Below are 72,089 nucleotides of genomic sequence, written 5' to 3' on the forward strand. Positions count from 1 at the left end.
CGATAGAGATAAGAGATATTATCAGCTAGCCAACGGTCAAAAGGGATTCCCGGGTTTGCAACAGAACGTATACCAAGCAGTGAGCATTGCCATACATGTTGTACAACAGCACACGAACGAAACAAGTGGTCCTGTGTCTCCGGAGAGCCTTGACAAAGAACACAAGCTGTATCCAGCTGGAGACCTCGGTGAGCAAGGTTAGTCATGGTTGGAATTATATTGTGTGCAAGTCTCCAAAGAAAGATATCAAATTTGTTTGAAAAGGGGAGTTTCCATATAGTCTTCCAGGGGAAAGAGTGGTTTACAGGCATAGGAGACAAGTTCTGAGAGGAGTGATATGCGTATCCTGATTTAATAGTATAATTCCCATCTTCTGTGTATTTCCAGTAGAGGTAATCGTCCGAAGTAAGAAGTGGCGGTTCCATAGCCAGAATTTCTTTAGCTGTAGATTGCATAAAAAGATTGAAAATAGAGGATGAGTTCCAGGTTCCATTATCAAGAAGCAAGTCCGATATAGGTGGGGCAAATTGAGGCTGAGGTTGCTTCAAAATCGGTTTTCGACCTTGTACCCAAGGGGCTGAAAAGAGATCAAAGGAAGCGCCATTACCAATTTTCCAAGCCAAAGCAGGCTTACATGAATCAACAGCCCTACAAATTCCTTTCCAGACATAGAAGGGTTGAGAAACCTTTGATTTAGCATTAGGAATTGGAAGATCTTTTCGATATTTTGATGTCAGATACTTCGCAAGGATACCAGAAGGTTTGTGATGTAGTCGCCAAAAATTTTTCATCAAAGTGGTCTGCCCCAGGAGCGTTGTTGATTTAATACCCAGTCCACCACTGTCTCTTGGGGCATGGAGATACCGTTGAGATAACCAGTGAATTGATTTCCGTGAAGTATTCTTATTCCACCAAAACGCAGCAATCAAGGAGTCAATCTTTCCTGAAATAGCAAGAGGCAGAGGGATAGCAGCGAGAACATGGGCAATCGATCCAAGCAAAATAGAGTTGATAATTATTAGCTTGCTAGACTGGGATAAATGCAGAGAAGACCAGGATGAAATACGGGTTGTCAACTTATCAATGAGTCCATGGAAAGCAGTTTGCTTTTGCTTCGGGAGATCAACTGGGACTCCTAAATAAGTTCCAAACGAGGAAGAGTCTTTCATCCGAAGAATGGAATTCAGATGAGTCTTGAAATCAGTTGGTGAATTGGGGCTGAATTTGATAAAGGACTTGGTCAGATTAATCATCTGACCAGAAGCTGCTTCAAAGTCTTGAAATATGTCCCGAAGAGCTTCAAAAGATGAAGGAGTAGCCTTACAACAGATAAATGCATCATCCGCATAAAAAAGATGCGACAGGGTCGGAGCATATCGAGAAATTTTCAAGCCATGAATTTGCCTTTGGGTCTCAGCTTTCCGTAGCTTTCCGTAGCTGGGCAGACAAAATTTCCATACACATGATAAATAAATATGGCGATATGGGATCACCTTGACGTAGACCGCAAGTTGGACGAAAAGACGCCGAAGGTTCGCCATTAATCATAACCCGATAGGTAACTGTTGAAATGCATTCCCATATCAGGTTACGCCAGGGTATTGGGAAGCCAAAAGTTCAAAAACAGACATAAGAAACGGCCACGAAACCCGGTCAAAAGCCTTATGCATATCAAGTTTAAGGGCAGCATAGCAGTTTGTTCCTCTCTTGGTCTTGTTGATATAGTGCATAATCTCGTGAGCAATCAGACATCCATCTGACATAAGACGGTCTGGAACAAAAGCTTGTTGGGAATCCGAGACGAGACGAAATAACCAATTTGAGACGGTTTGCAAGACATTTGGAAGCCAGTCGGTACAGTACGTTACATAGGCTAATGGGTCTGAACTGTGAAACCAACTCGGGTTTGTCAACATTCGGGATGAGAACGATAAGAGTATTGTTCCATTCTTTTAGCATAACTCCGGAATTAAGGAATCTCAAAATAGCAGAAGTAACCATATATCCAATTTCTGGCCAGAAGACTTGCCGGGGATTTCGATCCATCCATACCCTTTAAGGCACGGAGAACATCATGTTCTGTAAAGGGGGCTTGCAAAATGGAAGATTCAAGAGGGCTTAGTCGTGGCAGCTGTAAACCAGCAAGTAGAGAATGAATATGACCAGATGGAATATGTGGTTCTTGGGGCATGGGCTGACACAACAAAGTCTTAAAATAATTAAGAATTTCAGAAGCAATGGATTCAGAAGAGTACAACTAGACACCGTTATCAGATCGAAGAGCAAGAATTTGATGTTTTGTCGAACGATACTTAACACGGTTGTAGAGAAACTTTGTAGGAAAACCATCCAATATTTCAGATGTGAGCTTGGACCGTTGTATCCAGTATTGCCTTTGGGTATCTAATAGTTGTAGGCGAGAGGAACGTAGTTGAATAAAGGTCGTGGCAGATTGTTCGTCAGCAATTTGATTGGCAGTTAAATCCAGATTCGCCTCAATATCAGACCAGTTAATCCCGCAAGAAACACGATGATGTCGTACCCATTGCAAAATTGAATGGCGTGCAGTTGCAAGTTTGCGTGATACCACATACATGGAAGAGCCAACAAAAGGTATGTTCCAGGAACAAGTTGCTTGACTTCAGGGTGATTTAAGCACCAATTATCAATTCGATATGGCCGTCGTCGGGATGATGTTTCTGGGGACATGGAAAGGATAATAGGTGCGTGATCGGAAACAAAGATGGGCAGGTTGGTGATTGAAGCGTTCGGAAAAAGCTGGCACCAATCTTGATTAGCGTAAGCACGGTCTAGCCGTTCAAAAATAGTAGCTGAGTGAAGCTGATCGTTCATCCATGTAAATCGGGGACCAAAAAATGGAAGATCTACAAGTCCATGTGAGAATTTCCACGCTATGAAATCCCTTTGTCCACGGATGACACTGGTACCGCCAAGCTTATCAGAAAATAATTCAATTTGATTAAAGTCACCCATCAAAAGTAAAGGAGTAACACCGGAGATTAAAGCTGTTATCCGGTTCCACAAAGACTGTCGATACTCAAACCTTGCTTCTCCATATATAAATAAAACATACATTACATGATTTTTACAAGGTGGCTTAGAGATGGCTATGTTACAGAAAATATAATGGGGGTCTAACGATATGGGAGTTAAAACAACCGAGTTATCCCAACGCAAAAGGAGGCCACCACTACGTCCTATTGAGTCTACACCACAAAAGTTAGGTAGGCCCAGACACGGTGTGCGAGATGATGCTTGGGCAATTGTAGTCAAAGTTTCTTGCAAAAACAAAATCGGCGGATGATATTGGCGGGCGCTTCTGAGTAAGAAAGGAATTGTAGGATCATCCGCAGCACCTAGCCCCCTACAATTCCAGCAAAAGATCTTCATTGGAAAACGGGTGGCGAATTAAGGTCCGCCACCAGACCCGTAAAAGGAGTAAGATCTTCATCTCTGGTACAAGAAGAAGATAAGAAAGTTAGTCGAGGAAATTGCAGCAGGTTTAAAGTAATTGGCTCCAGACGAGGTCTCTTAGCCACAGGAACATCTAACAACGAAAAACAAAAAGGATCAAATGATCTTTTCTTGTCCGGCAAGTGAACAGATGGGGAGGGAGGAGGATGGCCAGGGCCATTAAACCGGAAAGGTGGGATATCAAAGTAACCCAACAGGAGCTCAGATGGCTCAGGGCCAGGATCCTGATCAACGGCCAAATCCAAAAAACTCGAGCGATTAGTTCTTTTAAAACGTGGACGACTGTAAAAATTGAAACCAACGCCTACCTTCCGTTTGTACACAAACTTTACCTTCCTGCCATGAGAGTCCATAGCAGGAACACTAGCAAAGGGAGTGACAGAGTCACGAAAAAGACAACCCACATCTATAGATCTTGGTGGTGTCGAAGGTTCACCAAGACCTAAATCCAGAGATGCATCCATATTGTCATCAGGTACAGTCATACGAAAAGCAGGAGAAGCAACTCTAGCTGTTGAAGTTTCACCAGGAGTTGTGATGTGAGGTCCAGGCACAACAGGTCCCCTGACCAGAGGGAAGTTTTCCAGGAGGACTTTCACGTGACTGGTCCTCATGGATGCAGCAGTCTGGTTGTGGAACTGAAACAGATCCATTAAGATCATCTTCCGACGGGGAAGAAGAGAAAGAGAAGACCGGTGAAGCTCCACCAGAATCAACAATAACAGAGTCAGATGGGGAAGCAATATTAACTTCAGAGTTTAAATATTTTAGGCGCGCCGGGAGTCCGAGAATATCAGGGGAATAGAACAACGACCCAGGAGGACCATGAAGAACCATTAAACCTTGGGAAGCCAGATCATTCAGACGAGATTGAATATCTCTAGCTCCACGAAGTTTACCAGATGGGCAGAATGAAACACGGTGGCCAACTTGGCCACAAGTCTTGCAAAATCGAAAAATTCCTTCATAAGAAAACCCAATCCACTGGTGTTCACAACCGTTTAAAGCTAAATAACAACCGGGAATGAGTGGTTTCGAGAGATCCACCCAAACTTTCACTCGAACAAAATTCCGAGTTGGTAACAGTGTAGGATAGGTTTCCTCTTCACACATGTCTCCGACATGTGATAAAAGAAAAGCAGCCACAGAAGTGTTTAAAAGAGGAATAGGGAGGTGTTTGACCCTAATCCAAATAGGTACAATGTGAAACAGTAAGTTATCCGGAATGGTCGTAGGAGTGACAGGTCGGAAAACAAAGAGACTGCCTTCTATGGTAACCGTCTGTCTCAGACGGAAATAAGCGAGGTCAGCAGCAGATGAAAACTCGAAAATATAATAAGGTTCCATAGCTCGAATAGAAACTACACCATTGAGTTTCCAATGCTTAAAGATGAGATCATAAATTCGTGGAACATCAAGATAGCGTTGATCGAGAATTTTAGCTAGGAGTGCTTTAGAAAAATCGACACCGGTGAAGTCATCACAGAGATGTAAAGGAAGTTTTAGACTTACACCGGCACGACAAGGAGTTGGGGTAGAAGAAGACGCCATTTAATTTTGAAAACAGAAATGAAATTGTTGAGGAATTCTGGTGAGGACAGAAAATTTGCAGATTTGTTGGGTAAAATAGGCCGGAAAAACGACAGGTTTGGGGTATGTGTCAAAATAGATTATCGCATGAAGGACACCTCAAAAAGGTGGTAGTTTAGGGTGAGAGTGGAGGTTTGAGAGGAGAGGTGATGGGTTGCAGCTGTTTGTCGGTGCCAGAAATACAGAAAGGAGGTGGCAAAGGCGTCTAGGAAGGTTGCAGGTAATTGACAGCTGGAAAAGAGGAAGAATAAAGGGGTGACACGTCAAAAGTGAAGGAAAATTAGGCAAGATTGAGGAGGCTAGTGGAGGTGTTAGTGGGGAAATTAGGCGGAGGTAGAGATAAGGCGGTGCCAGTTAAGGAAAAACTTGGGGGTTAAAGGAACTCAAAGAGGGACTCTCAGAGGAGAGACAAGTCTTCATAATTACATTCACCCGTGAACATTATGCAAGAAATATGTGTAATCGCCTCAGTAACATTTTCCATTCCCCCTGGTATATCCCGCAAAGACGTACAAGATTTTATTATTTTATTAATTTAAATTATAATGAAGATACTCCGTATGAAGTTACATCAACTTTTTTCAGGACTCATGATTGTAAAAAGCCCAAAAGCTCATGTGCTTGTATAAAGCTTAAGAGACACCACTCACCTCCTGTCCCTAACTTATCAAAGCCAGGAATGTTTCCAACCTCATGAGAATTGAGATGCAATGCAACACTTTTTATGTAATTATCCTTCTTTTTTCAAATGAGCACAATCCAAAGCACTAACCACGACGAGCAGACATGTCCCGGTTCTGCCAACCTCAATGAGCTACCCAACATGATTTCATTTCCGCCTTGGTCGAGATCAAATATACTTCCAAGTCATTTGCTGCTATCACGAACCGCCTTAGTTTACTTTTCAATCCAATATCTGTGGGTCATTGACATAGACTACAACATTTATAAGTCCATCCAATTCCCCTATTAAATAATCCACATAAAAGGCAAAGGTAGGTCCTTTAACAAGGCACCCACCCGTCTCCAACTCATCCATCACATGCCAATCAACAACATGAGAGTGCATGTTCAATAGAATCAATTGCAACCACTTTTGCTCCATTTATAAGGAACAATCTATGTTTGCCTGCTGCACAAGTCGGCACTTAAAAGTCTCATATTGTTAGGGTACTGCAAAGACGGGCAACTCCAAAAAGTGTATCCTCCTATTCAATAGTTTGGTTTTATAACACTAGCTTACCAACAAATCCATATATTCTTCGTCTATAAATTTGTCATCATTACACTAAGTCGATAATACTCCGAAGCCACTTAATTGACACTCAACCAGTCTAGCTAATTGTAACTAGATTCCTAGAAAAGATGCAATCCGCGGAAAAGAAAAGAACAAAACTCAAATGTAATTAACTAATCATAGACACATTAGGTAGACAGGGAGTATTAAATTGATGAAGGTTGCAAATCATCACAACGTAGTACAGTATATCATATACCTTAATCTCTCATCAATTAGGATACACCTGTCGAATACTGAACTTACCCGTTAAGTGCAACAAATACCTGCTAAATCAATCAAATATCGATCATGTGAGCTAAGTGTCGCTTATTTTCTTGTAGCCTTTTTAACATTTCGACAAAACTCAAAACTTTCATATATCATCACAAATAGGATTATACATCCAGTTGTACCATAAGCATTGTACAACCAAGATATAAGAATCCGGGCTTATATGTATTCTTTCTGGGCTAATTCAAAGTTCATGTTTATATTGACTAACAGTATGACAAAATTGACAACTATTTGTATGATTGAATCAAATTAGAAACTCAGAACAAATGGCAAAACATGAGTTATTACACTTTGTTTGAAGAGAGTGGAGGTAAAATTCCGCTTTGGATGGTAAGGTGGCTTATATGTGTTAATAGTTAACGCGCCTTCCATTTTCCGTCCTAAAAGCTAAATTAAACCTTTCTAACATAAGAAATAGTCCGACAAAAAACATCGTCTAGTAATGACTGGTTTGGTTTGATGAACTAAAAAAATGGGTCTAACATGGCTCTGCATGGAAAAACAGCCAAGTACCTCAATATATACAGCTTTCAGTCAGCACAAGAAGAGCCTTATCTTCAGGCTTCATTGGGATCAAACGCTTTGAACTGAGACTTGAAAGCTTCTACCATTATTACCTCCTCGTCTTTGCTAACTTTACAATTCCTCCAGTCAGCCTTATCGGGGATTTTCAGTAAGCCAGATAGGACCTACAATCATTAAAAAAAATAGATTCGAATCACTAGTGTCGATGATGGAAATTGAAAGCAGCATAAATCTCAGTAATTTGCTTAATTAACCAAGTTCAGCATGCAGCCAAAAATCCCACTTTGACTGAAACCAATAAATTTCATTAATTGTATGTTCCTATTGATTGAAATTTGAAATTATTAACCCGAATTACACATCTTTTGAGTACACCATTGGAGTCTAAATGTCATCTATCCACACCTAACAGTGGAGAAAACTCGATTGATATGTAAGTATGAGTTCGACCTCGCTTCATAATTAACAAGGCCTAGAAATTTTTGGGAACACGTATTCAGAACCTATGAAACTCAATTACCTATATAGCAAAATATGAAGCTTTACTATAAGAAGAGGTGTAGCAACAAGCAAGGACATGTAGAACAAGTAATACACCAAGGCCGGATGGATCACATCACTCATGTGAAAGTTTTTGACATTTTGGCAATCACTACACGCCTTGGGGTGGTACATTATTCGAAGAGTCCAAACTTGGTGAAGAAAATATTACATTAGGCTGGGGTAGACCTTGCACAAGTAGCCAAACCTGACCCAACCCTAAAAAAACCACTCAAAAGTTTACCTGAACATAAATCATTTAACTTAAAGCTCGAATATGACTTGAAATAACAGATTTGATACAAAAAACTTAACAGTTTGACTTAAAATGACCCGATGCAAGCCTAAAATGAACTGTACCCGAAATGACCCCATAACAATGCACCCGTAAACAAGCCATCTTCAAATCTTGAGAGTCTACATCAGGATTCATATAAGGAAGATTTTCTAAATCTTTTGTTAAACTACTTTAAACACAAATTATCACCTCACGGCCAAACTGGAAAGGGAAGTTCTCATTCTCTTCAACAATATGTCCCAGTACTGTTCCATCAGGTAGCTCCACATAGAAGAAACCCGTCTGGCCATCAAACTTCGATATCAACAGCTCTCTCCCTTCAGACGCATCGTCATCTACAACATTAGAAAACAATCAGACACAGTCCAATACTCCAAATAGCAGTAATTTTCAGGTACTCAATCTCGTTAAATAAAGTACTCTTCTCGAAACTAATCTCTGCTGTTGGTAAAATTAGAAATTTGAAGGGCGAGAATATCACAGAATAGAGATTGAACTATCTAATTAATTACCTAGTACCAATGGTTGACAGGCTGTGAGCCTGTGACAGTCATGTCATTATTCTAGCTTGAAACCAATAATTTTAAGTGGTAAGTAGCTGAAGACCAAAGTCATTCTTATAGCTTAAGAGCCAAAGAAATTTTTAAGAAGTGGTTAAGTTTAGAACTGGCTCAAGACTTCAAACGCAGAATCAGCAATTTGTAGGCATGGATGTGTTCTGAATATTTCAAGTAGCAGAACTATCTTTTTAGTTTAAGAACTTGTTGTAGGCCAAAATGTGAAATCTGGATTTTGGGTTTATGATGTACAAAGATTAGTTCATTTGGGGAATTTCTTGTAGCGTTTTCACCTGCTTTTGTATGGCACTGAACATGTAGAAGTCTCAATGGCATTCAAAGTAGTAAATGAAATTACTAATCCTAGGACTTATATTAGATACTTCGTATGATTTTCCATGAGAACTCATTTCTTGAAGTTCAAACCAATGCTTAGGTTCAGATCAAACACATTAGATTCTGGAAAAACAGATGTATGCTTATCTATTCATTTCCCATGTGTGGTCCTTTTAGTTTTCATAGTGTCCCTATCTCAAATTTCTACAACTTTGTGAGGCATTCGCAGGATCTTAGTTTGCAAAAATGTTCTTCTATGCATGAAATGAATGAGCTAATTGCTTTCATTCAATATGGGACACAGCTAATTAGGTGGTAACAGCTCCTTTTTCGACTCAACTGGTTTGAGGCTCATTCATGTACATTTCAGGGACTGGACATCCTTTTGACTATAATTAGGAAATATTGGTTTTATTGCTTCTTTGTCGGCTAAATCAATGGCTGCATTTAAGGTTATGCATACTACATTTGTACAACGGAACTGAGCATATTTATAATACTTGCTTATGAGAACTCCTTGTTCTTGTTTGCTTGTTATTGATTTAGTAATATTCCTAGCAGAAAACATAGAAGAGCAAACGAAAAGCAACCATGAGAGGTAAATGAGGATTCACATACAGTTATGTCAGCAGAAGTTACACGACAAAAACAACACATCACCTGAAAACCAATAGTTGGAAATTAACTTACTTTTAATTGTCTCAAAATCAAATCCCAATCTTTTGGCAGCCAAGTTAAAGATGGTCTTGATAGCAGATGCCCTGGTCTGAGGAATCGGTATAGCCTGCAAAAAATGAATTTACACAACAAGCATGTCAATGACTGAAAAGGCACACAGCCCAGCCCAAATAAGCCAACTAGTCAAAATTATCAAGCTCAGAGGCACATTAGATCATTAAGAATCGAATATGAATCACTTTTAGGTTTATTTGTCAGTAATTGATGAAGCCTTTTTAAATGCATGAATTAAAATAGCAAAATTCCAGCTTTGTTACCCTAGATTTCAGTTAACTTCACTTTGGGGACATAAGGTATAATAGAGTCAACTTCATCAACATAAAATAAAATAATAGGGTGAAGCATTGCATAATTTTGCAAAGGATATTTTTTTAATAAGCTTAAATATGTTTGTTGTTCGGGAAAAAAAAATGATTATGTTACATTTAAGGTCACCATAGTGGGAAATGACTTTCAAACTTCGACACCATGGTCAAATTAGTTAAATCTCCAAGGTACCGCATCTAACTAGAATTCCCATTGAAAATGGTGCACCGGATCACGTGGCAAAACAACATGAAGATACTTGGAGCCCACATCATAGTCATAATTCAAACAATCAGAGAAGATGCTACGAAGTTCAGTACTGCATAGCTCCAACCAATAGATAACCTCACTACAGAGAGTCAAACACCCAAACCATATCCTATATGTGGTTCATCCAACCAGAGATTCCAGGTGTGTGAAATGTAGAGTCCAGCTATTAAAGGGCACACAGATAAAACCTAACAAGATGCTGGCAAGACAAGTAATCACATACAGAAAGCTTCAAATCATAAAAGATGCACCTTACTCATTCACAGAGACAGATTAGAGACATTTAGATTAAAAGCAATTGGTGTGTAAAATGTAGTGTCCAGCTATTAAAGGGTACAGATAACACCTCACAGGATGCTTAGGAGACGAGCAATTACATAAAAAAAGCTTCAAATCTTACAAGATAGTCTTTATTCATCCACAGAGACAGATCAAAGACATTTAGAGTAAAAGCAACTTGACCTGGAGATTAGCATGCATTCCACGTTTCGTGATCCACTCAAAGAAAACAACTTCCTTCCCTTGGGTTTTGCAGAACGTCCGAAGACTGCATTGAAACCTAAAAAGCTCCCGTTGACCATCCGGAGTTAATGATAAAGTACTAGAAGAATGCTCAATCGGAATCAATAGCACATGATCATCGACAAGTGGGCCTTTTGCCATTGCACAATATAAGTGTTCTCCAACACTAATGATTAAATGAGATTCCAAATGGGGGCTTGACAAGCAAAACCAGCATTCTTTTGATCTGACATTTAGTTAATGTTGTTAGAGAGTAGCCGATCATTTGAATTAAACGATGTAGGAACGGGTCGGTCAGATAAGAAGCAAGGAAATGAAACAGTGGAACATTAGTTGTGAAAAAACATCAATCAATTCGCATCACTTGGAAAAGTGCACACTGTTGCTAAGGCAAATAGAGAAATAATACTGCAAATGAAAAGCCAACCTGATGTCAATTGCTCCCCCAGATTTTGGTTTCTTCCTTGATACACCTTCACCTTCGTCAACTAGATTATGCAGAAATTGACACTCTGAACCCCTTTCACATTTCCCTTTATTGAGAAAATCGAAGCATACTCCTCTCATAGATTGCTCTCTCGCTTCTGCATCATGTCGGAAAGAACAATTTTCACCTCGTGGGCAAGAACCTGACGACAAAAATTTGAAACAAAATCTCTCCGATTCCGGAGCGCCATGTCCGCGCTTTTTCACATCATAACGCCAATATTGTGCTTCGGGATTACTGTCGCCAGGTCTCTTATTTGTCTCTCTAGAAGCAGTGTTATCATCAATTTTGTATGGACATAAAGTCGTATTAGGAGGCTTCAAACTTATTTCTGAAGCTGACATAGTTGATGAAGGAGTTGGAGATATTGCATGCATAAATTTCTGATAAGTACAAACCAAAAAGTCAAAACTGTTTCACAAAATGACTAGAGCCACATTACAAATAAGAGAATTACAGAAAATACAAAACAGTATAGGGAAGGTCATAAAAAGCGCCGTGAAATAGGAAAACAAATAGAACCAGAGAAATTTTACTAATTTCAGAAAAGCAACCAGTCTTAAAGATTTCTGAAGTTACTCAAGCTATGCCGCTCCTCATACTATCTCTTTTTAGGGAGGCCACACGATTCTTTACTGATTCAATAATCAACTAGGCACTTAAGGGGAGTTTGGGTGAGAGTCTTTAGGAACCCAAAAAGAATGAAACCTCCTCGTTTCCATTGTTGTTGTTTGTTTAGTAACTTTTTCCTTACCCTTTACCCAATTTACAGAAAAGGATTACACCTAAATGACCTAAACCCTCTAAATTGATTCCCCCCTTCCCAATCGTTTTCTCATACCCGACTACCTACACCACCATTTCAACCCCCTACAACCACCATCAACACGTACCACCTCCTCCCACACCACCACCACAACCACCGCACAATTGGAGGCATCGGAGCCTCCCATCTCCGGCCACCCAGAGTCCCAGACCATCTTCGTACCCTCGGAGAAACCCACCACCGCAGCCCTTAAACACCACACCAACAACTAACCTAAGGTGTTTTGGGCATGTGGGAGGGTTTTTTTTAGTTGGTGTGGTGTTGAAGGGTTGGTGATGGTGATTTTCGATAGGCAAAGACGTACCGTATCGCCAAGATGTATAGATATAGGCGGCCGATACGAAATGTATGGGGTAAATTAAAAATAGAAAAATATCGGCAAGACAACCAATTTATAATGTGTATCGGCCAACTCGAGCCGATATGGCACGATGAACCGGAGATCTATGTTACTCCGACTCTTCTTATTCCCCCACATACCCGTGTCCGACACTTGACACTCGGACAAGGGTATGACACTTCGACAACCTCATTTTAAGCCAAAATATGCATATTTTCCATAACAATGGTCAAGTCCGACACTTGGACACGCACCCGTGTCAGATACTTCTAAACGATCTAAGCAACATAGCTCCTGGCCATATTTTGCAATGAAAGGCTCTTAAAAATTGTAGAACATTGGTCAAACAAATTATTTTAAATAATATTAAGCTTAACTTTATATGAAACTAGGTAGTATTCCGCGCTTCGCGGGACCTGTTTGAAAATTTTATTATTATAATTGAAGGAAAATAATATAATTTATATATGATATTTAATATCTTTACTTATAAATAAAAACAAAATAAATTAATCCCTTCTCAACTCTTATTTTCTTAGGTTTAATTTCAATGTTTTAAAATAAAATACATACAGTTTTAATTATAACTAATAAGTGATAGTTAGTTATTCATGATCAACGTTATTATATAAATAATTTTGCGAATTATCAAATAGAGTATCATATTAATTAAAATAAATTTATTTGAATAATGCAACAATCATTTCACGGTACGTTATGTTCCAAATCAATTAATATTTGTTCAAAACTATGTGAACATAACTTGATGCCCTTTTCAATTTCTTATGTATAACGTATGATATTTATGTATCAAACATGTAGAGTTCAAACTCAACTTATTCAAATGTTTTGATTGGGTCTTGAATGTGTTATGTGTCAAACATATCTATAAGAATTGCACCTTTTGTATTTTTAAACAACTATATATAAATGATGTTTAAGAGTTTACCTGTAAATAAAATAAGTTAAACTTGCTCAAATATTATTTTTTAAGATTTAACTTCAAAGTATTTAAAAGATAACATATAAAATATTTAACAAAAAATAATATTTAGCTAGTTATAATCAATATTTATATTTGACGTATACATATTTTAATTGAAGATATTAAAGAAAAATGTAACATTTTTTCTACTTTGTCATGTCGTCACTGTGTACATACATACTCGTACACAAACTCGTTATCACACAATTTAAACCTGTCCAAAATCTCATAAGTATTGAATTTCTCGCAATATAATTTTTTTTAATCTCACATAAAAACTTATCTCTTAGTAGTTTTCTTTAAGTTATGTTTTTAAGAAATACAATTACTCTTCCAAATATATTTTTCTTAGGATCTATTGGTCTAAGTTTTATAAATTTCTCAAAATGTCTTTTTACGTAAATATAAAACATTATGAGACACTCACTTGAATCATCTCCACAAATCAAAAAATTTCAATAAATATAATGAAAATTATACTCAATTTGAAGCATTTTTCGCAATAAACGTAATTATTTACATTTTAGAGTTTTTATCAAGATAATTTTTTAATAAAATTAGAATCAAATCACCGTAATTATTTAATGTAATTTTATAATAAAATTTATTAAACTATAATTAATATTTTGCTGAGATTTATAGAACATTTATTATGTTTATGGTTAATGTTGAGTTGTAATTAATACTGTATTTAAAGCTGGGTTGACACGTGGCGCATCCACATCGCTTCAACCCAGTTTTATATATATATATATATATATATATATATATATATATATAGAAGTAGGATCAAATGAGTCCACCATCCTTAGATGAGTCCATAAGTCCTAATCTAAGCCGTTAGATTAGAACAAAATCAAGGGCTAAGATTGAATCTGAAAATAAAAGCCCTATATAAACACAAAAACCCTAATTCTTTCATTTCATTCCTGCAACTTCTCTCTCTTCCTCCCTTTCCCTCTCTTCCTCCCTTTCTCTCTCTGTCTCATCTCACCAACCCCAACTACTCCATCCGTCCACCACAACACCCGACGCCGCCATCACTTGTTCTCTTCTCCCGCCATCCTTCTGCCTCCATCGGCAACCACTACTCTTCCCCTCCATTCGCCGTCGTCCTCCTTTCACCGTTGTTTTTTTTTTGTTTTTTTCAGATCTTATAAAAGGTGTCGTGTTTGTGTTGTGTGGTGGATCATAAGGGGGTGTTGGCGGCGGTTGAGCGGCCGCCTCTCGCGCTTTTTCGTTCTTTTTTTTTTTTTCAGTTTACGGTGGTGGTTGTCGATGTGCTCTGGTGGTTTGTGGAGGTGTTGGTTGCGGTTGTGCCTGCCGTCTCTCTCCCTTCTCTCTTTTTTTTTTTTCTTTTTCAGATCTAAAGTGGTTGTTGGTGGTGGGTCATTTGCTGGGATGGTGGCGGTGATGTCGTGGCCGTGGCTTCTCATATATATATATATATATATATATATATATATATATATATTTTTTTTTCAGATTGGTGGTCAGTCGTATTGTGGTGGTTCTACCGCCTATTTCCTCTTTTTTTGACAGTTGGGTGACAAAGGCGGTGGTGGTTGGTATTAGTTATTGGTCGGGTGGTTGAGATTAAAGTTTCATCGATATTGGCTGATGTTACATGGATAAGGACTAAAATTACACTTCTAATGGACAAAGTTTACGTAAATTAAAAATAATATATTCAAAATCACCCTATTTAGTATAAAGTTTCACCATCAAGGGTTAAAGTTTCATTCCAAACAGAAAAACGTTTCATAAACAATGACTAAAGTTACATAAACCATTAAAATTATAAATGGCCTAAAAAAATATAGTTTCAATTTTTAGCATTAAAGTTTCACTCGTATCACATTAAAGTTACGTTAATAAATTAGTGAAATTAAATCATTATAAGTCACTTTTACATTATTAGTGCTAAAGTTGCATTTTTTAATGTTAAAGTTTCACTTGTTAAATTAAGTAAATCAGTGAAATTAAATAAATAATAATCACAATTACATTATTACATAAATTCAAATTTTTATATTTAAAAAAATCCAACAAAAATTAAAGTTTCACTTTAAAGCATTAAAGTTTTACTCGTATACTATTAAGATTTCAAATAAAAATTAGTTAAATTAAATAAATATTAGTCCTAATTACATTATTTCATAAAATCAAATTTTTATATTAAAAATTGGCCTAAAAAAATTAAAGTTACATTTTTTTGCATTAAAGTTTCAGTCGTAGAACATTAAAGTTATATTCAAAAATACAAAAATTTAAATTTTTGTATATAATTTGACTTCAAAAAATTAAAGTTACATTTTAAAGAATTAAAATTACATTTACAGATTAAAGTTTCACTTTTAAAACATTAGAGTTTCAATTTAGAAATTGCTTAGAAGGTTCAAATCTCAACCATCAATCTTAGAAGATCAATGGCTTAGATTAGGACTTAGGGACTCAAATATTTAGGTGGACTCATTTGAACTTCACTCTATATATATATATATATATATATATATATATATATATATATATATATAGAGAGAGAGAGAGAGAGAAGGGTTCTTATAAGGCCTTGATACCATATAAGGCCCTAAGTCCTTATAAGAACCCTTGGATAGAAGGAATGGAGGGGTGAGATTACATCTAAATGAATGGCCACTAACCAATCTACCCTAATTTGCTCCTCATTACAATTAAAGTTCTCACTAATCCACTCATCCTCCTCCCATAATCATAATCCCCTCCCTCTCTCTATATCTCATTTCCCTCACATTTCCCTGACAAACCAAAAAAAAAAAACAAATCTCCCTCATCCTTTCCTCTCATAATACCTGACAAACCAAAAAAAATATCCAAATCTCCCTCATCCTCCCCACCGGCCAACCAACCACCACCCAGGATCACTAAACCCGACAACAACAACAACAATGCAACCCATGACGACTTCTCTCTTCTCACTCTCACCGTCTCCTCCGTCGGCCACCACAACACCAACCCTCCTTACAACCCACTGCCACGCACCACCACGACTCCCTCCCGCTGCCGCCTGCCGCATATCCCCACCACCCTCAGATCTACTCCCTTTCTCCCTCCCGCCTGCCGCATATCCACCGCCGCCTGCCTCCCTTTCTCTCTCTTTTTCTTTTTCAGATTTACATTGTTTTTCTATTTATAATTTTTGTTTTTATGTTTTATAATTTGTTTTTCATTGTTTCATTGTTTTGTTTGGTGTTTTGTTGATTGTTTTCATTGTTTCATTGTTTTCATTGTTTCGTTTGTTTCATTGTTTCGTTTGGTTTTTTTTTTCATTGTTTTCATTGTTTCATTTTTTCGTTTGTTTCATGAAACCAAATTTGTTTCATTGTTATCATTGTTTCATTGTTTCGTTTGGTTTTTATTTATTTTTATTTATTTTTATTTTTTTTTTTAATGTTATTTATTATTGTTGGTATTTTTTTTGTTAGTGTTACATATTTGGTTTTATTTGGTTGTTATTTTTTTATTTGGTTGTTATTGTTATTTGATTTTTTGGACTAAAGTTATACATCTTGTCTATTAAAGTTATACACTGCGTGCATTAGAGTTATACACACGATATTTAAATTTGGTTTTTTTTATTGTTATTTGGTTTATTTCAGATTTCGGGTTGGGTTGGGTTGTTGGTTTTTTGGTTTTATTATTGTTATTTGGTTTTTTGTTTTTGTTATTATGAGTTTTTTTGGTTTTTGTTATTATTTAATTTTTTTTCAGATTTAATATTTGTTGATTAATTACGATTTTTCATATTTATTTGGTTTTTATAAAAGTTATACTATTTACGACTAAAGTTATACACTTAAAACATTAAAGTTATACACTGGGTGCATTAAAGTTATACATCTTGTCTATTAAAGTTATACACTGCGTGCATTAAAGTTATACAATTTTGGACTAAAGTTATACAATTTTGGACTGAAGTTGTACTCTTATGGAATAAAGTTATACAATTTTGGACTAAAATTACACAAATTTGAACTGAAGTTATACAAATAAGGACTAAAGTTATACAAATAAAGACTAAAGTTATACAATTTTGGACTAAAGTTATACAAATTTGGACTACAATTATACAAAAAATGATTGAAGTTATACAAATAAGGACTAAAGTTATACAAAAATGGACTACAGTTATACAAAAAAGGACTGAAGTTATACAAAAATAGACCAAAGTTATACAAAAAAAGACTAAAGTTATACAAAAATTGGACTAAAGTCATACAACAATGGACTAAAGTTATACAAAAATGAACCAAAGTTATACAAAAATGAACCAAAGTTATACAAAAAATTGGACTAAAGTTATACAAAAATGAACCAAAGTTATACAAAAATGAACCAAAGTTATACAAAAATAGACCAGAGTTATACAAAAATGCACCAAAGTTATACAAAAAATGGACTAAAGTTATACAAAAATTGGACTAAAGTTATACAAAAATGAACCAAAGTTATACAAAAATGAACCAAAGTTATACAAAAATTGACCAAAGTTAGTCCATATTTGTATAACTTTATTCCATATTTGTATAACTTTAGTCCATTTTTGTATAACTTTGGTTCATTTTTGTATAACTTTAGTCCAATTTTTGTATAACTTTAGTCTATTTTTGTATAACTTTGGTCCATGTTTGTATAACTTTAGTCCATTTTTGTATAACTTTGGTCCATTTTTGTATAACTTTGGTCCATTTTTGTATAACTTTGGTCCTTTTTTGTATAACTTTAGCCCATATTTGTATAACTTTAGCCCATATTTGTATAACTTTAGTCCATTTTTGTATAACTTTAGTCCATTTCTGTATAACTTTGGTCCATTTTTGTATAACTTTGGTTCATTTTTGTATAACTTTGGTTCATTTTTGTATAACTTTGGTCCTTATTTGTATAACTTTCGCCCATATTTGTATAACTTTAATCCATATTTGTATAACTTTAGTCCATTTTTGTATAACTTTGGTTCATTTTTGTATAACTTTGGCTCATTTTTGTATAACTTTAGTCCAATTTTTGTATAACTTTAGTCTTTTTTTGTATAACTTTGGTCTATTTTTGTATAACTTTGGTTCATTTTTGTATAACTTTAGTCCATTTTTGTCTTAGATGAAAAAAAAGTATCTCACAAAAAAAAACGAGATTTAAAACACGAAATCTTAAAAAAAACGTATAACAAGAAGAGATTTAAGAAAATGAATAAAAAATGAGAACTAACAAAATAAAAGACAACTAAAATAAAATAAAAGACAAAAAAAATAATGAATGGAAAAAACAACTCAAAACATACAAATTAACACAAAACGAAAAAAAAAAAAAAAAAAAAAAAAAAAAAAAAAAAAAAAAAAAAGTCAGCGGCGGTGGGGCGGCGGCGGTGGGGTGGCGGGTTGGTGGGTGGTTAGTTGGTGTCGGGTGGGGTGGTGGTGGGTGGTGGTGAATGAGGAAGAGAGGAATGAATGATTTATTTGAGTTTTTTTGTTTATTTGGATTTTTTGGGTTTTTTATTTATTTGGATTTTTGGGTTTTTTTTATTTATTTGGGTTTTTTTTTATAGAGTTTGAGAGAAGAGAGAAATGAAATGTGTAAGATGAAAGAGAAATGGATGAGTGGAAAACAAATATATAGTAAATTAGTGATTAATTAGAGTGGATTAGTGAATGAGGAGAGAGATGGTGAGATTAGCTTATAAACACACTTTTTTGGGGTTGATCTCATCCCTCCATCTCCCTCCATCCAATGGCTCATAATAGAACTTATGGACTTAATATATCTTTTGGCCTTAGTTGATCTCTTCTCTCTCTCTCTCTCTCTCTCTCTCTATATATATATATATATATATATAGTGTAAAGATCAAGAGAGTCCACCTCTTACATTTGAGTCCATAAGTTCCCTTTAGAGCCATTGGATGAGGAAAATGGAGGGTTGAGATTGAAAGCAAAAAGGAGGGATTAAAGCTCATTAAACCCACTCTTTCACTACCTATACTAATTAATCACTAACTCTTCCTAATTAACTACTAATTTAATATATATACTTTTCCAAACACCACTTCTCTCTCATATCTCATAATTTCACTCATTTTTTATCTCTCAAAAACCTCTCCTCTCTAAAAAAACCAAATAAATTCAAAAACAAAAAAATCCAAAAATTTCCCCCCCTTTTCTCCCACCCCGCTGCCACTGTGCACACCGCCTACCAGCCGCCCACCAACCACCACCTTCTCCTTTTCTTTTTCTCTGCCGCGTCAAACACCTCCCCCCACGACGACCACACACCACAACAACACCCACACCAGCCGCCCGCCTCTCCTCTAACCCACGCCACCATCAACGACCAACCTCACCTCTGACCCACGTCACCACGTCCTCCCACCGCTGACCCAGACCGTCCCTCACCCCGACTTACACCCTCACCGAGACTACCACACATCCACTCACACCCTCCCTTTTCTTCTCCTCTTTCGAATTTCAGATCTGTAATATTTTTTTTTTTTTTTTTTTTTTTTTTTTTAAATTAGTGTGCTGGGTGGTGGGGATGTATTGTGTTGTTATGGTGGTTGTTTTTTTGTTTTGTTTTTCTCATTCCTCTTCTTCATGTCACTGTCACGATTGGTTTTTTTTTTTTTTATTTAAATTAGTGTGTTGGGTGGGGGTTGTATTGTTATGGTAGTTTTTTTTTTTTTTTTTTTTCGTTTTTTTTTTTCGGGTGATAGTATGAACTTAGGTCTATTTTTTAAAATTTTAGATCTCTTTTTTTTGAAAAGATCTCAGTTTTTTTGTGTTTTTTTTGTTAATTACACTTTTTGTTGTTGTTAGAATAACACTTTTTGTTGTTAGAATTACACTTTTTTCTGTTAGAATTACACTTTTTTCAGTTAAAATTACACTTTTTTCTGTTAGAATAACACATTTTTCAGCTAAAATTACACTTTTTGTTGTTAGAATTACACTTTTTTCTGTTAGAATTACACTTTTTTTCTGTTAGAATTACACTTTTCTTCATTAAAATTACACTTTTTTCTGTTAAAATTATACTTTTTTCTACTGGAATAACACTTTTTTCGGCTAGAATTACATTTTTTGTTGTTGTTAAAATGATACTTTTTTCTGTTAAAATTACACTTTTCTCCATTAAAATTACACTTTTTTTCTGTTAAAATTATACTTTTTTCTGATAGAATAACACTTTTTTCGGCTAAAATTACACTTTTTCTGCTAAAATTACACTTTTTGTTGGTAGAATTACACTTTTTACTGTTAGAATTACACTTTTTTCTGTTAAAATTACACTTTTCTCCGCTAAAATACACTTTTTTCTGTTAAAATTATACTTTTTTCTGCTACAATAACACTTTTTTCGGCTAGAATTACACTTTTTCTGCTACAATTACACTTACTACTATTGGACTAATGTTACACTCTCCATGGACTTGGTCATATTCTCATATTCTCATTGGACTAATGTTACACTCTCAATGGACTAAAATTACATTATCAGTGGACTGAAATTATACTTTTCTGGACTAAAATTACACTTCTCTGGACTAAAATTACATTCTCCTTGACTAAAAATAACAATCTCATTGGACTGAAATTACACTTGCTTGGACTAAAATAACACTTTTTGTCATTAAAATAACACTCGTAAAATACTAAATTACAATAACTTGTGATAAAATTAAAAAAATTCAAAATATTATTCGTTAAAATCACTCGGAAAAGATTGAAGTTAAACTTGTAAAACGCTAAATTCTCGAAAATATTCCTTAAAATCACACTTTTTCCTGTTAGAATTACACTCGTAAAATCCTAAAATGTCAAAAACTTGTCTCGAAAAAAAAAACGAAGAAAATCGAAACAGGAAAAATGTTAACAAAATTTTCATAAACTTTGAAGTATAAGACAAAATATGGTGTTAATTGTGTATGATAATGAATTAGTGAAAGTATTACTAAAACTAGAGAGAGAAGTAAAATAATTAGTGTTAAGTGTGTTTCTTCCTTTCAATCTCAACCTTCCACCATTCATGATCCAAGGGTTGTGGGAGGGACTTATGGACTCAAAAAAAAAAGGGACTTAGAAGAACTTTGCTCTATATATATATATATATATATATATATATATATATATATATAATTAGGATCACATGAGTCCACCCTATCTTTTTGAGTCCCGTGAGTCCACTTATGTATCACACGCTCTACACAAAAATATCACGATTTTTTCATGAGAATTTTTTTTTTATGATTTTTTTTTAAAGTCTAAGCTGTGATATTGTTTAGTATAACATGTGATATTGTATCTGAGTTTGTGAGTCCAGTAAAAGAGTATCACGAGTTATACAAAACAATATCACACCTTACACTAAACAATATCACTGGTTGTACTAAACAATATCACAGGTTATACTATACAGTATCAGACCACTGAACCTAAGGATGCCTTATTATTTTCGTTGAACAGAGATACAACAATGATAATGACAACAAAAGATACAACAATGATAATGACAACAACAAAAATAATAAGGAGAGATTGAATCGCTAGATATCCATCTGGAGTTCTTTCTCCTATCGAGTGTAGTCGAAGGTATGGTGGCATGGTGCTATAAATGTGCATTCTCTTGTAGTCCTTGTTTTGCCTTTCCTTTTCTTTGCAGCCTAAGTCGAAGAAGCTTCAGGTAACTTCTAATCCTGCAGTTCATGTCTGCTTAATCTGCTTAACGACGTCATTTTTCGATTTTAACTGTTTTGTTAAATTTGATTAGCTTCTCCTTGATTAAATTTTAATATTGTTCCCTCCATTTATTTCGGTTCACTGCATTATTACATGCCACAAGTTTTCAGAGAAAGGTAAGTGGGAAGGGTATACAAACCATTAGAGGGCCAGGAGAACCCATAGACTTTGGGATGCCTTTTTCTTACCTAAATTGGTAATGTAGTGAATCCTACTGAACAGAAGAACCGATGAAGTAACATATACTTGGGCTCGTTTGACCCCGACAAAGGGAGATTTTATAAACTGTGCAAAGTGATAATTCAATGACCTCATATTCACAATGCTGAAAAAGAATGCTCTTGTATGCCCGCCGTTTGAATGGGCACAAAATTACTTACCTTTCAAAAGTATTCAAGTAATCAACATTTCATTTGGGGGCAGGGAGCCCATGGTGCTATAAATGATGTAAATTTCCTCATTTTTTGCTACTGTATTTGATTTCTTCTCTATAAGAGAAGAATAATGCTCGAATAATTTATCGGTGTAGAGCCGTAGTAATTAATATCCACTTAATTGTTTCACTGTACAGATAAATTATCGGACCGAAAAAATCGTGATATTCTTTTGTATAGTGTGTGATACATAAGTGGACTCACGGGACTCAAAAATATAGGTGGACTCACCGGATCTTGCCTCTATATATATATATATATATATATATATATATATATATATATAAGATAGCCAATAGATGACAAATATGTACAGGACTACAGGAGCTTGTAAAATAAATATCCCTCGCAATAACCGTGACTACAAGCGCAATTGCAGAGTCGAAGACGATTCTGCGACACCACGTGACCGCGATAGCGACCAATGCCGCGATTTTAAACCATGGATGGGGGTACGCGGGGAGGGGGTTGCCCGCCCTCTTGTCGTTGAGGGGCGGCAGTAGGGGTGGATCAGGGATGGTGGTGGTGGTTTGCACTTTACAGTGGTTGTTGAGATTTAGGCCTTAATTTTTCATTCCGGGTTAGAAGAATAAGAGGCTGGCTCGACATACTGGAAAGACAAGCATAAAAGAAAGAAAAGGGGCAGATACTAGTTCCATGGGAGAGAAACTACAAATGTCTTAGCTTTACCTTTGACAGGGTTTAAGCCTTAAGGGATGAAATGACGTAGTATCAAGAAGGGGGCTTTCATACTGGCGCTATTTGAGATGGCAGGGTATGGAGGGTAAATCCTTTCCTATCCTCTTGTTTCCCTTTCTTATTCCCTTTCTCTTTCCCCTATGCGAACCAAACAGCCTCTATTACACCCCTACCGATTAAAACGGGGGGAATGGAGAGAAATTCACCCAAAATAAACCTAGGGTTCATACCTCCCAGTTTAGCTCAACAAGACTATACATGATAATTCCCATCAACTAGGAGGTTGAAGAAGATAAGATTCAAGCATCTGAATACATGTTGGAGAATGGAAAATTTAATGTTGAGGTCCCACATAACATTGAATCCACCATTTCTTGGATACTAAGAAACATACATCATATTCAACTTATCTTTAACTTAATCAAATGGTCGCATTGTATTAAATCGTGTATTAAATCGAGCCCGCAACACCGAGAGTCCAATACACCACCGCTTTACAAAAAAATTGAGATCAAGCAACGACAGTAGATGTAAGATTTTAAGGATATTGGCTGCATTTCACGAGACCAGGGCAGGTTGGCCGTGATTGCAGAAACAAAACCAGAAGAGCAACAAATTAAGGGTGTTATCAGTCAAACGAGACATTGAGGGCCACAACTTCAATACTTGTTCCTTGGTTACCGGATTCTCTCAACCCCTAGCAAATTGCAAATCAATTTGAGCATATTCTATCATGGCTCTTATCTAAACTATATATATCAGAAACTCTATTAACGGTAAATCCGATGTTACATATTCGTATGAATTAGGCAATTATGCTGGTTCCTACACCTCAATTTATAGGCTTCTACAAACAATGTACCAACAACTATTCAATGTTGGTTTGAGACAATCATTGATCGAGCTGTCACTGTTACATGATAAATGTGGCCAACATTGTCTCATACTATGACCCGAGATAGAGAGAGGGAGAGAGGGAGCGATGTGCAAATAACAAGTAACGAAAAGGGTAGAACCTGTTTCTCTTTATTTCCTACAGGAGCGAGGCCAAAGAAACGAGTAACGTGTAGTGCATCCTCATTAGCATATGGCTCCCGAGCATAGAAGACACCTTTAGAACCTGCAATATGATAGCTGACATGTAGAAAATCCTTCATTAGCATATGGCTCCCGAGCATAGGAGAGGGTATTTCCATTAAATGCTAGAGGAAGAACAAGAAACCCAGTCTTTAAGATCTATGTCAATCAAAAGCCCAAGAGGCAACTACTCCCTCCGTCATGAACATTTGATTACCTATTCCATTTTGGGGTGTCTCACTCATTTGTTTAGTATTATATTTTAAGAATGGTACTCATGCATAAATTGACCATTCACTTGCATAAATATCCACTTGTACTATGAAAACAATAGCTAAAAATGGTCTCTCTTTTTCCCTTGGTCTTTGTGCAAAACAAAAAGCAAAAGTAACATGGAGAAAGGTAGTGTTCAATGATGCATCATGTATACATTAACAACAACAACAACAACAACATTTCCCTACTTCACGAGAGAAAGAAGCTAATCATGTACACATTAATTCAAAAAAATTCAATCATGAACTTACCGTGGCTTAATCCCTACCACTAACTCTGCAACCGTGGAATCGCAACAAGAGGAGTCAAATGTCTCTGATGGTACATCTTCAGAAGAAACTCTATTTGTAACGCCCTTGGGCCATTCATTAGTGTAACTAGTCAAGGAAGGTTAGACTAAATCTCAAATGGAATGCGAAAACCATGACCATCATATGGAAGGAAGGAAAGCCAAAAACTACACAGCTCATCAAGGATATGTAAGGAATATATCAGGTATTCCAGGCTCCTCTACGAATGCCCGTAGCGCATCGACATCGTCTTGAGTATACTTTCCAAATTGATGCCCGCTTGGTGATTGCCTACCAGACAAGTACGCCACAGATAACCCTAATTATCAATAAAGTAAATCAGGAAGAATAAAATAGTCTATATAAATATATACGCGATGCATTTTTGTCATATGAGTGAGAGAGGCAGGTAGCAGCTAGAAGCTACTACGCTAGTTATTCCCCTTTCACGGCAGTAAGTAACAGACAACAGACAAGTAAAATTAGAAGGGATCTTCTATACACGAGAAAAAGAGAGAGAAGAAACAAATGTTGTGTCAATTGATTAGCATAAATAGTCCTTTCCATGTCCGCTTTCTTTAAAATCAAAGAAGGCATTATCGCAAACAGTTTACACCTTCGTCGGCAAGGGACATCGGAACACCTCGCGCCGCCGCCGCCACTTAAAAGTAATAACATGAGTACGCAAATAAAGCTGAAAAATAAAAGGGATATTCTCTCGTGTAACCCTGAACTTTTTCATTTTCTACAGTGTACCCCTCGTTTTTTCGCAAAAAAAACTTTGACAGACAATAATTCTCTATTACGAGTTTAGAAAACGGTAATTTTTTTTTCCAAACCAATTATCTCATCAAGGCCTTCAATTTGAAAAAAAAATTCACCGCTTTTTGAACTCTTAGCCGTTAGTTATGGTTGGTCAAACATTTTTTAACGAATAAACTTTGACCGACCATAATTCTGGACTCAGACGTCGGTGAATTTTTTTTTCAAACGGAAAACCTCTTAAAGACGGTCAATTTGAAAAAAAAGTTCGTATTCAAACTTCAGAAATGAAATTATTGACGGTGAAGTTTTTTTCGCGTAAAAACAAGTGGGTATATCATAAAAATGAAAAAGTTGAGAACTGTGAAAATATCCCAAAATAAAAAAAGATGAAACACAAACCATGTAGAGTGAAGCTACCGCCACCTTTCAACCAATACAAATTAGGGCAAACCTTCAACCCGTCCATTTTAAACCCTAAATTTCCAGGTTCATTTGCGGCGGCGGAAAGTACTTTGGGGGAGGCAACACCATAATCGCCGATAAAGTAAGTAGGAATAGGGATTTCTCGACGGCCATCAATGTAATCCATGAATTCTTGTAATTGATCCGTTGTGTCGGGAAAGAACTGGCCGACGCATAGTATAGCGTCGAAAGGACCTGCGGATTTATTCACCTGCAAAATTGAAAATGAAAAATGTGTTTGAATGAAGAAGGTGAAAAATTAGGGTTCGAGGATAAAGATCAAAGAGGGAGAGACATACGGAGGTGAAGCGTTTGTAGAGGAGGGAGAGACGGCCGAGGACGTCGCCGGAGAGAAGGAGGCGTGGAGTAGTAGCCATGAGTGTCGTCGGGAGGAGTGGGAATGCTCAAGTTTTACCCTTTATTTATTCACAAAATCTCATTGAAAACGGCACGTATCCGTCCTAGAGGTGATCATGGGCCGGGCCGGGCCGGGTTTGGGCCGAGCCCAAGCATTAAATTAAGCCCAAGTGTGCGGGTCGGGCCGGGCCGGGCTACAAGTGCGGGCCTATTTTGTCGGCTTAAACCCGCCCATGCGCGCTTAAGCGGGCTTTCGGGCCGATTCGGGCCAATTCGGGCTAAATATTTTTTCTCTTAAAATAAGTTTAGAAATCCCCTTTTGAAGTTATAATACTTTGTGTATTTGTTATCAAAAATTTCGTATAGAATTGTCTGATTTTTTTCGAGTGTTGCATTAAGAAGTAGAACCAATGTAGCTTTTATGATATTGCTTGAGGTGACTTATACAAACTAAATGCACAATTTTTAGTAGTGTAATAATATATTTTAGTGCGGTCTTTCATTTGTATGTTGTTGTAATTTTGTAATTGATTTGATATTTGTTTTTCTTTAGGCTCAAAAACATTGACTTAGCACGCCGATAATGGTAAATAATTTATCGGCACTAATATGATACAAAATCATTAGCTCATTTGTTATCATATAAATACTGGTGAAGGAAAATACTAAGCCTTATCAAACTAATACATGTAAACAAGTTATTACGGCTTATTTACAATACAACAATTGATTGGTTAATTATTTTACTTAATGGTTATTAACATTCTTAAATTATACATATTTATAAATTTTGCATATGTTCGGGCCGGGCCGGGCCAAAAATTCGGGCAGTAAGGTGGCCCAAACCCGACCCTATTATATTGAATCGGGCCATGGGCTTCGGGCCGTGGGCTTTTCGAACTAAAATCGAGGCCCAAGCCCGGAAAAAATCGGCCGGCTGGTTGGCCCAAGAAGGCCTGGGCCATATGATCAGCTCTATTCCGTCCCTTTGGAGGATAATCCGAATTAGGGGGTCTTCCGATAATAATCCGAAGTTCAATTAATCCCAAAATACACCCAATTATTAATGTCATCATCTCATAACAAACTTGAGTTTTTTTATGACTTGTTATCCTCGGTAAAAGCTGATGTGGCAGTCTTTTTGTGACTTGTTCTCCTCCCCATCAAACCACACCACCATCCAAATGACGAACCACCACACCACCACATTTACCTATCTGATCATTTTCGAATTTCTCACCGGATCCAGAGTCCTCCGGGCACACACTCCGTCTCCAGTCACCATCCACCCACACATACACCACCTGAGAAACCATAGAGAGAGAAAAAGAATTAATAAAAAAAAGGAATGGGGCCTTGACAAGGCGAACAATTGAACGATATTTTGACAATTGATTATGGCCAATATATTGGGTTTTCTAGCATCAATCACAAGATAATGGCCAGAAGAAGTGCAATCTTGGCCTTGTTGATTTCATAGTCTAGGTCATGCATATTGACAATTGATTATTCAATCAGTGGCCACCAGCTATGAGAGTGCGTCGAGTCTGCATTGCGACGGAGCTGATGCGGTTGTTGACGTGAGCCGAGGTCGAGATGTAGGTGCTTGGTGGTCACTAATTACAGCTGAGTCAAGCGGTGGTGGGCGTCCCATTGATTTGGTGGACCCGGATTTGCAGGTTGAGCAAGTCGGTGTCGCTATTGGTCTCAGTATGCACTGATTCCGGCTTGGGGGAGAGTGAGGAAGATGATGCATCGTGTGCCAATTGATGTAGTAATGGCGAGCGTGGTGAGTATGGAGCTTCTGATGAATGGTTATGAATGAAGGTTGAGGAGGGACTCAGGCAGATGATAGTAAAAAAAGATTAGTAAAAAAATGACTTGTTTAACCGGTAGTGGGTCATAGAGTTTATTCTAAGAATAAGAAGTTAATAGTTCGGTTTATTTCCAGATTAAATGAAATTAAGACTATTTTGAGAAGAGTACCCTTAGTTGGGATTATTGCCATCAAATAACCCTTATTTATTTTATTTTTAGGCGTGTACCCTCCAACTTTTTAATTTTCTACCGTGTACCCCTATTTTTTCCAGATTATATGTGGTACCCTTAAGCTTCATTAACTACTCTAAACCGTGACCTAATGTCACTTGGCTGTTAAGTTGATGACAATTCCGTCAACTTAAGTTTGACGTGGCATATGACAAGCATTATGGATGTTGAGTTGGAAAGTTCACCCTCCACCAAATTCCCTCCATTTTTTATCACATTTTCCCTCCAAAAATTTCCCCCTTTTCTTCTATTTATTTCTCTGACTCCTACTTCATTCCTCTTTCTAGTGTCTTTATCCCTCTTCATCTCTCTCTTTATTTTCCTATTTTATTCCTCCCTCTTGTTGTAATGTCATCTTCTTACTCCGGGAGAAATAACCCAATTTAAGGGCTTGAATTTAAGAATCAAACTTGCAAACGATGCGGATGGAATGCAGTTGTGAAGATTTCTGGATCGATGAGTAATCTAAGGAAGGCGTATTTCAAATGTCTTGAATGTAATGACTTTGTTATGTGGCTTTCAAAAGAGCATATCATCATAACTGATGTTTTCAAGACGAGAAATATGAATGAAGATGATTGTTCTTCAAGCTTTGAAGGAGTTGGTGATGAAATTAGGAATATGAAGAACGATTTTTATGAATTAGCTAGGTGCACTAAGTTTTATATGAAATTGTATGCTCTTATGTTACTTGTAATTGTGGTAGTTGATCTTGTTAAGATGTAAGATGAAGAAAATTTGGAGAAATAAAATGGGATTGTATTGTTAAGAACACCATTAGCCATTAAATTTGTGCAAAAAAGAGTACATCAGGTTCTGTTATGGTGTTTGACTAAAACCAAATTACATTCAACAAAGGGTGTTCCTAAAACCAAAATAAACTACAGCTTATGTCATTAAATTGTTTGCCTAAAACCAACTTTGTGCAAAAAGGAGTACGTCAGTCCCATTTGTGATTGTTCAAAACAGTGGCTTGTCATTCAAAACAGCTGCAGTTCACCCTTTTTATGCTCCCACTTAGGTCGTCTTCCTCTTCTTTCCCATTTGTTGTACTTCTTGGTTTGAAGTATTGGCAATTTGAGATGCTTGTGAACTTGTTACTATATCACCTTCTAGAGCTCTTAGTGATTGATAGGGTGAGATGTAGGAATCCTCTGTCAGTCCCTTCTTAGATCTGCTTTTGCGAATCTTTACTTGCATTTCATCCCTCTCCTTAGCTGTATAGCCCCCCTTGCAAGTTTTTGAGTTGTGCCCAAAGTAGTTGCACTTCTTGCATTTGACTGTAATGGATCTTTTGCCCTTCCTTTTCTCCCCTTGCTCCTTTTTCCTATTCCTTGATGGTCTTCCAATAGATCTCCTTAGTGTAGGGGGCTCAAGAGTAGGGACATCAAACTCTTGTCATTGTTGTGCATCAGGCAAAGGGCTAATGTTTAAGCCATATGCTTCTCTATACCTTTTGACTGAAAACCATTCACTAACAAAGTCAGATGGTTCCTTGTTAGCATCTATTATTGTAACACCCCCATTTATTCAGGAGCCTTTAGCTAGACATTCCCAAATAAATAGGACTGTTACCATCTCGGTTTCCCGAGGTAGTGAATAACAAAGTACAACAATACCAAAGTACTTTAAATTAAAACTTTAATGATTACATATGTTTTACAATTTTATTCAACTAAAACTTATTATAAAAAAAATAAATACATCTCGCAGCGGAAATAAATAAAGTGATATAAATGGTTCTATGTGATCTAGACTTCTTCTAAGGTTCCAAGCCGAGTTCTCTTCCCAATGCTCCCAAGTCAGCTAACTCAAAACCTGCTATTTAAATCTGCTCCCCATTTAACCGGAAATATTAAATGGTTCACCACAGGATGCCATCAATTAAAGCAGGCATCAATTTTATTTTTGACACGCAAGCAAACACGTCAACCAATGGTTGAGTAGGAATAACCAACAACAAGTCAAAGTAAAATGATATGATAAATAATACAAATACAATCGAGCTCATCACCCGAAACACCCGTTCATCCCGCCAATCCCTGGCCCGGGTATTCATCATTCCAACCGAAGTTGAAGTATTCACCATCCCAACCGAAGTTGAGGTATCCACCATCCCAACCGAAGTTGAGGTATCCAACACAAATGCCATGCTCAAATATAATAGTAGTAATCATCCCGAGCGAGTCCGAGGTATCCAAAAATTACGATATGTATAAACCAATAACCACATTATAAACCAACGACATATAATTCACGCCCGATAATTCATCCAACGACAATTAACCACACAGTTCCACAATTCCTCTTATCAAATAAATAGCAAGACAAGTTGAGTAGTTATCCTACCTGGCGAGCAAGCACTCCAATTACGCAATCCAAATAAACAAAGCAATCCGATTCGATTATAATTCTTCACAACCGTCACCTAATCAAAATATTATAATTCAATTCAATTATTTATTACTTCAAATTACTAACCTTATTTGTTTATTTATTTATTCCTTTTCTTTATTTATTCTTCCTATTATATTAATTATTCAACCCGACCCATTTATTTAATTATTACGATATTAAAGACCCGCTTATAAACTAACCCGAGTCACCCAACAAACCAAAACAAAACCCGTTTAGAAACACCCAACTACACCCGTAAAACCCGTCACAAACACCCCCCCTAAACTCCTCCTTCCACGCCACCACAAGCCACCACTCACACCACCCAAACCCGACACCTAGGCACTGCAGTCCCCACGCATCAAACTTACCCTTAACCACCAGCTACACCACCACCAACAACCCACAATCCCACACCCTATCACACGACACCAACCGCAACACCACCCGACACCCCATCAAACCCGTCCCAAAACCACCACCTAACACCACCTTCACCGCCACCTACAACCACCAATCAACTCCCTATCCTCCCTCGACAAAAGCCACCCAAACCCCCTAACCAGACCACCTACAACCCCTAAAACCCCTCGAAAACCGCCCGCCTGCAATGACTCCTCCCCCGTTTCCGTCACCACCGCACAAACCACCATCCCGACCACCCAAACACCACCAAAGACAACCGCCCCGCCGCCAACATCAACCACCCAAACCCCGGGTCAAGGCGTGTCCAATTAGTGGGTCAAATAACCATCCCAAATACCCACAACCAACCCGTATAACCCTTCTCGTCCAGTCTTTCAACCGCCCCCAAAAGCCACCGTAACAAGGTCAACGACGGTCAACTATGGTCAAGTCAGAAAATTTGCAGTGCAAGGTCGCTCTAGGTCCAAATCTCGTGTCCTATGGCGGTCCATACAAGTCATACGGTTGTCTTAAAGATGCTCACATGAAACGAATATAAATTGATTTAAGACGGATAATTACCTCGAGCTGATTAATTGGTTTATGTTAATTCCTTCCTCTTCCGTCTCCTAAAGCTTGTTCTTTTTAATTTGTGAATTATTTCTCAGATTTGAGGTGGTATTTATAGTGTAAGATTTAGAGAATACGAGACCAATCAGGAAACCATGTAACTTTCCTTATTCTAATTAGTATAGGAATTGTCATTATAATTAAATCATTATTATTTATTATATACTATTAATCCTATCACAACTATAATTTCCTCATATAATATTTACTATTTTATTATTATTATCATAATTATAATTACCTTTATATAATATTATTCCCATATTATTTATTATTAATTCCCGATTACACTCGTACCAACTTAACAGATTTCGGTCCAAACAACAATGGCACACGGCCCAATGCTAAATATTAGCTAAACCCAATTCCCGACTTGCATTACTAATTTATTATGTAATTAACATCTTATTATAATTACTATTAGAAATGTCTTATAATTAATTAGTAAATTACATAAATTATCTTCACAATTTATTATTAAAATACGGAGTATTACAGTCTTCCCCCCTTAAAATGAACTTCGTCCCGAAGTTCGCCCACAACTCCCATCATCCAACATTATCATTTAATACCATCATCCTTTTACGATTATCATCCATACCAATTGCATCACAATGTATCACAACAACAACTCAAAACATTCGTAGTATTACATTCCTTCCCCCTAAAATTTAACTTCGTCCTCGAAGTTCGAAATATCAAACAAATGGAACAACCAAATCATTATTATAATATAAAACATGAAACACACATTGTAATATAAAACAACTTTTATTTCCAACACTAATTAATAGTTAATCAATAGAAAACAAAATATTTGATTTACTTCGAGTAGCAAAACCACAACTTAAACTAACTTTATTTAAACTCCTGGCGAATACATTGCCAAATAAATATTACACTATCACAACAAATGACTAAGCATAAGTGTTTAGTTACTTTTCTTAATTCAAATGACCCTTCTAAGTCTATTCCCAAGACGAGCCCATTTGTGCTTCCTAGGCTTAGGATCAGGTGTATACTTTTGTTTAACAAAAATCACATCATCTTTCATCTCATAGTCTGAGGCTCTCTGCTGTCGAGGTTGAAGTCTATCATTATCATCATCATAAGGTCCAGTCCACATAATATCTACCTCTTCCTCCTCCTCCTCCTCATCATCATCGCTAATCTCTATCACCTCACAAGTGTCACTCTCCTTTTCCCCAAGGAACATACAGGACTCCCCCTCTTCATCACTACTCCCAATGGCACGATCAAATTGTTCGGTCCACGGTTGATACTATGGTTATCACCAACATACATATACTAGGTATCTTAATCAAGCTAATACGACATCATAGGTGATATGTGAAGGATAGATAGGTCCATAATAATGACTATAATTCTCATGCATCCTGTAGTTATCATACTCAGTCATGTAATCTTCTCTTACTTTCCCTAAAGGTCCAGAGAAAGGTAAAGTGTTAACCAAAGTGTAGGCTCTAAGATGAGGGTCATTTAGGTACTTCGAATCCACTAAAGCTCCATAAACATCCATTTGAGATTCCAAGGCTTTGCAATGCTCGTTCAAATCTGAGTTTGGGTACATGAATATGTTCTCTGGGTGCAAATAAGGATCCATCCTAAGAAATATAAGGGAATCAAGTTAGGTTACGAAATTCATATGCTAGTGTTGTGCTATATGGAATGCATATGGGTACTAGATGCTTGCTTGGTATGCATGGAGATGCTATAAATATGTTAACTATTGGTTTGGTATGACGGTCACCTAGTCTATTGAGGTACTACCCACCCTTCCTTCATCATTGATTTATTATTTGTTCATTTTAGTTTCTATCATTCATTCAAATCTCTATCAACATCATTTAACTTAAACATAGAGGCATAATTGGCTTAGGGCAACACGTTCCGCATATCACTAGACATATTATCCTACTCCACATAGTTGATAACATCAAAATATAGAAAGCATATGAACCATGAGAAAAGAATCAGGTCAAAACTCCAAAGGACTAATTTATAATGCATTTTACAAGTTACTTGGTCGAAACAGAAATTTTACAGCAACTTGTCAGAAACTTAGGTCAACTTGTAAAAATCACCATAAATTGTCAAAATATTTCCTTAAAACGTGGCTTACCAATTTAGAAACATACATGAGTCTACTAAACAGTGGCGTTGGAATTATAACAAATAATTAAGTAGTTTTTAAATGGCAAATTTTACAAAAACATGGCGCGAAAACATCATTGTACAGGAATATTTCGACTACTGTCCACTAAAATATTTATTTCTCCTAAACCGTTTATTATTTGAACATGAGACCAGTGGCATATGAAAGCTAACTCATAAATATATTACTCATAAAATTTGCATACGATAATTTTAAACAGGTAGTAAATGGCAGCCAAAACAATCAAGGGTAAAATTTCGAGAAATCAACCAAAATCGCATTCTTCACAATTTCATGCAATTCTTTCAACACTTCCCATATTAATCATACTCACACCTCCCACATACATGCCAACATACCTTCCCCATATCAACATGCTCATAACAATACTTAAAAGAAATCATCCGCAATCATTAACGAAAACAGTCATATAAACAAGACAGACAAATTCCTAAAGGAAATATACTATCTTCATTTTAAATTACCCCACTCTGAAATGTCCCTCAAGGTTCCCGGTTCAAAGCTGAGAGGGCCATGGTACGAATTAAGGCGCGCTTCTTAACCGCACTAAGAGGGGCTCCTAACAGTTTCTACCCGGGGTTCATTTTATTTAGACACATCCTAAATTCATTATTATTCATTGGTTAGGCCTGAGGATCGTTTTGCTCTGATACCACTTTGTAACACCCCCATTTATTCAGGAGCCTTTAGCTAGACATTCCCAAATAAATAGGACTGTTACCATCTCGGTTTCCCGAGGTAGTGAATAACAAAGTACAACAATACCAAAGTACTTTAAATTAAAACTTTAATGATTACATATGTTTTACAATTTTATTCAACTAAAACTTATTATAAAAAAAATAAATACATCTCGCAGCGGAAATAAATAAAGTGATATAAATGGTTCTATGTGATCTAGACTTCTTCTAAGGTTCCAAGCCGAGTTCTCTTCCCAATGCTCCCAAGTCACTAACTCAAAACCTCGCTTATTTAAATCGCTCCTCATTTAACCTAAATATTAAATGGTTCACCACAGGATGCCATCAATTAAAGCAGGCATCAATTTTATTTTGACACAGAAGCAAACACGTCAACCAATGGTTGAGTAGGAATAACCAACAACAAGTCAAAGTAAAATGATATGATAAATAATACAAATACAACGAGCTCATCACCCGAAACACCCATTCATCCCGCCAATCCCCGGCCCGGTATTCATCATTCCAACCGAAGTTGAAGTATTCACCATCCCAACCGAAGTTGAGGTATCCACCATCCCAACCGAAGTTGAGGTATCCAACACAAATGCCATGCTCAAATATAATAGTAGTAATCATCCCAGAACGAGTCTGAGGTATCCAAAAATTACGATATGTATAAACCAATAACCACATTATAAACCAACGACATATAATTCACGTCTGATAATTCATCCAACGACAATTAACCACACAGTTCCACAATTCCTCTTATCAAATAAATAGCAAGACAAGTTGAGTAGTTATCCTACCTGGCGAGCAAGCACTCCAATTACGCAATCCAAATAAACAAAGCAATCCGATTCGATTATAATTCTTCACAACCGTCACCTAATCAAAATATTATAATTCAATTCAATTATTTATTACTTCAAATTACTAACCTTATTTGTTTATTTATTTATTCCTTTTCTTTATTTATTCTTCCTATTATATTAATTATTCAACCCGACCCATTTATTTAATTATTACGATATTAAAGACCCGCTTATAAACTAACCCGAGTCACCCAACAAACCAAAACAAAACCCGTTTAGAAACACCCAACTACACCCGTAAAACCCGTCACAAACACCCCCCCTAAACTCCTCCTTCCACGCCACCACAAGCCACCACTCACACCACCCAAACCCGACACCGGCAGCCTGCAGTCCCACGCATCAAACTTACCCTTAACCACCAGCTACACCACCACCAACAACCCACAATCCCACACCCTATCACACGACACCAACCGCAACACCACCTGACACCCCATCAAACCCGTCCCAAAACCACCACCTAACACCACCTTCACCGCCACCTACAACCACCAATCAACTCCCCTATCCTCCCTCGACAAAAGCCACCCAGAAACCCCCCCTAACCAGACCACCTACAACCCCTAAAACCCCCTCGAAAACCGCCGCCTGCACCCAATGCAGCCTCCCCCCGTTTCCCGTCACCACCGCACAAACCACCATCCCCGACCACCCAAACACCACCAAAGACAACCGCCCCTGCCGCCAACATCAACCACCCAAACCCCGGGTCAAGGCGTGTCCAATTAGTGGGTCAAATAACCATCCCAAATACCCACAACCAACCCGTATAACCCTTCTCGTCCGTAGTCTTTCAACCGCCCCAAAAGCCACCGTAACAAGGTCAACGACGGTCAACTATGGTCAAGTCGAAAAATTTGCGGTGCAAGGTCGCTCTAGGTCCAAATCTCGTGTCCTATGGCGGTCCATACAAGTCATACGGTTGTCTTAAAGATGCTCACATGAAACGAATATAAATTGATTTAAGACGGATAATTACCTCGAGCTGATTAATTGGTTTATGTTAATTCCTTCCTCTTCCGTCTCCTAAAGCTTGTTCTTTTTAATTTGTGAATTATTTCTCAGATTTGAGGTGGTATTTATAGTGTAAGATTTAGAGAATACGAGACCAATCAGGAAACCATGTAACTTTCCTTATTCTAATTAGTATAGGAATTGTCATTATAATTAAATCATTATTATTTATTATATACTATTAATCCTATCACAACTATAATTTCCTCATATAATATTTACTATTTTATTATTATTATCATAATTATAATTACCTTTATATAATATTATTCCCATATTATTTATTATTAATTCCCGATTACACTCGTACCAACTTAACAGATTTCGGTCCAAACAACAATGGCACACGGCCCAATGCTAAATATTAGCTAAACCCAATTCCCGACTTGCATTACTAATTTATTATGTAATTAACATCTTATTATAATTACTATTAGAAATGTCTTATAATTAATTAGTAAATTACATAAATTATCTTCACAATTTATTATTAAAATACGGAGTATTACAATTATAGCTCTAATGGCATGTTTACAAGGAATACCACTGATTTGCCACAAACCACAAATACATGTTCTGTTGTTTAAAGACACAGGTAGATAAGTCTCTCCATCTTTAACCTCATATTCACCAGGGGCAGAAAAAAAGGTTGTACAACCTCTTGAGTCTTTGGTCAGCTTTTTAAGCCTAGTTAAGATGTTGGGACATACTCCATTGTCATCCCATGACTCAGTTATGTGCTGCCTTGTGGCATGTCTTACCATGCCCAGTCTACGGATACCTAATTAACATTCATCAAAATTAACAGAGGAATTAATTAGGTTAGTATACACAGATGAATTAACATTCACCAAAATTAACAAACTTACCCTCAAGAAGACTCAGCACTGGATTGGTTCTGTGTATTCCTAGTATACTGTTGAAGCTCTCAACAAAGTTTGATGTATTATCCTCAGCACATATTGTGGGATCAAACATGTGCTTAGTCCATAGCTCCTTGTCTCCTAAGTCTAGAAGCCACCTAGCAGCACCTCTTCCTCCATGTTGAACAATCAATTCAAGGGCCTTCTTGAATGAAAATTCTGAAGTTGCATTAACTACTCTCCAAAAGAGCTTATTCATTAGGACTCCAGGGTAATCAGCCTTGAAATTTTTGCACAAATGCCTTGCACAAAATCTTCTATATGCCTCGGGCCAAACATTGTTTAAAGCTGGTTCAACACCCTATAAATCAAATGAAAATATCTTAGGATCAAATGAAATTCTGAACTTGATTTATATATCAAATGTAAATGTAAACATAAGTTTACATGAGATACCTTCTGTCTGTCAGAAATGACAGTCCAATTGTCTCCGCCACTGTCCTTGAGAGTGTTCTTTAAATGCAAGAAAAAACTAGACCAGCTATCCTTATTCTCAGATTCTACAACAGAAACTGCCAAAGGAAAAATCTCGTTGTTTCCATCAAGTGCCACTGCAGTTAAGAGCACACCACCATGATTACCCTTCAAATGTGTTCCATCAACACCAATTAGGCTTCTACAACCAGCTATTACCCCCTGGATTTGTGCATTGAATGATATAAAGATGCTTTTAAATTGTGGCAAACGTTCTGGAGTGTCCATGTACACCCAAGTGCAATGAGCATAGCTTCCAGGATTAGTTTTTTTTATCATTTCACAATAAGCTGGCAAGAATTTGTATGACTCATCATGACCACCATTAATTTCTTTCAATGCCAAATCCTTCATCTTATATATAATAGATGTCTTCATTTTAAGCCATACCTTTCCAAAAGTAAATCTTGAATTGACTGCCCTGTTATGCTAGTATTTGCCCTAATATTAGGCAACAATTTCTTTGCAACCCAATCAGAAGTTGCCATAGGATTATGATCTCTCACACCAGCACAACCGTGTCCTGGGCTTCTAATATTCTTGATTGCCCAAGTAATACCATCAGGAAGGATACTAGCATGAATCCTCCAATCATAATTTAAAGTTGCACATTCTGCAGTGTATCTCTTGCTATCTGCCTTCACCACAACAACATAGAACCCCTCTTGTATACAGTATTCTTTTAGGACATCCTTAAAGTGTTCTTTGTCCATGAACAACATCCAAGGTCTGATCCTTATTGCACCAAAGTCTTGGGTGTCATATACTTCACCATTCTCCAAAAGTTTGGTAGACTACTCATCCTCATCAGTTACCCATTCACTGTTTTCATATGGATTATAACCATCATTAATATAATCAAGAGAAGCCAGTATAGTATGATCCTCCTCTTCTAAGTCAGTCATATGGGCATCATCCTCAACTGTGTCATCATCAGATGGCTCAAAACTATCATCAGTTTCAGAGTCAGAGTGATCAACAACTTCCATATGAAATGTCTTACCCCTTGTTGATAACCTAGTACTTCTTCTTTCATTTACTTCTACTGACGGTGAGCTTTTAGGAACATAAATTCCTCTCTTCTTAGCTGTTGCTTTTGGCATTTTAAATCTGTTCTGAGAAACTTGGGTTTGACATGAATTCTGTATTTGAAATTTTTGAGGATTTTGAGTAGATTGAGAGGGAATTGAGAGGTTTTGGTTTAATCTCAGACTTCTCCTTGGGGACAAGGATGAAGTTATAATTTCAGTTTGAGAGAGATTTGGATTTTGAGAGGGAATTTTTTCTGGAGAAGTAATACTTTCATTTGGGGTTAATGTGACACTTCTCCCTGGAGACAATAATGAAAAAACATCTTCAGTGGGGATTGTTTCACGAGCAACCCAAACAGGAGCACCTGTAAAGTGCTTTTGAGGTCTCTTAATCTGTAATTTTTCCTTAAAAGGCCTATCAGCAACAATCTGTACAACTTCTTTATCCTTGGAAACACCTTCTTGACTTTCCCTTAGATTCCTAGCCAAAGCGAGAACATGTGATGGTGTAATATCACACCCAATCCAAATATCAATCTCTTTCCTCCCTTCTAGCCTACTAAACATTTCCATGAGTGTCTTATCATCCTTTAACACATGATTTTTCATCTTATAGCTATAGCCTAATGATGGGTGTCTGGGTAGAGGAACATTATGCTTCTTAGCCTCATCAAGGAGATCATTAACCACATTGATTAACAAACATTTGTCAGTGTCATCTACTATGACATCAACACAGTTACCTCTGAAACGCATTTTTAGTACAACCCTCTCCATTCTGCAATTAAAAATCACTAACACAAAATCATGCTACTTTAACATGTAGTCAGTGCATATAATAGACAAACGATCAAACTGGTTTTCATACTAATAATCTACATAAAGCTAAGTAAATACTGCTTAATCTAGTAAAAAAGATTACAGCTTTACTAATCGATTAAAAACAAACATATATAATACATAATCTTAGGGAAAAGATGCATCTTTTACATTCTAATCACATTCTCACCAACTAAATATAAACAACAACTGATATATGAGTCAGAATGATCACATACCTGGAGATGAAAAGCGATGGTGAATGATTTTGATGAATATTTCTACCGTTTTAGAGAGAGAATATATTATTAGGGTTTTGTGGAATTGAACTGTTTGAGTAGATGAGGAGAACAGGGGGAGTTTAAGGGGTTTTGATCGTAATAATTGTAATAATAAAAAGGGGTTTGTTTAATATAATGGGGGTTTTGAGGTGTAATATCCAAGTCAGCAAAGGGGATGCCAGGTCAACACTTAAGTTGACGGAATTGTCATCAACTTAACACTCAAGTGACATTAGGTCACGATTTAGAGTAGTTAATGAAGCTTAAGGGTACCACATATAATCTGGAAAAAATAGGGGTACACGGTAGAAAATTAAAAAGTTGGAGGGTACACGGTAGAAAAACGGACAAACCCTTTATTTATTTCTTACTCAACAAATATGAGTATATTACCAATTAATCAATCAATAAATAATAGTATATATATGTCGGGATCTCGTGAGTTTGGTTCTTATGGTGAGTTGTGAGTTTGAAAAATCTCAGCCATTGGATGAGGGTAGATATACGGCTAAGATGAATATCGAAATAAAATAAGTCGGTCCTCTTAAAACACACTTTCGCAGTAACTCATTCCCCCAATTCAACTTTCTCTCTCCACTTCAACCATGGCAGCCAACCAAAATCAAAGCTCCAGCTCCGCTCGCCGTCGCCTTTAAGTAGCGTCAATCGCCACATCAATCTCGAGCGCGCTATTTATATCGTTAAAACTAAATACTTTTCGCAGATTTAACTCATTGTCTTTGGCTTGTTGCGATTTGTCTCAGGTACATTCTCACACAGTTTTTTCAATTACGTATGCTCTCCTTGATTTTCAATGATTTTAGATAGCTATTTATTTTGTTAAAAATATAATTGTGCATTTTAGTTCCGTAGTTTATGAATTAAACTGCTCCGTTTTGCGTCCTCATATAATCTTGGCTAAATTTTTTGTTGTCTTTCGGTTTTAATGTCTAAAGCTATTGTGATATTCAATACAGTGGTTGTTGATGATGAGGAAAGTTACTTAGGATTCGTTTTATTATGTTTTAGATGGATCGAATTTGGCAAAGTATCTTAGCACCGACTATTGATTATTGATTTCGACCAAATTCGGATGTCTGGGATTAGTAAGCAATTAGAGTTGCTAATTGCTGCTGGGTTGTTGCTAATTGTTGAGTTGTGATTGTTGGTGCTAGGTGATGCGTGATTGGAGCAGGGGAGGAGCACGGGTTCAGAGGCGGTGTTCTTTCACCTATTGAGTTTGTGACGTCTCACAAACCCTCTCCCACTTGCATTAGAGATTTTGTGATCTCCATTAGCGTAACTTTAGTAATTAACTGTCCGGGGTTGCATCAAACTTATTTGCTAGCTGAATTCAGGGTTAGTATGTTGAGCTGAGTTGCTGGTGTAATATGGACGAGGACCCTGTTGTTCCTGGGTAAGTAAGCCGTTTTAGAATAAAACAATTTAGGTGGTCTTCTTTGCTAATTCTGTGTCTCACTATTACTTGCGGAGTATTTCTCAATATCTTGGTTGGTGTGTAGTCATGAGATTGTAGGAACAAAGACAATAGGTGGGGGCAAATGTGCAAAGACTTGAACGTCATGGATAATGTCGCGTGGGAACTTGTGTGGATTCATGCCGTGAGTGTGATTACTGATTACTGCAATTAGGGGAACGCGAGCTGCTGTGTGAATGGGAAGTGGGTAGCATGTACACTCCAATAGACGCCGTGGCTCAAGGTCTGAAAGCTGTTTCTTTGAATGACACCAAAGTTCTGGCCCAAACCATCTGCTCTTGGTTGAGACTTCATGAATAAAGACACTGTATTCTCGAATGCGTTGCTGAAAGTGTTGTGCATAGTTCATCTATGAAATTACAAGTCTTTGTGAAATATCTACACTTGATTCCCATTATGTATTTGATCGTATAAAAATGTGGTATTAAGCAACCAAGATTAATTAGTGATGGTGGAAGGTTAAGATATATAGTCTTGAATAATTTAATATGCCCATTTAGTTGGATAAAATAAAACTGAGAAAAGTCTTCGATATTATCATCCTAAAGATTAGTCAGTCGCTCGGGCATCAACACAGTCGTCCATAAATATTTTATTGCAAATGAATGCAATCAGTTGACGTAATTTTCATTATACATTCAACCCTCTTACCAGCCTTACAGAGGCCAATTCTTAACACATATGATGTCCAATAAGCAATGTTAGCAATAATGTCAGGGTCCCAAATGAATTCCTTTTTTATCCCACTTGCTTTGAACTTGTAGTATGGGAAGAACATGCTCCACGATAAAAAGTCACTTACCAGCCTCATATGACAGTGATTTAGAACATCACCCGATCCAAAACTGAAGCTCACTGATTTTATATACTCATCCAAACAAATAGTGGCAGCGTCATTAAAACTACTCACACCATACACTCCGACTCTCTTATATTCAACATTTCCCTCAAGTGAGAGAGTGAGATTCAAGTGACAGAAGTGAGATAGAGTAACATCACAATAACACTAGAATAACAATACTATTAAAAAAACAAGTAAAAAAGAGAGTAAAAAAAATCAAAGTACTAAAAAAAAATCAAAGTGACACCAGAATAATATCACAATAACAGCAAAATAATAGTAGAATAACAGCACAATAACACGGGGTAAAAAAAAGAAAAAAAATTAAGGTCGTAAAAAAAATCAAAGTGGCACCGGAATAACATCACAATAACACCAGAATAACACCAGAATAATAGCACAATAACATGCGGTAAAAAAAGAGTAAAAAAATCAAAGTGACACCGGAATAACATTATAATAACAGCAGAATAACAGTAGAATAACAACACAATAACATGTGGTAAAAAAAAAGAAAAAAAAAATCAAAGTCATAAAAAAAATCAAAGTAACAGCAGAATAACAACAGAATAACACCAGAATAACAACACAATAACATGCGGTAAAAAAAGAGTAAAAAAATCAAAGTAGTAAAAAAAATCATAGTAAAAAATCAAAGTGACACCGGAATAACATCACAATAACAAAGAGAGTAACAATGAGAATAACAAAGACAATAACACGTGGTAAAAAAAAAAAAAAAAAAAATCAAAGTCGTAAAAAAATCAAAGTAATGTGTGAGAATAACATCACAATAACAAATGGAATAACAATAACATGTGGTAAAAAAAAGAGAAAAAAATCAAAGTCGTAAAAAAAATAAAAGTAAAAAAAACACAATAACAGCATAATAACACGAGGTAAAAAAATAAGAGCAAAAAAAAATTCAAGTAAAAAAAAAATTGGTACAAAAAGAAAAAGAAAAAAATGTAACATAATGAGAAAATTAGAGAAAAACATAAGAGAAAAAAACTCAAAGTTGTAAAAAAAAAAAGCATAATAATACGAGGTAAAAAAAAGAAGATAAAAAAAATTAAAGTAAAAAAAAAAGTAGCACTAGAAAAAAAGGAAAATAAGTAAATGATAGTGGCTTAATATGACAGGTAAGATTAGATCTTGACCATTGATCCCTAATATAATCCAATGGCTGAGATTTGTGAGCACACAAACTCACAACTCACCATAAGAAACCAAACTCACAAGATCCTATCTCTCTCTCTCTCTCTCTCTCTCTCTATATATATATATATATATATATATATATATATATATATATATATATATATATATATATATATATATATATATATATATATAATTAGGATCACATGAGTCCACCCTATCTTTTTGAGTCCGTGAGTCCAAATAAACAATATCACAAGTTATACTAAACAATATCACGCGTCATATTAAACAATATCACTCTTCTTGGACCGATTAAGCCTCTTTATTAACTTCTTTTCTCACTTTTTCTTACACCAATCAGTCCCAGCGCCAGAGCTCCGACAAACATCATCATCCTCGCGCACTTTCCCGTCGGTGAGTCGATTTTGGCAGCGTGTTCGTCGGAGTTATCGCATATTACTTCTTTTATATTTTTTCCTCTCTTGTTCTTTTCTTTATCTTCGGCTATTTCCTTCAACATCAGCGATGAGACCCCTAATTTAACGACGGCGGCATTGTTCTTAGATGGAGGTTAATGGAAGAAGGATCGTTGATTGTATGTTAGTGAGGGGTGGTAGCGATGGTCTTGAGACGGACTTGTGCGCCGATGTGGTGGTTGTTGTGGAGGTGAACGTGTGGTGGTGGGTTGTGGGTGGTGGTTGTTGGGGAGGTAAAGGGGTGGTGGTGGGTCGTGGGTGGTTGTCGTCGATGAGTAGTGTCACTGACAATAGTTTTAAGCCTTCTTTTTACTGTTTTCGTTACATATTTTCCGTGATATTGTTCAGTATAAGCTGTGATATTGTTTCGTGTAGTGTTTGATATTTTTGTGTATAGGCTGTGATACATAAGTGGACTCACGAGACTCAAATATTTAGGTGGACTCTCTCTCTCTCTCTCTCTCTCTCTCTCTCTCTCTCTCTCTATATATATATATATATATATATATATATATATATATATATATATATATATATATATATATATATATATATATATAGGCAAGATCCTATGAGTCCACCTATATTTTTGAGTCCCATGAGTCCACTTATATATCACAAGTTGTACACAATAATATCACGAATTGAATAACAAATTTTTCCACGAAAGTTGTGGATGAGGGTCTTGATATTTGGCACGAGGGTGGAGGAAGATATATTCCAATGTACAAGGATTATGTTATAAGTAAGCCGCCTCCTGCTATTAATAATAATGCTTCAAAGGTTGCTCTCTTCTTGGCTCTCCATCCTCTACCTCGCCAATAAGTATATTTAAATCACTCATCATACTTCTACCTCCTCTTTTAATTTACCTTCTTCTGTAGTTACACAAATATACTGAATGATTCATTCACGGATATCATGTTACTTATTTGTTGCATTTATTCTGTTTGTTTAGTGTTATAGATATATCGCTGAGTGGGTTGGAAATCCTCAAGTTGAGCGATTCAACTAGAAATCTTGCAGTTCCAAATCCACCTTACAACAGTACCGACACAACTTCACTAAATCAAACTCCAAGCCATAAAAGTTCAATCCGTAAGATTCTCTTTGTTATAGGAGGCGTCATTGCTGGTTTACTACTAGTTTCAATCCGTAAGTTCAATAATCAATCATTTTATAAGAAATAAAATCTCACAAAAGTGGAAGAAAACAAAAAATATGCTTACATACCACTTCAGGGTCGTCTGTGTTACAGCAATGGTAACCAATGCACATTCCTCTTTCCTTGTCAACAACAACAAAAGGATTGAAATGATCGGCTCTTGGCCTCACCATCTCAGTCATTTTGCAACTATTCAAGAATCGAGAAGTAGTTTGGCATATTTTAGGTTCTGTGGTGTGATATTGTATAGTATAACCCGTGATATTGTTTAATACAACCAGTGATATTGTTTATTGTAAGGTGTGATATTGTTTTGTACAACTCGTGATACTCTTTTACTGGACTCACAGACTCAGATACAATATCACAGGTTATACTAAACAATATCACAACTTTTTTTTACAAAAAAAAAAAAAAAAAAAAAAATTTTTTTTTTTTGTAAAAAAAAAACGTGATATTTTTGTGTTAGAGCGTGTGATACATAAGTGGACTCACGGGACTCAAAAAGATAGGGTGGACTCATGTGATCCTAATTCTATATATATATATATATATATATTATATATATATATATATATATATATATATATATATATATATATATATATATATAGAGAGAGAGAGAGAGAGAGAGAGAGAGAGTCGGGATCCGGTGAGAACCCCTAAATATTTGAGGTTTGAGTAACGGATACAATATCGCGCAATAAACTAAACAATATCACTTACAAAATAAGGTAACAAAAACAAACACGCACGCCTTTTGAAATTCATAAACGCGCGACAGTTTTTTCGACTACTCACTTTCTCTCTCTAAAAACTGAAAAAACCACAAAAACTCTCGATTATTAAAGCGAATCAACAACAATTTACGAAGAAATACTAATCAATGTTCATTTAAATTGCATTTTGACTGGAAATCAGGTACAATTTCTGTCTTAATTCTCTCGAGGACTTGAATTTTAGTGAAATCATTGTTAAAATCGAGTGTTTGTTAGTTTAAGTATCAAAATTATTGATAAACTTCGTTAATTTCCAATAATTTTCATATAATTGTACAACTTCGTAGTTGTTAATTGAATGTTTTCCTGTTACAGTTGAAATTACATAATTTCCTCTTTAAATCTGCTAAATTAGCGTTGAATATTGTGCGACTGCGAAAATTAGGGTTCGACATTGTTCGAAGTGCAAAATTAGTATTACGTATTGTTTTAATTAATTAAGAATAGGTTTTAACCTATTCAATGAAAAAATTTATGTTTAAACACTGTTTGATTGTGATATTCAAAGTTCAACAATGTTTATTTGTGAAAAATTAGGGTTAAAACTGGTTAAAAACTGTTTAATATATTAAACCGTTTAATTATTCGTTTGAACACTATTCGATTGTGAAATTGAAAGTTCAAAATTGTGTATTTGTCAAAATAACGGTTGCAAATTGTTTGAATCGCGAAAATTAGGGTTAAACGTTTGGTTAAATGTGAACAAGTATAGTTTCATATGACTGAACTGAATTTGTTTGACAATGAGGTCCATGAATTGAAAGTTTCTGTTCAGTACAATGAGTAACGTTGATATATGTGTTGGCAATGAGAAAGAAAAACTTGTAATACTGTTATTTGTATGGTCTAATGTTGAATCTGAATATTAGTGGTACTCAATCTTCATGAATTTTGTGTAGTTCTATTATTGATAATGTTTACAGAAATACGAAACTGTATACTCCTTTAAAAATACTTATTACCAGTGACATACAATACTGATGTTGTTTTGAATAAGGTGTGAAATTATTTCTAATGAAGTGTGATATTGATTCATCAGAATGGACTTGACAGCTTCCAAACAACCTGAAAAAACATATAGGAGAAAGAGGAAATCAACAAATGATGAGGTTGAACAACAACCAACCAAGAGGTCAAAGGATGGTAATGAAAATAAAAGTAAAGCTTACAAAATGGTGTTACAGGATGAAGTTGAAGAGCATCCTGCCATCAACAAAAAAAAGGGCCAACCATCAACAAAGAAATCAAAGACTGATAGAAACAAAGATGCCGAATTGGTGATACAAGATGCACTGGTAGAGCAGCCTGAGATTAAAAAGAAGAAGGCGCAACCATTTCAGACTAAATGTAGGCCACTCAAATTGGTTGAGTTGATTGCCAACTTAAATGAAGAACAAAAGAAGGTCGTTTCTGATGTTGGGTTTGGTGGATTTTTAGAGTTGAAACTAACAAAAATTCCACATGGAATTCTAAAGTTGCTGCTGAAGGCATTTGATCACACAAGCAACATGTTCAAAAAAAAAAAAATTGATTCTCTGTTAACGAAAGACGATGTGCATGACATATTTCAACTTCCTCGACAAGGTCGTAAAGTGGACGTCGCTCACATGGGAAACACCACTGCTGTGACAGACACAAAGCTGAAAAATGCATGGAGGGCAAAGTTTGGATTGGAGAGTAATTCGGCTCCAATTATGGTCAAGGATGTTCATGAAAGACTGATGGAATGTAATGATGCTGGAGATGAATTTAAAAGAATGTTTGTAATTTACAGCATGTCTATTTTCCTAGCACCGTCTTCAAATAAATCTCTGGACTTGAAACTGGTAAAGGCTGTTAAGCATGTGACAAGGATAAGCCAATTTGATTGGTGTGAATATGTATTTGAGGAAATGGTTAGAAGTGTTAAGGTGTTCAAAGAAGGGGGAAAGTCAACTATCAGTGGATGTGTAATAGTTCTTATGCTAGCATATATGCATAGGTTCGATTTCAAGGGCGATGTTTTGGAACACACTTTACCACTCATCCAACATTGGGACGATAAAAAAATTGTCAAAGAGAGTGGATGATGAGAAAAAAACAGGATCTTTGGGGAATGTTCCAATATCAAAGATTCAAGACCCCATCCATCAAAGAACAAGAAGTCCCTAAAAAAACACCATATTCTTCAGCAGCTCCAGAGATATTACTGACTCAGGCGTCTGATCATGAAGCTGAAGTGGAAACAAAAGAGGGGTATATGTTGGTGAAGTTGCCTAGTGGTGTTGAAACTGATGAACAAATCAGAGCAAGGGCAATGGATGTAAGCACTAATGAAATCATTTGCTATCTGATAATTATTTTAGCTATGATATTAAAATATTATTGTGATATTGTTTTTGAACTAGTGTGATATTATTATGATATTGATATTAAATAAAATCATTTTCTATCTGATAATTATTTTAGATATATATGATATTGTTTGATATATTGTATGATATTGTGATATTGTTTATTGTTAATTGATAATTGTGATATAGTTTATAAAAGCAAATGATATTGAATAACAGATTGTTGTGATATTGATTTAAAAATTGTTATGATATTGTTTTTGCACTATTGTGATATTATTTTTAGTAGGCTGTGATATTGTTATGATATTGATATTGAATAACTTTATTATTGTTTCATATCTTCTTATTATCAAAGAGTCTATTTTAGTGTTTAATATATTTATTTTATAATTTGGCAGCGTGCTCATGAAATTTATCTACGTATGAAGAGGGACAATGAATTGTTCATAGGTAGGTATGTACATAACATGAGAAAACTGATCACTATGAAAGCGAAAAGTTCAATGGGTGAAACAACTACATCTACACAATCTGGTGCGAAGGTAGATGGTGCGGAAGATGTTAATCCTAAAGAACATGCTGCTGCTGAAGAAGAGGTTGAGAATCCTGAAAACATACAACAGAGACTCAAACGCTGCCTTTCATGAAAGATGTTGGATATCATAACTTGATGGACATGTTGATAGCGAGGTCATATGAAATGAAGAAAGCAAAAGAAGGGCTGCCATCATTTGATGTTTGGACTGAAATGTTGAAAGTGCAATACAAGGAATTGAACAAAGGTGGATGTACAGATAAAGATCTTCAGAACAGTGATGATGACTTGGCATGTGATGACAAACAACAAGATGATGATATTAATGATGTTACTAACTTGGACAGTGGTGATGATGATGACCAAGATGATGGGATGGATAATGACATGAATTCAAAATTGAATGATGTAATATCCAATATTGGTGTAGGGGTAGGAAGTGATGTTGCAAGGAAATTCAATGAAGAATTGAATCGTGATACACTTAATCAAGAAGCTGTTGAAAAAGAGTGTGAAAAAATAAATGAGGAGACAAATGTGTTGACACAGCTTGATGAAGGTGTAATCAATGTTGGTTTAGGAGGGACCAACACTGTTGAGGAGGTTATCACAGATAAACCAAATGAGAGCATTGAAAAAGAGGTTCAGGAAATAAATGAGGAGGCTGGAAAAAGGGATGAGGAGACAACAAATGTTGAGAACGTAACAAATGTTGAGAAGGGAATTGGAGAAGATGTTGAGAAAATTGTTAACAATGTACCAAATGGTAAGGAGCTGAATACTAAAAGTCAAGGCAAAGAAGGCAGTGGAAAAAAGGATGGGAAGAAGAATGATGATAAAAGTGTAGGGACTCATATGAAGGAGGGTGTTCCAAATGTTCAGTTGGAAACAGCGGGAACAAGGAGCATTAATGACTATTTATTGCACGCAGACAACATGAACAAAATACCTGAAATGGAAGATATGTTACCTCATAATTTGGGGTGTACTATGGACTGTGGTTTGCCAGACAAGGATGCTCAACTTGTCTCAGATTCCATGTTCAGACAAGACAATTTATTTGAAACTGTCTTTAAGCGTCGGAAAGAAGTCATGGATTATTGCTTCCTTACAGATCATGCGATTAAGAAAATGTAAGTTTAATTTTTCAATGTAAGACATTAATTAATCTACTACATAATAATAATTAAAAACTAATATGCTAATTTTTTTTGGAAAATGGTACAGAGAGATTGTCTGTGACTTTGGTATTTACCATTCCATACCAAAGAGCGATATTGAGTCTTTGTTGCCTGACACTAAAATAGAAGCAGTGGTTATTGAGGCATGGGCAATATTGCTCAATCAGTTCCAAATGGCACAGAAAGACAGCTACAGACCGACAAGGATTTTCTATGGCCTTGCCCACTCGGTATGGAAAACATAAACTTCATGTGTTCCTTGTGTTTTAAATTACGTGTAAAAATGTGTCAATACGACTAATCAATTCTCTTATAAACAAACAGGGTGGTATGGAGAAAATCTTACTTGTAGATGAAGAAGATGTTGATGAACTGACAAGACTGAAGGAAGACATATGGAGGACATGGGATATGTGGTCAAATCAGTATAAACAGCCACTGAATTTGAATTCAGATATGGTAAGAATTTAAAAGTACTTTTAGTTCTGATACTGTTAAGTTAATTATCTGATATTGTCATAAGTAAGTATTGATATTGTTTCTTAAATCAGGTAACTATTTTAGTTGTGGTATTGTATTATATATTCTGTGATATTATCACTCATTACTTGTGATATTGTATGCTATGGTCTGTGAATGACAGTTGTTATTTTCTATAAAATATTTCTATAGGTGTTCATACCTTTGCTATATCAAGACCACTACATTTGCGTCTGTATTGACTCCAAGAGGGAAAAAATGTTCTACTTGGACAACCGAGAATATGATGATTTCGAGGACGAGGAGCATGTACACCTTGCTCATTTAACTGTAAGTACTATATTTAAAAATAAGAACTAAGGATATAATGCTTTTGTTAGCTAAGATTGAAATTTGATAGTTATTTATTATAAACATAAACAGGGGGCTGTTTACGGGCACTACCTTAACAGTAAAGGTTATGAAAGTGGGGCGAAAGTACAAGACTATGTGCTGACAAATGTCGCCTTTGATTGGCAAACAAAAGAGTTGAACCTGGATTGTGGATTATTCATGATGTTCCACATGATGTTTTTTGTGGGTGAGGATTTTAAATGTGAACTGAATGATAAAAAGATGAGGCAGTCGTATAGGGGAGAGATTGCAACGACGCTTGTGTTGAGTGATTTAAATAAACGTAGGAGTGAGGTCCTGAGGAAGGTTACAAACCTTAATGCAATCAAAGGGACACTGTTACCTAAATTACTAGCAAAAAGGAAAGCAGCAAGCAAAAAAAGAGAGGGAAAAGTGGGAAAAAGAATGTTCAAACTCCTGTATCCAAAAAAACAGGTTATTTTTCTTCAACACTGACTTATTTTCATTATATATAATCATTACATATTCAAATAACAAAAATAAATATTTTTGTAGTTGTGGTAGAAAATGGTTCGCCGAAGTGTGGTGGGAAGCGAGGGAGGGGGAAATCGGATGGCCTTGGGAGCACGTACAACTGTGGCGTGGCAGATTCTAAGGTAGAGGTCGTCTCAAGGTTTATGAAGGCTAACAAATCACTGTGTGCAAAGATGTTGACCATGAGGAAACAAGTGCTTGACTACGCCTATTGGACGACCACGCTTTCCCATTAGAGTATATTTACGTGATACTTTCTTAAAGAGTGTGATATTGTTTTTACAAAGAGTGTGATATTGTTTGCACTATTTTAATTTCGTGGTAGTTTTATTTTTTGTCAGAACTGCTATTTTTTGTGATATTGTTTCTTAAGGGGTGTGATATTGTTTTTAGATAAGTGTGATATTGTTTGCACTATTTTATTTTTTTGTCGAATCTGCTATTTTTTGTGATATCTTTGTTTCTTAAGGGGTGTGATATTATTTTTAGAGAAGTGTGATATTATTTGCAATATTTTAATTTGGTTTGTGTTAATGTTTGGAGCAAAGTGAGGTGGTTGCCAAATTCAGTAATGATCAATATCTTGTCAGAAATGATATATTGTCGTTGCTTCCAAATGAGCACGTCAGTAGCAATGTGATTGAATGTTGGTCCCTAATTCTGAACCAGATTGAGCACACAGAAAAATGTGAAACAAGTTTAATGTTTTTTGGGATTCGACAAATGGTAAGCTGTCTATTTAGTTTGATTAAATATAATAACTCTTTAAAACAAAAATAGGACTTTTAACATATATATTCAAAACAGGAAATAAAAACCGAAGGAGCTGGAGACAGGGAATTGATTAAAGAAAAGATGTTCGAAGAATGGGACGAATTCATTAGAAGAAACACAGTTCCTTGTAACCTGGAAGAAGATCTGGTTTTTATTCCAATGGTATGGAAAGAACATTATGTCTGTATTTGTATAAATTTCAAAAGCGAAACAGTGGAAGTGCTGGACAACACAAAGTACGCCGACTGGGAGCAAACACAAATACACAAAGTTGCAGATTTGGTGGTATGATTAATTGATAGTTCTTTAAATTATTTTCGTATATCACCAAGGAAATAATGAATTTCAATGTTTGTAAAATTATCACTAATTGTTAAGCTTAATATTGTAGGCGGAGCACATGAGTGACTACTTAGCAAAGAAGAACGTGGAAAGAGCAGATGATATAATAACGTTTGATGTTGTCAACATCAACTTCCCTTGGCAAAAGACAGAGATGAACAATACTGAGTCTGGAAACTTCTTAATGATGCACATGATTCGATATGAGGGTGTAATGTTTGAAGCCGACCTGAACCAAAAAGTGTATAGGCGATACTACTGGCTAGAAATAGCAGTAGCATTGCTTTTAGCTGACATAAATGAGAACAGAACACCTTTGATCGAAAAAGTAAAAGAATTTTCAGATGGGAAGGACAAAATCTGGAAGATATTGAAGCAAACGAGGAAGAACAACCAAAAGGTGAAAGGGAAGCAGAAAGAAGAAGTACCAATGGCAGAAGCTCAAACAAAAGAGAACGTTGATGTTGTTGTGGAGGAGACAAATAAAGAAGATGTTCCGGAAACAGCAAAAGAGGATTGTACTAAGAAACCGATTATTAACACAGAATTGCCAATTCTTCGACAATCTCCTAGGAAAAGGTAAAAATCAAAGCATTTACAATTTTATATACAAAAAGGTAGAAAGTAATTAGTACAAAGGTGTCCAGAAATAATAACTGACTGTTAGTATTGATTTGCTTTACAGAGGAGTTGATTCCGGAAAAGATGGTGAAGATCGTAGCAACGAGCCCGCAATAACATACAAACGTGGTAGGATTAAGACCGTTGCAAATCCTAAGAACCGCGGTAGAGGTAGAGAAAGGAATTAGGACTACTATATTTGTTAGAACAAAGTTGTAATTAAACTAAATGGTATGTAATGTTAGTACAAGAAGGAATTTAATGGTACTTTTTATAATGGTAAAGTAGTGATCGCTATTTTGGATCTCATATAACTCTTGCTAAAGTGTGATATTATTTCACGTTTGGTGTGATATTGTCTAATAATTGCTGTGATATTGCTTCTCAATATCAAACAGTTTGCTAAACAATACCACACTGGTTACTTAAAAATATCACTATGGATATGGATTTTTAAATCTCACGTTGATATTGTTTTTAGAATGTTGTGATATGGTTGTGTACACAGGTTGATATTGTTTCTCAGTTTCACACAGTTTGATAAACAATATCACACAGATTACTAAACAATATCACACAGATTACTAAACAATATCACAGATTACTAAACAATACCACACTGGTTACTTTAAAATATCACTATGGATATGGATTTTTAAATTTCACGTTGATATTGTTTTTAGAATGTTGTGATATTGTTGTGTACACAGGTTGATATTGTGTTAGAAAACTATGAAGCATATAATGAACTGCCATATTTTGATTTGATGTTTGTGATATTGTTTAAATATAAACTCGAACTGCTGTATTTTGACAACACACAAAACACAAGATGTGAAAATCGTAAAGCAAAAGGCATATATAGTAGTTCTGATGTAGTGATACTGTTTAGAGTAAGATGTGAAATATATAAATATAAGGTGTGATATTGTTTCTCAGTATCACAAAATACAAAAACAAGACAATTGAGACAAATAAAATAATCAAATATTCTCCGAGTACGAGTATTTTCTATATAAAATAAAGTATAATCTATACTTTAATGAAGGTTTTGGTGTATATTAATATACTAGTAATAAAGTATATCGTCTATTTGCTGCTGCTATAATTAATGAGCGCCATCAACAAAAACTCCTTCAACCGATCAACTATCATCAGCATCATCCTCATCTGAACTGCCCTGAAAAATACAAAAAGGAGTGATATTATTTCAAATGAAGTGTGATATTGTTTCTATCTCAGAACAATTACAAACAATATCACATTCTGTTATCCTCAAACAGTGATACTGTGTAGTATAAAGTGTTATATTATTTCTAAAATTACCAGGAAAATTGGAAAGAAAGTTGATACAGATGCGTTGACACATTCTGTTATCCTCAAATAATATCACATTCTGTTATCGTCAAATAGTGATACTTTTTAGTATAAGATGTGATATTAGTTAAAATAACATGTGATATTGTTTCTGACTCGTCACCATATAGCATATATAAAAAGTTTCATAGACTTTTCATGGTGAATGTTAGGCCCAGTTTAGCTTGGCCTGACTCTTACCTGGCCTGACCCAACTAGGCTGACTAAGGCATCCAGAGACCGGACAAATCTAACTACTATTTAGCTGTTGAAGAATATTATAGCAAGCATGCTACTAAATCCTGGAGGAGAAGCCTGATGGTCAGTATAGAATAGCCTGGCAGAGTATTAAAGCAGGCTGGATTAAGAAGATGAACAAGAAATGCAGTTGTACAAGTCAATAGCCGTGTCCTATTCTCAAGGAAGACCAAGTCTAATTATGAGACTATATCATCCATGAACCTAGACGTGCAAGAGGGGAAAAGGCTAAGAATCAATCGAAGAAGAACGAGTCAACCGAATTAATAGGGAATGTGCCCTATTAATCCGGCAACAACCCCGACAAAAGAGAAGAACGTTGAAGATCAATACAACGTTCATGTTTATGACTATAAATATTGTAATCTGGCATTTGTAAATTCATTCATCATTCATCAGTGTTGAACTACTTCACTATTTATTTTTCATTATTTTACGAGCATCCAATTACTTAAACAAATTTGTATTCAGCTTATCTAAATAATATAAACATTATTCTTTATACATAGTCTTTCCTTGTTATTCATTTACAATATTCCAAACTTATAGAGCTAGATACCCATATTATTCTTTAATCAAGCCGGACCCATTCAGGGAAAATCCTGCTAAAACAATTAGCGCCCACCGTGGGGCATCTAGTTCTTCAATCAATAAAATTCCCTTTATCATTTTCCATTTAACATTTACACACAAAAATGGTATAACTAACCCCAGAACAACAACTAGCCGCTGCCCTGGCCAAGATCAAGGAATTGGAGACAATCCAGAGAAGGCGACCAGTGGCAATCAATAGGTCAAGGAATCGAGTCTAGCCGAGGAAAAATTGGAAAATCGGGCTTCGGGCTCCAAGACCAGATTCGAACCAGGAACCCCCATTTTCATCCATTATCAAAAACATTGATTTCTCCAATTTTGGAACCCCTGGAGAAGGATACATTATCCGGTCACCCCCCAATCATTTCCAATGATGAAACAAACAAGACTCAAGCAAAGAATAATGATGGCTATGCTTCAAGAAATTCAAAAACTCCACAACAAAATAGAAAATATACCCGGAGTACCAGGACCTCTGTGGCTGAAGTAGAAATTGACACTTTGTGGACTCACCCTTTGCAGATGAAATTGCAAAGATTGACCTCCCAAGAAATTCACCGTCCCATCCATGAGAACTTATGATGGAACCTCTGATTCACAAAATCACGTTGCTATATTCAAACAGAAGATGCTAGTTGCCTCAATACCCAGTGAACTCATGCAGTCCGCATGTGTAAAGGCTTGGTACAACCCTGACCGAGCAAAGATTACAATGGTTCATTAATCTCCCAAATGGAAGCATCAAGAATTTTGCGGAAATTGATCAATGCCTTCAATCAACAATTCGCAAGCAAAGCAGAGATATGGCCAAGAGACCTAGTAACTGTTCGGGGTAAAACAACTTCCCAAGAATCTCTCAAAGAATTCCTGGCAAGATTTGTCAAAGAGAAGGTGGCCATTCCCAGTGTGATGAAGAAACAATGGTAGAAGCCTTCAGAAGGAGTCCTGCTGACAAAGTGACATCTATGCAGACTTGACCAAGAAAGCATGCCCAACCTTTGCCACTGTTCAATCCATCGCCTTAGAGCATGTCAGATTGGAGGAAGATCTCAACTTCAGGACGAACTCATCCGGAGGAAAGCAAGGCTATGGACACACTAACAGAAAAGCTCCTACCGAAAGGAGGCAACCCCGGATCGCACCCTATTCCAGGCCCGAACGATCCAAGTCAACATGGCACAAGAGCACAAAGGTAACCTTTCTAGCCTTCCAACTATTCCTGAATATAACTTCTCTATTAATACCGCAGGGATTAATCAAACGCCTGAAAGCCTGGGAGATACGGTCGGGTGGCCCAAGAAATCCGACAACCCCAGGAAAGACCCAACAAGATGGTGTGACTTCCATCGTGGGACATCGGGCACACCACAGAAGAATGCATCAAACTCAGGAAACAGGTGGCATATCTCCTAAAGAAAGGCTTTTTGAAGGACTTAATCCAAAGACCAAAGAACAAAGATGAAGGACAAAACAAGAGAGATTCAGGGAACGACAGAGATCCTCCTCCTCCTCCCCCATCTATGAAGTTAAGTTCATAAATGGAGGTTCGTAAATCGTGGTCCGACCATTTCACCGCCAAAAGAATATCCAGGGAATCCAGATCGCAGCCCCTTCAAGGTCCAAGTCATTGCCTGCTATCACTTTTGATGACTCGGACTGCGGGGAGTATCGGATCTACACCATGATAACTTGGTAATCACCATGCAAATTGGCACGACTAAGGTATCAAGAATCCGATAGACGGAGGCGCTTCAATCAATCTGGTGATGCTTGACGTCCTCAAAGCTATGAAGATAGATGAAGGAAATATCATCAAGAAATCCAGCGTCTTGGTTGGATTCAGCGGAGAAACAAAGAACACCCAGGAGAAATCACCGCCAACCTATGTGGAAGGCGTGGCTTCATATGAAAGATTTGGAGTAATGGATTGCCTATCCTCATATAATGTAATCCTAGGCAGACCATGGATCCACAATGTCAAAGCAATCCCATCAACATACCATCAATGTGTGAAGATACCAACCGAATGGGGGATAACCACCATCAGGGGAGAACAGAGGACGGCTCAGGAATGTTACACTCAGGCTTTGAAACCCTCAAAGTCAGGTAAGTCCCTTGCATAGCAATTAAAGTCACCTGTCAGGGAAGAGTATATTGCACAATCACAGATGGAAACAGGAGAGGTCATGTTGGACCCAGAATTCCCTGACAGAAAGTACTTGTAGGGTCGGATGCACCGGACTTCGGTCGGACCAATCTGGTCAGCTTTCTCAAAACTAAAATGTCCTGTTTTGCTTGGTCACATTTTGATATGACTGGTATAGATGCTGATGTTATAACTCATAAGTTGAATATTGACAAATCATTTAAGCCTGTACAGCAAAAGAGAAGAAAATTCGCTGCAGAGAGGCATGAAATCATCAACCAAGAAGTTGACAAGCTACTAGACATGGGAATGATCAGGGAAGTAATGTACCCTGACTGGCTTGCAAATGTAGTAGTCGTCCAAAAGAAAAACGGCAAATGGAGGGTCTGTGTAGACTACACCGACCTAAACAAAGCCTGCCCAAAAGATCCATTTCCCCTGCCACACATCGATGCAATGGTGTATGCCACTGCAGGCCACGAAATGTTAACATTCATGGATGCCTCCAGCGGATTCAATCAAATAAAGATGCACCCTGCAGATCAGGAAAGCACAGCTTTCATCACTGAGAGAGATATATATTGTTATACTGCTATGCCCTTTGGGTTAAAAAATGCAGGGGCAACCTATTAAAGGCTAGTCAACATGATGTTCAAAGACCAAATAGGAGATACCACAGAAGTCTACATAGATGACATGGTAGTCAAGTCAAAAAAGGCAGAAGATCACGTCAAAGACTTGGAAGTAGCCTTTCAAATACTGGAGAAATTCAATATGAAGCTCAACCCACAAAAATGCCACTTTGGAGTCTCAACAGGCAAATTCTTGGGCTATATGGTGACAAAAAGAGGAATAGAAGCCAGCCCTGAACAGATCAAAGCTATCCTGGAGCTAGAACCACCAAAGACGGTCAAAGACATAGAAAAGTGATCGGAAGAATAGCGGCCCCGAACATTTCATTTCAAGATCATCGAGAGGTGCAAATCATTCTATAACCTCGCTAAGGAAAAACAAGGACTTTCAATGGACCCCGATCATCAAAGCCTTTGAAGACCAAAACATATCTATCCTCTCCTCCTTTGCTTGACAAAACCAATCAAAGATGAACCCCGACAAGATACATTCGATCCACAAAACTTCTTTGTCGGTGCGTCTTGGTCGAGAAGCGGACGGACAACAACACCCTGTCTATTACGTAAGTAAAAGTCTACTGATGCGAGAGATCGGTATGGCCTACTTGAAAAATATGTTTTAGCTTTAATTATGAGTTGCACAAAATTAAGACCTTACTTTGAAAGCCACCCTATAATAGTCGAACCAATCTTCCTATCAAGTCCGTACTTAGGAAGCTGAATTGTCCTGGACGAATGTGCAAATGGTCACCCAAAGTGAGCACATATAACATAACATTTGAGCCAAGGACAAAGAATCAAATCACAAGCACTAGCGGACTTTGTGGCTGATTTTAGTCCAACCCTAGAACCCGACCTAATAAAAGAAGTAAATAAACCCACCAAATGACCAAACAGGACCTAGAATGGACCCTATTTGTCGATGGTGCAACAACATGAGGGGCACAGGCACCTGGGAGTAGTACTAAAATCGCCACGGGGGATAAGATAGTACAAAGGCTATAAAGTGCATTTGAGGCTACCAACAATGAGGCAGAATATGAAGCCTTAATAGCTGGATTAAAGGTATGTATTGACCTTGGTGTGCAAAACCTAAAGGCACGTCGATTCCCTTCTTATTTCCAACCAAGTAAAAGGAATATATACTGCAAAAGACTCAAAAATGATGCTTTATTTGGAAATTGTTCAAATTTTAAAATCAAAATTCCGCAATTTTAATATTGACCAAATTCCCAGGGACTTGAATACCCAGGCCGACGCCTTAGCCGGCCTAGGATCCAACTTCAGTCCCCTTGACTTCGACAAAATACCCATTGTACATTTATTAGAACCTGCAATAAATAAACAAGATGAAAGTTTCCCAATTTATGTTGCCAATTCTTGGACAAAACCCTACTATGACTGGCTACAACAGGGAATCCTTCCCCTAAATAAGCAAGATGCCAGAGCACTAAAAATAAAAGCTGCTTCATATACTATTATTAACAACGTGCTTTTTAAGAAATCGCAGTCGGGCCATACCTCGGATGCCTGGAGCCACAAGAAGTCGAGCGGATATTGTCGAAATCCATGAAGGATATTGTGGAAATCATAAAGGTGGAAGAAGCCTGGCAAGCAAAGTACTCGAACAGGTTATTATTGGCCCACCTTGAGGCCGATTGCCTGAATTTAGCTCTAAATGTAAAGCTTGTCGATTCACGGACCATATATCCATCGACCATCGAGGAACTACATTCCATATCCGCACCCTGGCCATTTATGAAGTGGGGTATGGATATAGTAGGGAAACTACCTCAAGCACCCGGACAAAAAGTTTTCATGCTAGCAATGACTGATTACTTCTCCAAGTGGATAGAAGCTGATTCATACAGGCAAGTCAAGGAAAAAGATGTCATAGCATTCATCAAACACAACATCATATGTATATATGACATCCCCTCTGAAATAGTATGTGACAATGGCACACAATTCGTGGGAAAAAGAACAAAGACCTACATGCTCAATGGAACATCAACCTGGTAACCTCCACGCCAGGATATCCAAAAGCTAACGGTCAAAGGCGAATCCAAGAACAAAGTAGTAATCAGCTGCATAAAGAAGAAACTAGAAAGAAGGAAAGGCGGATGGGTGAAGAGCTCCCCCTGGTCCTCTGGGCTGATAGAACCACGCCTAAAACATCCACAGGCCAAACCCCTACTCCTTGGTCTATGGATGTGAAGCGATCCCCGGCCGAGGTCAACATTCCATCAGCCAGATGCAGCCTGAACACAATAACAAGCAATATACCTCTAATGGAGGACACTGGACTTAACGGAAGAGTTAAGAGATGCAGCCAAAGATTAGATTGGCGAGATATCGACAAAGAGTTGCAAAAAGCTACAACAAGACCTGTCAAAGCCGGGTATTCGGGTAAGAGACCTTGTCCTCGGAAAGTCTTCCAAAACACAAAAGAAAAGAATGCTTTGGCAAATTGGCCCCAACACGGAAGGTCCCTACCTAATTGACTCAATAGTCGGCCAGGGAGCTTATAGATTACAAACCGTGGACGGCGAAATGATCCCAAGAGCTTGGAATATTGCACACTTAAAACTATTTCACATATAGAATATATCTCCCGGTCCAGGTATAATTTTCGTGTTCACATTTCTTGCCTGACCTGATGTGATACTAAATGTATGATACTTGCCATTATATGAATAAATGCCTTATATAATTTCTTCTATTATGTGCCCAAATACTTGTCAATATTCTTATACTTATTTTTTACCAAGTAGAATCTTCAATACTTGTTTTACATACTGCATTTTATTTAAAACAAATCTTAAAGATTGGGGGCCACCCCACCAATATCCAACTGATACCCAATTTTCAGTTGCAAAACAGGCCTTAAAATACTGAGCTCAACTTAACATACAAACCTGGAAAATCTATCCCTGGATTGTATAACATAGATGGGTCATAAGCCCTCCAGACAGGCAAGGGACGTAAGCCCTCCAGACAGGCAACAACCCCACCCATAACACAATAAACGGCGGATCCGGCCAAAGACAAAAACTTGCCCGATCCAGTCGAATAACTGGCCAGATCCAGTAAGACATTCAATACTACAAATGCCTTATCAAAACACAAAAAGGAACCAACAAAGACCAAATATTTATTTACCCAAAATAGCTGGCCTCGCCACAAACCTAATTATTTATTCCAGGAACATTCCCCCTGGATAAGCCAAAAAATACCTAAATATTCATTCCAGGAACATCCCCCCTGGATGGGCCAAAACAAAAATAAAAAACTCCAAACTAAGTAGGTTTGTCACCAGTAACCGACTCACAACCATCCACCATTTCCTGATCACCAGATTTTCCCTTGGAAGGAGGAGAATCCGCCTCATCTTCTTGACCCATATTGGCCAAATCAGGATACTGGGCGTCCAAAGCTGCCTCATCACGGCCCGGGTCCCAATTAGCCCGATCAGAATCCGGATCCCTCATAGCATCAACCCGGCCTTTCCCAAAGAAATACGAGCATCGGCAAGCCGCGCCTCCACTAGTTCCTTCTCGGCGCCAAGCTCTTCATTTTTCTTCACCGATCTTGCATAGCTCGCTTCTCGTGACCAACTCCCCCTTACAGACTCTAACTCTTGCCTGACAGCCTTCTCGGCATTTTTTGCAGCCACCTCACAAACTATAGCAGACCACGGACGCCTCTCTAGCTGTCCCAGTGAGATTGAAGCACTACCTCATTACTCCTGGATGTATGCAGCTCACGGTTAACTTTATCCACTTTCTCTTCCAAGCTAGAAACCCTGGCACAGGCATCCCCGAGTTGACAAGCGGTAGCCAACCCAACATCCAATCCCTACAAAAAATAAAATCAATCGACCAAATATAAAAGTGACACAAAGAACACACAACAAATAAAATATCTCTTTATAGCTAACCTCCTTAGCTTGAGAAGCAAGTTCAGCATCCTTTGTCACAAGAGAAGTCAAGATAGAGACCACCTTAGTAGAAGACTCAAGGGTATTAGCAGATAAAAGCTGGCTGTCCATCTTGGCAGAAAATTCATCTATCCGTCCCCGGGCAGCATCCATATCATCAATCCTAGCAGACACCTGCTTGATACTCCTGATCGGTTGAGCCTGAATAGGCTCTTTCTCTTTCTCCTTCTCCTCCTCCTCCTCTTCAGGGATGACATCTTCCCTCCTCCTTTTGGGAGCCTGGACTACCTCCGGTGATACTAGCCTGGTGGATCTTGAGGAGGCCGGACATCGAAACCCGAGAATGTCAAGCGTCTTGTCACTCCCACTAGCCTCCTGGCTCTTGGGTGCTTCAAAGAATCCTAGCCACCCCACCTTTAAATCTTTTGCGATAAAGCTAGCCACCTAGCGAAGACCCGAACACTTGAATATATAAAGAATGCACATGAATATGAGAAGAGAAGTCATAACAAGACAATAATCAAACACACGAAACATGCGAGAAAACATACGGGAAAGAGCGGTGGAACTAGGCTTGCCTTTGGGCACCCCGACAAAGACACTCGGCTTAGTCTTCATATACCGGGGCAATAATTCCCCGCCCGGACTAGCGAGCCAGGCCCTCTCTTCCTCGGGAATAGCGAGGAAAGCCTCTATCCTGGAAATAGCTTCCTCATCGAGGGGATCAGAGTTCCAATCAGGGGCTGCAAAAATTGTCAAATACAAAGGGGAAAACTCAAAACATCCTAATTTCGTATAATATATATTGCAAATTAACGGTGACAGAAACCTACCACTTTCCGAGGGGGGATATCTCGGTAATCAAAGCCCGACCCCAGGCTCTCGGTCCGGACAAACATGAAAGTCTTTGCCCACTTTTATCATCTCCAGAGTCCAGGTTAGTAATTAATGGGGACATTTTCGACTTGATTCTCAAATTAAAACGACCATTAACAGGATTTTTCATATGATATATTGCCTTGATATCATTAATAGTAATTACCAGGTTGTGTTTAGCACATAAGTTTTCAATGGAATGAACAAGTTTCCAAACCATTGGCATAATCTGGAAAGGTGATACTTCCATAGCACGAATAGTGTCAATCATTAAGGGAGTAAAAGGTAATTACAGCCTGCTTTAAACGCCCATTCAAAAATACAGAACCAACCAAGTGACACCCGATTAGCTCTCGATCGGACAAGACTCGGAATCCATACCTCGGTCGATTCAGAATTATTTTCTTCTCCCTTAATACCCTATCATAGTTTGTTTTCAATAAGTTTTCCTCGAAACTAAGGATCCAAAGATTGAAGGGCGGTGAAAATAGAATCTTGATATTTAAAAGCCACAAAGACGAGCGGAGGGTCAATTTCCATCACTTCTTCCTCCTGGACGTCGAGGGTTCGGACTCAAGCAGACCTTACGGGATGCGCGGCTTTCAGGGTGCGGGACGCTTTTTGGCTCCCATATCCTTTATTATATAGTTTATTGTGACGGAAATTATGAATTAGCAGAGTAAGATTCCTGGGAAATAGGGGAGAATTTTAGAGAAAGTTGAGCAAGAAAAGTGGAAGAAATTTTGTGAAAAACAAATCCATCGCAAGTACCATATTTATAGGAAATGAGTAACGGTGCAAAAACCCTAGAAATTGCAAAACTGTCAGCATGACATCACCTAGCCGTTGCAGTGTTTAACGGTAACTAGGAGTCTAAGAGTCATTGAGTAAATATGATTCTTTTCATTAATTAACCCGGTAAAATTGACATCTCACCCCTGGCCTGATCCAGCACGGGTAAAATGTCAAGGGGCAATTGTTAGGCCCGGTTGCTTTAGCCTGCCCGACTCTTACCTGGCCTCGACCCAACTAGGCTGACTAAGGCATCCAGAGACCGGACAAATCTAACTACTATTTAGCTGTTGAAGAATATTATAGCAAGCAGGCTACTAAATCCTGGAGGAGAAGCCTGATGGTCAGTATAGAATAGCCTGACAGAGTATTAAAGTAGGTTGGATTAAGAAGATGAACAAGAAATGCAGTTGTACAAGTCAATAGCCGTGTCCTATTCTCAAGGAAGACCAAGTCTAATTATGAGACTATATCATCCATGAACCTAGACGTGCAAGAGGGGAAAAGGCTAAGAATCAATCGAAGAAGAACGAGTCAACCGAATTAATAGGGAATGTGCCCTATTAATCCGGCAACAACCCCGACAAAAGAGAAGAACGTTGAAGATCAATACAACGTTCATGTTTATGACTATAAATATTGTAATCTGGCATTTGTAAATTCATTCATCATTCATCAGTGTTGAACTACTTCACTATTTATTTTTCATTATTTTACGAGCATCCAATTACTTAAACAAATTTGTATTCAGCTTATCTAAATAATATAAACATTATTCTTTATACATAGTCTTTCCTTGTTATTCATTTACAATATTCCAAACTTATAGAGCTAGATACCCATATTATTCTTTAATCAAGCCGGACCCATTCAGGGAAAATCCTGCTAAAACAGTGAACATACCTTATTGTCAGCATCAGGTACAAAAGCATTAGAACAGTTACGTTTATCATGGTGAGCCATTTGTTTGCAATTACGGCAAAGCCTTTTAGGCTTCTCCGCTTTAGCTATGCATTGCTGCTTTTTGGAGATCATTCTCTTCCCGCTACCCTTGTTCTTTGCTTGACGAGGTGGTAGAATCCTCACCTCAGTTGAGGAACTGCACCCAAGAAGCATCTCCAACTCCTGCTCTTTGGTCATTGACTCTGATTGCGGATTGAGTTTCACCCTAAATTGTTTAAGTGTGTCAACAAGATCAGTGATGTCCTTCGTAGACACATTCTTGAGCACACTGATGGTCGCGTAGAACTCTGACCATAACTTGCACATTTTCATCTTTCTTAAATCAGTGGCATCAAAATCCTCAATTAACTCACCATGTGGACCATAAAGAGGGATCTTATGTCCATTCTTGGTCCACCGCATAAGAATGTATTTATCGGGCAAAGTGTGTACTTGTTTTCCAGAGTAAACCCAGATAATGTGTCTACAAATAATACCCTTCCTGTTGAACAACTTGCAAGAACATTCAGCATCATTGGTTAGAGAATTGTAGATAACTTGGTAGGTCTTCTGCGTTCTGACATCAGCAATACCAATTAACTCTATACCGTTTGCAGGTGGTGTGAAGCCACCAACACTAAGGGAATAAATAGAAGCAGAAGCTTCTACTTGAAAATCTGCGAAAGCAGAATTTGTATAAACCTTGGAAGCATGAGCTTCCAACTTAAGAGAAGTTGCTAATTGTGGAAGAGTACAATCATCGTCTCTATCAAGTTGTTTTTGAGTATGGCGCTGTACATCAATGTCGCTTTGAAACCGCATCAAGAATTCAACAAGTGTACCATGTGCATTTTCAAAACGCTTGAAAAAATTATTCTGACTCTCAGAACGTTGAATTGTTCGTAATAGACAACCCATAGGAACATCACGAAAATAAGTTGGGATCCATTTTCTCCCTTTTCTAAACATGGTTGACAACCAGGAATTACCTTCAAGATTATGCTCATTGACCAACTGACACCACTTTTCTTCAAATTCAAGAGGTTCTAACTCAGCATCGCAAACAATAGCATTCAAACGGCTGGCAAAATCAGTCTCTTTCGATATTGCAAGCCCAACCTTATCAGTAAGCTTTTGCATGATATGCCACATGAAATATCTGCGCCTAGCATGTTTGAAGACAGCACGCAAACCCAGCTTTATTCCATCACACTGATCAGTTATTATACAGTGTGGCTCTCACTGTCCCATAGCATCAAGGAACTTTTGAAAGAACCACGTGAACGAATCTTCATCCTCATGAAATAGCAAGGCAGAAGCAAAAGTAACTGACCTTTTGTGGTGGTCTACGCCAGTAAAAGGAGTGAAAAGCATACAATACTTATTCGTACTATAAGTTGGATCGTAAGTGATGTAATCACCAAACAAAGCATAGTTTCTACGAGACTCTGCATCACACCAAAACGCACGAACCAAACATTTCCCAAAATCCACCTCATAAGCAAAGTAAAAACCTTCAGTGGTATCACGTTTATCCTCAAAATAGTTAACAAACAGTTGAGCATCCCGGTCTCCTATGAAACATTTGATATCCCTTCCAAAATTCTTAAAATCAACCAGTTGAGCTCCAACATTCTCATAGCCATCTACATATTCCTTGACATTTCTAAATGCCCTTGTTGGGCCTTGATTAACCCTTGAATGATCAATAATTGTCTTTTTATGGTAAAGATGGAGGTGCCTGTGTTTTTTTTGAAACTGTTGATTTCTAAGTGAACAAAGACGGTGATTATGCCACTCACGAAACAGAAAAACAACATAACCATCCTCATTATAGCGAAACTCAATCATAGCAGTACAACCAATCCTAGTTAATTTAGTGTTCCTAATATCAAAAGGCATGGGAGTTTCCTGCTCCTTTCCACTATCTAAAACAGTAGCCTTCCTCTTAGGATCTCTAAAACCTTCACGGTTGCAAACAACAAATTTATACTTCACATCACCAGAAACAGACCTTTTTTGGGAAGACTTCCTAGGTTCAAAACCACATGCTTCTTCATACACATCATAAAAACTAATAGCTTCTTCCAACGTCCCAAACAACTGGCTAATATGAGGTTTAAACTCAGCTGCAACATTCCTTGTCCACAATTCACTACCACCAGGTGTGGAGGCCAAAAGTAGTTGATGCACACGAGAAGGAACAGAATGTTGTTCAACATGTGGAGTCGAGCTAGATGCATCAGGTGGTTCAATGAGAACAGTAGAAGTAATTGAAAACTCAACAATATCATTACTATCTTTAGAGGTAATGGCAGAGACATGAATATCATTACAGGAAGAAGAAGTTACATTACTTGTAGGATCTGGCAAGAAAAGTAAAATGTCAAATAACAAGAAAAAGTCTTAAAGATATGGACGAAATCAATATCATACAAGTGGCTGAACAATATCACATATCCAGGAAAACGATATCACGTTATCTAAGAAAAATATCACACATGAAGATGGAAGACAATATCACAAAGGAATTTTGCAGGAACAATATCACACAAGTGGCTGAACAACAATATCACATATCCAGGAAAACAATATCACGTATTCTGGAACAATATCACACATGAAGTTGAAAAACAATATCACAAAGGTGAATATACAATGGTACATATCAACATAAACAATATCACCAATTGTCGAAAACAATATCACATATTGAGCAAAACAAAAACACACTTGCTATAAGATATAAAAGAAGAACGTAAATGAACAGAAAATATTTATAGGTACAAAAATTATACGAACATAAATAAAGACGACTAGTAATAGAGAATATTTACAAAAAGTATAAAGAACATGTGATTCAAAGCTGAAAGTACAAAATAAAGAGAGAATACGCAGAGATTTGAGAATACGCTGAAAGTACAAAATTAAGAAGAATAACATACCAGACATCGCAATGACGATTGAATACGCAGAGATTTGAGCAGGAAAACCTGGAAAACAAACAAAAACGTACCGAATTTTAGGAAACACAAAAGTAAATTGAATATAACAAATAAAGCAAGATGAAATTCAAAGCATAGAAACGAAAGAAGAACAACCAGAGTAAGAAGACAACGAATTCGAAACATAGGGACGAAAAACGCCAATTACGTACCTGAACAAACGAACTAATTGGAATAATATGATAATTGTGAAGAATGAGCAGCAAAACCTGGAAATAAAACAAAAACGTACCGAATTTTAGGAAACACAAAATTAAATTGAAAATAACAACTAAAGCAAGATGAAATTCAAATTATAGAAACGAAAGAAAAACAAACAGAGTAAGATGACAACGAATTCGAACCTTAGGGACGAAAAACGCCAATTACGTACCTGAGCAAACGAACTAATTGGAATAATACGATAATTGTGAAGAATGAGGAGGAAAAACCGATATCACGCCTTAATTCTAGGGTTTTCCAGCTCAACAATGGAAGAAGAAGCTACAGTAGAGAGAGAAGTTGAAGGGAGAAGAAGAAAAAGGAGGAAATAACGACTTTGGCTGGGAAAAGCAGTTTATATAGGCACGCGTTAAATTACAAATTTGCCCTTGCTTGTTTCCACCCTAAATACCTATCATAGTATTAATCCTCAATCCTCAAATATATAAGTAATACTCACATGATCTCATTCCTATATATATATATATATATACATATATATATATATATACATATATATATATATATATACATATATATATATATATATATACATATACATATATATATATATATACATATATATATATATATACATATATATATATATATATATAGAGGTGGGATCCGGTGAGAACGACCATTCAGTGAGAACGAACTATCCAGCTCATTATAAACAAACGACACAACGCATTACCCAAAGCCCAAAGGCATATTTACTCTCACCCAGCCCCTAAATTAATATTTTTTATTAAATTATTAAACCCAAATTTCACTCTCCTACTCCTGATCTCCATTTACCCATCTCAGCAAACCCGACAACCCCATGACCAGCTCCTTCTCCGGCAACCACCTGACGCACCACCGTCGCCGCCCAAAGGCTCGCACCTTTCCGTCACCACCCATAGCGCCACCATCGCTCTACCCAATCCAACAATCAGTACCTAGATTCCACAGCGTTGGTCCGAAGTGAGAGTGATGAAGGTGGTCCGTTCCGGTGTTTTCTAATTGCCGATGAAATCTTCATTGTGTGTACTGGTGGTCGCCGGTGACAACTGGTGCTGATAGGTTTGGGGAATTGGGGTTTCGGAAATTTAAGATTGACATTATATAGGAAATGTATGATTGTTGTCAGGATGTTTCTGGAATGGGGTTGTTTGTATGGTGGTGGTAGTGGTGTCTGTATTGAGTGGCGATGGGTTGTTTACGGCTCCAGAATTCTTCCTCGCTCGTCGTTAATCTCCAGCAAATGATCCTCAGCGATGTATCTTAAATCAATTTTGATGTATCTCAAATCAATTTTGATGTACCTATTAACTAATTTTGTGTATCTATGTTAAGATACATTAAAATAGTTGCTAGATACATCAAAGATTAGTGTACATACATAAAAAAATTAGCGTAGATTAGTTGTATTCAATGACTTGGTCTGCCACTCGTTACTCGTGAGAACGTCTGATCTTTGCCGGCCTAATCGGATTCGTCGTCGTTGGAAGCATGGCGCCGGCGAGGGTAACCACTGGTGATTGGGGGGCATCTGATGTGAAAGGGAAGTAAAAAACCAAACATTTGTGTTGCCGGTGGCAGTATGGCCGTGATGGCGGTTGGAGATCCAGTGGTGGTGTAATGGTCGTCAAACAAGCGTACTGCCGGTGATAGCTTGTCGGAGCTCCGACTCCGGTGACTGTATATGAAGTTATGAAAGGGAGATTGTCATCATAGCTCGTGGGATTAAATATGGCGTATTTTTAATTACTTTTTAGACAAGTGTACTGTGTTCTAATTTAATAAAGGATAGTTAGTGCGTTCTCACCGTTCTCACCGAGTGATCGTTCTCACCGGATCCTAATTCTATATATATATATATATATATATATATATATATATATATATATATATATATATATATTAGGATCATGTAAGTCCTCCTCTTACATGTGAGTCCATAAGTCTCATAGTGAGCCTTTGGATGAAGAAGTTGGAGGGCTGAGATTGAAAGCAAAAATAAGGGATTAATGCCTAATTTTGCTCTCTTCCTATAATTTTCTTATTAACTACATTAATCCTCCTCATCTTTCATTCATCATCTCATTATCACATCTCCTCATTCTCTCTCTATAACTCACTTCTCCATATTCTCTCCAAAAAAACTAAGAAAAAAAAACCCAAAAAACCAAGAAAATAAAAAATCCAAATAAATCATTTACTCATCTATTCCTCATTTACCATCCACCTACCGCCACCCAACGGACACCACCACTGTCGCTAACTCCGCCACCGCCCCCACGTCATATTTTTAATTTTCGTTTTTTTTTTTTTTAACTTGATGTTTGGATTTTGTTTTTATTTTTTTGTTGTTTTTTTTTCTCTCAAATATCGTCTTGCTATATAATATTATTTCAAATTTGTGAGTTTTTTCTATTTTAATCTTAGATCTACTAAAATAAATCAATTTTAGTTGACTCGTTTTTTAATTCATTTCCGTTTTTTTTTTCAATTTTGATGTTTTGGTCTTTTTTTTTTTTTTTTCCGATTATTGGCATTCTTACAAATTATAGTTTGATTTTAGTACTAAATCTATTAATTATGAAATCGCTTTGTTAATATCCGTCTCATTTTTTACATTTTTCTTGTTTATATCGCTTTGTTAATATCCGTCTTGTTATATATATTTACCAATTTTCGTATTTAAAATTTTGTCTTGGTATTGTGTGATTTAGGATCTATTAAAATAACTTTTTCGGTTAAAATTACACTTTTTTCGGTTAAAATTACATTTTAGCTGTTAAAATTATATTTTTCTGTTAAAATTACACTTTTTTCCGTTAAAATTACACTTTTTTCTGTTAAAATCACAGTTTTTTTGGGTTAAAATTACACTTTTTTCCGTTAAAATTACACTTTTTTCTGTTAAAATTACACTTTTTTTCCGGTTAAAATTACACTTTTTTCTGTTAAAATTACACTTTTTCCCGTTAAAATTACACTTTGTCCTGTTAAAATTACACATTTTTTTCGGTTAAAAATACACTTTTTTCTGTTAAAATAACACTTTTTTCTGTTAAAATTACACTTTTTTCTGTTAAAATTACACTTTTTTCCTTTAAAATTTCACTTGTCTTCATTAAAGTTACATTTATCTCTACTATTAAAGTTACACTTATCTGTAATAAGGTTACCCTCTCAATGACTAAAGTTAGACCAATTTGGACTGAAGTTACACAAATTTGGACTAAAATTACACAATTTGGACTAACTAATGGAGTTATTTGTAATTTACATAATTTGGACTAAAGATACACAAATTTGGACTATAGCTATACAATTTGGACTAAAATTACACTTCCGTGGACTAAAATTACACTTTTGTAAACTAAAGTTACACATTTGTGGATTAAACTTACACATTTATGGACTAAAATTACACTTTTTTGGACTAAAATTACACTTTTATGGACTAAAATTACACTCATAAAATGATAAAAGATATATACTATCAATGTATTAAAGTTAAACTTTAGTGAACAATGATTGAAATTGCACAATATCAATGACTCAAAATAAATGAATTGTGTAACTTTAATCCAAATTTAGTTGTTTTTTTAGTCCAAATTTAATCGTAAATAGTGTATTTTTAGTCCAAATTATGTAATTTTAGTCGAAATTTGTGTAATTTTAGTCCAAATTTTGTAATTTTAATCGAAATTGTATAATTTTAGTCCAAATTTGTGTAACTTTAGTTCAAATTGTCTAAATTACTAATAACTCCATTAGTTAGTCCAAATTGTCCAAATAGTCCAAATTAGTCTGTCTAACTTTAGTCCAAGAGTGTAACTTTAGTCATTGAAAGGGTAACCTTAACAGAAAAAAGTGTAATTTTAACATAAAAAAGTGTAATTTTAACAGGAAAAGGTAATTTTAAAGGAAGAAGGTGTAATTTTAACGGAAAAAAGTGTAATTGTAACAGAAAAA

General features: G+C 36.7%; 3 protein-coding genes across 6 annotated transcripts; all 3 read right to left on the reverse strand.

The window, feature by feature from the left end:
• Positions 1-2,478: 2,478 nt before the first annotated feature.
• LOC141607895 (uncharacterized) lies at positions 2,479-3,411 on the reverse strand. The gene has a single exon (XM_074427245.1). It carries the CDS (start codon positions 3,409-3,411, stop codon positions 2,479-2,481), a length of 933 nt encoding a protein of 310 aa, XP_074283346.1.
• Positions 3,412-5,585: 2,174 nt separating this feature from the next.
• Positions 5,586-26,568, reverse strand: LOC141605742 (zinc finger CCCH domain-containing protein 64). 4 transcript variants are annotated; one of them, XM_074424625.1, is made up of 11 exons: positions 26,457-26,567; positions 26,095-26,368; positions 25,120-25,249; positions 24,892-25,011; positions 24,304-24,421; positions 11,178-11,620; positions 10,691-10,976; positions 9,605-9,698; positions 8,211-8,356; positions 7,172-7,347; positions 5,586-6,001 (listed from the first exon to the last, which is right to left on the reverse strand). In XM_074424625.1, exons 1-10 carry the CDS (start codon positions 26,532-26,534, stop codon positions 7,216-7,218), a joined length of 1,821 nt encoding a protein of 606 aa, XP_074280726.1. In that variant the 5' UTR covers positions 26,535-26,567; the 3' UTR covers positions 5,586-6,001; positions 7,172-7,215. The 4 variants fall into 4 exon arrangements, with proteins under 4 accessions (XP_074280726.1, XP_074280727.1, XP_074280728.1 ...); XM_074424626.1 differs by lacking the exon at positions 5,586-6,001 and adding an exon at positions 6,003-6,021; XM_074424627.1 differs by lacking the exon at positions 5,586-6,001 and having other exon boundaries at positions 6,871-7,347; positions 10,691-10,787; positions 26,457-26,568.
• A 6,376-nt stretch (positions 26,569-32,944) lies between these two features.
• Positions 32,945-38,877, reverse strand: LOC141607897 (uncharacterized). The gene is made up of 6 exons (XM_074427246.1): positions 38,555-38,877; positions 38,087-38,417; positions 37,637-37,991; positions 37,359-37,548; positions 33,431-33,620; positions 32,945-33,277 (listed from the first exon to the last, which is right to left on the reverse strand). The coding sequence occupies exons 1-6, from the start codon at positions 38,875-38,877 to the stop codon at positions 32,945-32,947; spliced, it is 1,722 nt and encodes a 573-aa protein (XP_074283347.1).
• Positions 38,878-72,089: the final 33,212 nt, after the last annotated feature.

Source organism: Silene latifolia, chromosome 10 (genome assembly GCF_048544455.1).
Source record: "Silene latifolia isolate original U9 population chromosome 10, ASM4854445v1, whole genome shotgun sequence".
Lineage (NCBI taxonomy): Eukaryota > Viridiplantae > Streptophyta > Magnoliopsida > Caryophyllales > Caryophyllaceae > Silene > Silene latifolia.

Bases quoted from the DNA above. Each gene is read 5' to 3' on its own strand.
- LOC141607897 (XM_074427246.1), bottom strand. From the start codon at position 38,877: ATGGACAAAGAACACTTTAAGGATGTCCTAAAAGAATACTGTATACAA. The intron at 37,992-38,086 runs GTATCTCATGTA...TTTGATTTATAG, and splicing joins TCATTTCTGACAGACAGAAG to GGTGTTGAACCAGCTTTAAA. The intron at 33,278-33,430 runs GTAAGAGAAGAT...TGATAACCATAG, and splicing joins TCTCTGGACCTTTAGGGAAA to TATCAACCGTGGACCGAACA.
- LOC141605742 (XM_074424625.1), bottom strand. From the start codon at position 26,534: ATGGCTACTACTCCACGCCTCCTTCTCTCCGGCGACGTCCTCGGCCGT. The intron at 24,422-24,891 runs GTAAGTTCATGA...TCTACATGTCAG, and splicing joins GTGGTAGGGATTAAGCCACG to CTATCATATTGCAGGTTCTA. The intron at 8,357-9,604 runs GTAAGTTAATTT...CTAATGTTGTAG, and splicing joins TGATTTTGAGACAATTAAAA to ATGACGATGCGTCTGAAGGG.
- LOC141607895 (XM_074427245.1), bottom strand. From the start codon at position 3,411: ATGAAGATCTTTTGCTGGAATTGTAGGGGGCTAGGTGCTGCGGATGAT.